This window comes from Lepeophtheirus salmonis, chromosome 1 (assembly GCF_016086655.4).
Source record: "Lepeophtheirus salmonis chromosome 1, UVic_Lsal_1.4, whole genome shotgun sequence".
Classification (NCBI taxonomy): Eukaryota; Metazoa; Arthropoda; class Copepoda; order Siphonostomatoida; family Caligidae; genus Lepeophtheirus; species Lepeophtheirus salmonis.
In genome coordinates this window covers 1,381,460-1,453,548 of record NC_052131.2, presented here as the reverse complement: position 1 = coordinate 1,453,548, position 72,089 = coordinate 1,381,460, and the positions used below count along the sequence as shown (strand labels likewise).

The 72,089-nt window shown below is 32.1% G+C and overlaps 1 protein-coding gene and 1 pseudogene across 1 annotated transcript; one reads left to right on the top strand and one right to left on the bottom strand.

The window, feature by feature from the left end:
• The first annotated feature begins 8,071 nt into the window (after positions 1-8,071).
• Positions 8,072-10,044, top strand: LOC121126827 (large ribosomal subunit protein uL11m-like; annotated as a pseudogene).
• Positions 10,045-47,320: 37,276 nt separating this feature from the next.
• LOC121113667 (FMRFamide receptor-like) lies at positions 47,321-49,931 on the bottom strand. The gene is made up of 4 exons (XM_040707511.2): positions 49,796-49,931; positions 49,085-49,455; positions 48,723-49,012; positions 47,321-48,664 (listed from the first exon to the last, which is right to left on the bottom strand). Exons 2-4 carry the CDS (start codon positions 49,443-49,445, stop codon positions 47,897-47,899), a joined length of 1,419 nt encoding a protein of 472 aa, XP_040563445.1. The 5' UTR covers positions 49,446-49,455; positions 49,796-49,931; the 3' UTR covers positions 47,321-47,896.
• Between the last annotated feature and the right edge of the window lie 22,158 nt (positions 49,932-72,089).

The following is a 72,089-nucleotide window of genomic DNA, read 5'->3' as shown; positions in this document are numbered from 1 at the left end:
TTTTGAACGGAGAGAGATTTTGAAGATTTAGAAATCTGCAAAGGTGGCTAATAATTTTTTTGAAAGTTTTTCTCCTATGTGTTTGTATACATTAACAACATAGAGATGTTGTTCTCTGAAAGATAAGACAAGTTTTTTCTATAATTTCATTTTTGACGTATATTATTTTTTTAAACTTGCTCACATACTTAAATGTTTCAAACATCCTTGGACAAATTTTTTTGAATCTGACTTGAACTATCTATGTGATATTATATGTTGCAAAATAAAAAATGGAAAAAAAAAAGAAGTTGAGAAAATGAAGAAGTAAATAGTGTCAAAAATTCAAATTAGTGCGTCGCTGTCAAATAAATATATATAAAAAATATTGGCATATCTGAAATCAGAAGAAAGGGCTACATCAACAGGTTGGGACCACACGGGTGAACTGAAGGGTAGTAGCCCTTTCCCCAATGTTAAAGATATTTTTCATTTTACTTTAAAAATTTTCTACAAAAATTTAATTTTTTTTGTAAAATAGCTATGAATTTTTGAATTTTTCTTCCAAAAAGTTGAATTTTCTCTGAGTACCTATGAATGTTTGAAAGTTTTACCCAAAATATGTTTTATTTGATTTTTTTTTTTTGAAAAATTTATTTGTTGAAATTTTTTTCCCAAAAATATTTTAAAACCATGCACCTCCTCCCAAAAAAAGCAACATAATTATACGGACGTTCCTGATCTTATTGCTTTCAAATCTGATTTTTTTAAAAATTCTTTAACATACACATTGCCCACTTATGTACTCTTTAGCATTTTCGAAATATCCTTTGTTTGTCAATCACAGACAAAGTCAAATTATTGATTACTCAGAAGATGATTTGTCTAAGTATTTGATCTAGAGAAAAGATTAGGTATATTAGGTATAAAAAGGGAGTGCTCTAATATTTTTCGTTCCCCACCAATGAAGTTGCCCTAACAGCTGACCAATAAGAAGCTGTGTAATGTTTCTAGAGGGTTTAAACTATATTCTTATTGCAAAAATTCAGAAAAAGTCGCAATATAAATGTTATACTGCTTATTTATCTACTTAAAATGATATCCGAATCGGCCAAAAATAACCTTTTAATTAATAAAGAATTTTTTTTTTTAAATCTATGGAAATTTCAATATTTTTCTATTCATTAGTGAAAAAATATATAAGTTGATAGAAAGAATCCGTTTGTATGACCGAAATAGTTTGTAGTCGCTAATAAATAGAAGATGTAATGAACTGCAGATTTGCATGGCAGTTTTGGGGCAAAAATCCCTCCTTCAAGAAGACAAATACATTTTTTGAAGACACCTAAGGAAGCTTGAAGATTTTTCTGTTCATTGGTGGAAAAACTATAAAAGTTGATTTATGGAATCAGTTTTTAGGAGATGAAGAAGTTTGTAGTCGCTAATATATATTGGGACTATTTTTTATCCTAAAGTTGTTTTCGACGTTTTGGGAGAAAAATGACCATTCTAATTAATAGATAATTTTTTCAAAAAAACCTAAGGAAGCTTGAACATTTTCTCATTAATTAGTGAAAAAAATATAAAAATTGAAAAACAGAATCAGTTTTGATGATATGAAGAAGTTTGTAGACGCTAATAAATTATGGGAGGAGTAAATCCTAGATATGATAGTTGTTTGAGGATGTCCCCTATCATTTGGTTAATCAGTGATTGGATTACTTTACATATAAATACAATACACCATTTTTGGATCACTTAATAACATCTTTGAAATTATAGTTTGTGTAATACTACTTATTAAAATAAAATATAAAAAATTTTAAATTTGGTATAAGTATGCAATAAATAATTGCAATGTTATTATTTCGTTTTTTAAATGTAGTATTGGCTTATCATTTATTCAAAAAAAAAAAAAAATATAGCTAATACTCTAATGTTTACATTTCATAATTTAAAATAAAATATTAAAAAAGTATTGATGTTAATGTATAACTTAGAATCATGCCTTCAAAGATAAATAGCAAAATTCATTAATAACACTCTGTTAAGAAATAAAAATGGCATACTCACAACACTGTCTTCTTTAATATTGTTAATCAATTAATCATCATTCAATCATATTTTTGATCTTATCTCTTTTTTTATTCTGTATCAATAATATAATTTATCCCTACGACAGATGAAAATCTCCTGCGAGTGGCAACACCAGTATCTTTCCACCAACTTTTGTGATAGCTCTCTGGACAGTCTGGTCTAAAACTCCAAGATCTCATACATGGACCTTCATGAACTTGAAGCGATTGACCTGGGATGTTTCTTTTATCTCTTCCAGGTCCAGTTTGGCCTTTTTGACAAATCCCTAATTCCACTCTAACATTTCAGACATACTGAGGGCGTAGATGGTGGCTTCTGGAGACCACCCAACTGATTTTTTATGCTTTAATATAACGATATGTGAATTAATTTCAATCTCGAAACCTTCAGTAATGATTGAATTAGTAAGTGTTCAGACTTCAATGGACCACCCAGTAATTAATGGCATTCAATAAAAAAATGGCTTGCCTCAACGCATATAGATATATATTTAAAACATATATTTTTTATCTTATTAGATTTTATGTAAGAGTAATCAGGGAATATAAGTAAAAAAACTGAGATGTATAGAATATCTTTTTGTTTAAAAATAATATAATTTCAATAAAATTAGTTGCTATCAATCTTATATAATTTAAAGTACATATTTTTATGTTACATCCTACCCCAATTGTGCACGGTTCAGGTTCAGCAGTTCAGAGGTTCTATTGGTCCTCAAAGTGGTGGCCGAGAGGGGTGTCTAGGGGGCAGGAAGATGGAGATTTGATGATTGTTTACAGTCTACATATGTATCGTATAAAGGGACCTCAACTAAAAATGTGTTAGTGTATGGGGGCCTTGGCGTAGTAAAGTTTGGGAAACTCTGGCTAAAGAAATATTATAGTTATCATTTTATAGGCTAGAATCGATACCAATAAGCCATTTATTGCGGTTTGACTTTTTAATAATAAAGAATTGGAATGGTAAATAAAACAATACTTTACCGATACTGATCCTGATTACAGACAAAAACACCCAATTCTCCGATTCTAATTCTTTGTACCATAACTAGTTTTCTCTATCTAATAGAGAATAGTCTTATAATGAGAATGTCAGTTACTATTATTTTTTTAGCAAGGAAAAACTATAGATATAAAGAGATTAGTTTGCATTACAAGTCATATCCTTCATTTCCATCACGATATTATTAATTTAAAAAGAAATAACATTTAATCAATTTCAATGAAGGAAAAAAAGTAAGACTTACAGCCATTTTGAGGTCAAATGAGTGTACCTCACTTTTTTGTGCACCACAAAAAATTGATGATGCAGGAAAATAGTTGATTGTTGAAGTTGATTATTTTTATGATATGCAATGTATATGATAATATACAGGGTGGACAATGTAAATCTGGAATAAATTTAATGGCTAATTATGAGACCCGTTTAAGAAATAGAAAGATTATTTTTTATTCATTTAAAAGCCACATTAAATGTAAAAGGATTATTTATAGTACAAGCCTTCGTTGTTGATCACGATCTCTACACGGCGCCTGAATGCCTTGCATGCCCTTGCTACCTCGTGCTGATCCAGGTCCTTCATTGTATTGACAATGGAGGCCTTCAAGGCTGTAATTGAGGTATGATTATTCTTGCAGGCGATCCTGTTCAACCCTGCCCCACAAGTAAAAATCACATGTATTGATGTCCGGGCTGTTGGCTGGCCAATAGAATGAGGCCAAAATTCCGGCACATTCTGTCCTAATAACTCATGGATAATCTTGGCCTTATGAGGAGGACCTGAGTCTTGCTGGAATATATATAGCTTCTCATCAATGACCTCATTCATCCATGGTCATCTTCGGGCCCTTTTTGAAGAAATGGGGGGCATAACTTATCCTTCCGTGCTGATGACTACCAGGATCATAAAATAAGCCGGATTCTTTGTTTTCATGACTGGTTGGACCTCATGGGGGTCAAAACAGATCCATCTATCGCTTCTACAGATATGGTTGGCGTCAATGGGGAAGATTTTCTCGTCCGATAAAAAACGCACGTTACCACCTTTGCACTTTATTTGGTTAATAAGAATTTTACATGTGCTGATTCTGTCTGGCTGATTCTGCTCTGCTAGCAGATGCTTTGAGCCTTGACAAGTAACCCAGGTTAATCCTGATTGCATTTTTAATGGCCCCTTTGCTCATGTTACGGTCCTTGATCAGCTTAGCAATTGGCGTGTCTGGATAAGTGTTAATGGAAGGTTTCACGCCAACTATGACCCTTTTATCAGATCTTGTTGAATAAGCAGCTTTCTCAGTCTTTCTCTTTTCATCAAAGCCCTTAATCACGTTATAAAATGTTAATTTTGGATATCAGAAGAAGGAAAATTATCTCCTGAGTAGGGCGTCCCACGCTGCGAGCTTCGATGATTTAAATTCTCCTGACTCTTTCCATGCTTGAACGACGATATACTCAAAAAACGTAGTCATTAAATTCGATAACTAACCCATTTAGCTTGTCGCAACTATTCAATTTTTATCGCGTAACCTATACAAGTATCATAATTAGGCCTTAAAGTTATTCCGGATTTACCTTGTCCACCCTGTATATTGTATATTAAGATTGTCATTTATCCCAGGCTTACAAGGAAGGACATCATTGACGATTTCGAAAAGGTGACAGTTCATGTTTCAAAAGAAATTTCTAAGTAGAATATTGCATCGTACTGGGCTCCAAGGTAGATGTCCTTGAAAGACATCTATAAAATAGTTTGGAGTTTGCCAAATAATGATAAAGATGACTTCATTTGGTACGTTATGTTTTAAATTGAATTATGAGTAATAAAATATTGGAAAACTGTTCAAACCTTGACACATAGTGAAGGAAATGTCAATTGTTTTTTTTGTTTTTTTAAATCCAGAACTCCAGAGTTAGACTTGTTTAGATGATATTTCATCATTTTCATCAAAGTACCATACATAATTTTTTCCCTTTAATTTTCGCATAAAGGAATGATTATTTTTACTCCGTTAAAATAAAGATATTTCAATTTTAATATATATCAGCCATATGAAGACAACAGATTATAGTAAGATATTACATTTTAATCTTAAGCTATCAGAACAAATTATTTGGAATTATACGTCAATGTTTCTTACAAAAAGGCTTATAAACAAAACAAAAAAAAAAGCTTTATCAAGTTCAGCAAATCTCAAAAAAAAAAAATATTTGATTTAAAAAATTCAAATCTTATTACGATTGAGAATCAAGGCCGTGAATTGAAGTCTAGAAATCTCTCTAATAAACAAAAATTAATTAAAGTTGGCAAAGACAAATGTAACGATATTAAAGTAAATATTATGTGTCTAGACTTGATAGGGGATTTAAAAAACAAATTAAATGGGAGTTACCAAGACCGTATTATATTGTAGGTATTAACTCAATCTTATATTTTCCTATCGTTGATAAAAATTTTGTTTGCTTTTAAAAAAAGTTACAAAATTCATAATATGATCTGTTTAGCAATTTATTAAATATGCAAAACATAATTAGTTCGTATTGCTTAGTTCTGTTTTGGGTTAAATCACTTTATATTTTGAAAATATTTATGTTGTACATCAGTTAAAACTTTTATTATAATTAAATTTCATAACAACTTATTTAATTACAACCTCCGTCAGTTTAACTAAAATTTGTTTCTGTTTGTAAATCCTAAGCCTTTGAAAGTAGACCCTCTCAAAGTCACGTACAGATAAAGTAAGAGTATATCTAAAAAGTAGGGCATCTTAGTAGAGGAACACTCAATACATGAAACGTGCATTTTTCCCCAATCTATGTTTTTGAAACACTAAAGCAGTGGTTTTTGACACCTGTGGGGAATTCCCCACTGCTGAGGAATCGTAGAGTTGCCAAGTGGGGACGGAAGAACCCCTCCTTCAAAATTTAAACAATTTCACTTTCAACCAAATTTCAAATCACAACCATTTACATAGTGTTTTAATAACAAAAAGAAACAATTTAACAGGAATTGTTAGACTTGACTAGGTAAAAGTGATCATACTGTTAGGTTAGAAATGTTAATCCTGACGCGTTTCTTCTTGGTGTAACAGGGTTCCCATTATTATGTAATTAGGTGTATATATTCGTATGTGTATTGTATTTGGTGTGTGTCTGTTGTGAATTTATATTATATGTTAAGGGTTAAAATGTGAGAATTTGCAAGGGTAAAGAGGAGAAAGTACGAGACTTGCATCAGCGCAACAACTTTTCCAACGTTAGTATGAACTACAGATAATACTGGTGTCGTCAGCAAAGTTCTCAAGAAATAAGCCATAATCAACCTCAACAGTCTGCTGGACTTGTTTCAGCACTATTTTCCGGACTTCAAAAGTGACAACCCAATGATGGAATTCAGGAGGGATCCCTTCAGCTTTCGAGTTGACAACATCCCGAAGGAAGCAGAAGATATCAAAGACCCGTTTCTGAACGGCTGTATGACTCTGCAACAAAGGCTTTTTTGCAGTGCAGAGCATGAATACATTCTTGGCCATCATGTATGTCTCGTACCCTAACCTGGCTATTGCGGCACTCACACTACCGGTTTCATTTCTCTTTAGCTAACAGTGCAAGTCGGTGTTTTTGAACATGGTTGAAATCAAACACTGATCTCAAAAATCGCCTGATTGAACTTGACCCTAACAAAGAGCAAAACAAGTACAATAGCCTCAATAACCAGTATGTGTCTAGCGTTACATTTTTTTGTATATTTTTTTTTTATGGGCAAAATAAATTGAGAATAAAACAAGGAATCTTTTCATATGTATTTTATTTCTAAATGATAACTGTTAGTTAAAAATATTTATATACAAACAAAAAAGAAGAGCCGTAAAATGGCACAAAAAAAGCAAACGCTGCAGAGGCTAAAATCCAATTTGTCTAAGGCTGATGCTGCTGAGGGTATTGTAGAGTTGGCTTACAAAAAATTGGGGAATTGGAGAAACAATTTTAAGAACCCTGTGCACAAGAGGCAATTTGTCTATTGCTACCATATTTATGAGATGAAAGAAGTTATAGAATTAAAGCAGTTTTCTAATGAATTTCTTAAGGAATTAAAATAACTTGATTTATTAATTATTATTCCAATAAGGTTATTCTTGTACCTACCTATAGTGTCTTTAGCCTAATATATGTTCAAAGTGCATATTATATTTTATTTGTGGCTTTGGGAGCTCATATTTCAAAGATAATAGTGAATATTGACCTTAAACCAAGTCAGGTGATCAGTATGAAGATTTGTAAGTCTGTTGCCAGTAGCCCAGACTGACTGGATACATTTACTTTCCCACAGGAGTACCACCGCCTTGCAGTTCTCATGATGATTATTCGTCGGAGAGGAAAGAAAAATCATAGTAGAAATGTTAAATTGCTTAATCACCTGTCCATAAAGTGAAGTTTGAAATAATTAAGTCAAGACTTTTGGGGCACCTGAATATAAAGCTGGCTTAATTCAAGAACGAATCACTCATTCATATTTATGGGTCAAGGTGAAGTCTAGAGGTTTTTGAAAAAACTAAGTAGTCATTGGGCTGCTATGAGTAGATTTTGTAACACAATTCTGCACCAAATTTTACCACTCCTGGGGCCTGATGAACCTATTAATTGCAATTGTCGCTATAATAATTTAGAGGAAGTTGTGAAATCAAGTGGGATTACCTTGCTCGGAGAAATAGAATAGTGAGACGTAGAACTAGATAGGACAAACTTTCTGACACTCAAAAGAATCCAAATGAAGACAAACTCATCTTTAGAGTTAATATTCCACCCTTTGCTCCCTCAATGATTGGACTGGAGGCAATACCGAATAAAAAGAAAAAAAAGTTGATGAGGACTCCGAGTATAATTGGAAAATTAATTGCGTAGAGTACGGCAGGTCTAGAGAGGATGTCAATGACCATAATACATGGACCATTATACGGAACCCTTGTCAAACGCTAAACAAAAATGGTTTCGCTATAGGATGGCGACTTCGAGCCTCTTCACGAATAAATCGATTCCAGAAAAGGATAGACATCGATGTTTTCTTTGTAAGGAAGTAAAAGAAACGAGCCGGCACCTCTTTTACTACTGCTCGAGGATCCTGGAAGTCCATAACATCCTCTGGGGGAAAAATTGAGGATGAATACGGGTTGGATGTGACCATACAGGACTAGATGATCGCTAACTTAAGTCAGCATACATTGCATTTTAAAATTGAATTTTTAATCACATTTGTTTTTTGAGTTGTTTTATGCTTTTGGATGTAAAGAAAGATGCCTTCCTATAGTCTTAAAAACTTTTATTCAGCATAGTATAACTTTTTTGAGGAGGTTTGACGACAAGGGGGACAAAGGTTTTTTTTTTCATTGAATAGTACCCACGACGTAATATAAACATAATATTAATTTTAATCTGTCGGATGTTTTTCTTCAAAATCAACGCAACCTCGTATCTTTTAAATCTATTTATTCTTTTGATTATATATTACAAGTTATATTTTATGGAATATAGCTGTACATGTGCTAGTTTCGGAGTTTATAAGACAGAAACTTTTGCTAGGACCTGAAACGACGCACTAACATTGTTTTTACTATATAAAACGATTTATTGCATGTAGTTTCTATTTATTTCAACTAACTTAAATGTTTTTGTTGTTTGTATAATTATTAGAATTTTTTTGTTATTTTCTTAATTAATATTTAATTTATATCATTAATGTTGGATTACAATAAATGACAATAATAATAATATTATTAAAAAAAAACTAATTAAGTCAAATTAGACGTCGTATTATTGAGACCGTGATCCATGCAATAGATATTTTCAATAAATAGAATTATTTTGTATATATCCTTGTACAACCTCCAAAAACCTATTAGTTAAAAAGTACATTTACTGCAAAGTTATAATCTTTTTAGTTCAGTTAGTTTACGGGACTCAAATATAAAATCTATCATAAATAAAAAAAGATTAATGATTATCAATTCAATAAATATTATGTATGTATTAATGGACTAGTAATCAATTTGAATCAAATTATCTTTGTATAAAGCTTCCAATGTAAATGCCTCATTGACTATTTAGTTTGGGTATACTGATTTTTATTACTTTTTGCTTCTGATAAAAAGCTTTATTCTAAGTCAGTATTTATAACAGACAATGAAAAAAAAATTTGGTATCATACGTACAAATGAAGAGCTTTCTCTAGTTGTATTGATACCATACACATTAGCCTTATAATTCAATGGAAATATCGTGCATTAGTTAATGCAAAGTCTTTTCCCAAAGAGAATAGATGCCATAAAGTTAAAAACAAAACATTGATTGTTTTTCCACCTCGTTTTTTGAACGGGTAATTATTAATTACTTTTTAGGAAATCTTTAAAAAAAATGTCATTTTGTCTACAATGGGTGAAGTAGCTAGTCAAGTTGCGACTAATATCACGAACACATATTGTAACTTCTACTTCTACTCTAATGGCAAACCCAGGAATTCCACTTGGATCTCAGTTAGGAGAATTGGGTGTCAACATTGCGTCATTTATTAAAGACTTTAACTTGAAGACAATTCAATTGAAATCCTTTTCAATGCAGGAGTCCCCATTATATGTCATGATCCAAATTATAACCTGGTGATATCTCATCCTCCATTCGAATATTTCCTCAAGTAAGGAGCAGGGACTTCAAGAGGCTTAAGCAAAAATGAAATTATTTGTATGGTTGCGCGAAAGCATGTCTACAAGATTGTCAAACTCATATCCTCTACTGCCAATGATTAACGTACAATTAATTGTGCAAAGGATTTGTGTTTCTTATCATAGAGTCGGTATTAAAATTTTAAATTAACTGGATCTTGAAGAATATGGTATATTTCTTAAAGATGCTGCTAAGGTGGTCAAAGAACAGCTCACTGGAATCAAAGCCATCAAGGAAGCTCAACTATTGCATCACTAGTAGTGATTTATTAAATTAGACTTTGTTTATAATGTAATTATTATTTTTTGAATAATTTTTCAATAAAGACTCTCTCTGTCAAAAGAACTCGCCGTTAAAAAAAATAGACCCCATCAAACTTTTGCACAAATTTAGAGAACCAATGTTTGAACAGAAGTTACTTGATGTTGACATTATAACATAATGTAATAGGTCATTAATAGCGTTGATACTCTGTCCAGTCAAAATTTATATTGGTCTAAGACCGGTCTGGGATTTTCAAACCAATACAAAAAACACTAGTTACTATCTTTATTGTATATTCCAGCCTTTTACTCTAAAATACACAAAAAAATGTATCAAAATCAGTTTGTAGAAAACTTATTATTTCTTGATATTTGTTCGCAGTTTAACAAAAGCTAATTTGAGACCAATTAATCAACTTTTAGAACATTGATGAGGGGGAATTAAGCTGAAAAAATTACAGGTGGCAACCAAATACTGTTAAAAATTTTATGATGGTGAGGATTTTTGTTATATATTCATTTCCTTTTTCAAATATTTGAATATGGGTCATTCGAAATTTGTTGTATTCGATCCAGAAATATGTAATTAAATTTTTCAAATGAAAAGTTCTGTATACGGAGAAAAAGTTGATGATTTTTTTCCTTTCTTCTATTTAATATTTGTCACAGCGATATCTCATTAACATAAAATACTAAAAATTTATTAATAAAAATGATCATTTGGAAAGACTAAATTTAATTAAAAAACAAAACAAAAAAAACAGCCAATAGTATAACAATATGATTGCCTATCATTGATATAATCCAAGCTCACAAATAGCTCCTTTTACTATTTGTATTACTATACCGTGCCATAAAGATCAATGTTTGGAGTCTAATCATTACTTAAGGGGCCACAGGAAGTATTTCACATATTCCTTTGAAACCGTATTGGAGTTCGTGTAACAAAGGACTTTTTACAATCCTCTCCCCTATCACATTCCTGAAGGTTTCAATTATTTTATTCAACGTCTTGCAGTCTCAGAATACATGTGGGATTCTCTAAAGTTGTTCCCTGGATCTCCTCGATTGATGTTTGGTTTGAAGGAAAATTGTTGGAGATAATTTATGAGCATCTTCACTGGTGATGAGTTTCTCCAGATTCAAGAACGTCACCCACTGTATTTAATCCTAGTTTAGAACTTCTAAAAGGAGGACAGTGCAGATCCTCCTTTTTCTTTTTCTAAGATTCTAGGAACTCCGTCGTAAAGTACGCTATTTTCTACCGCTGTTCTTTTTATATCAGTACCCATCAGATGTATTAGTAATATAAGTACCTATTGAGTGCGCTTGGAAGGGTGTTATAAAACTAAAATATAAATCCACGCTGGAAATTCAAAAGATCAAGGAATAATTCCAAACCATTATTGTCATTGAGGAAGGTTTATTTTACTATATTTATAACAGTGAAGTCCAAGAAGTTTTATTTAAAATTTATTTTTTGCTTCAATTTTTGTAATTTAAATAATTAATTCCATTTTTTTTTTGTAGATGGTTAATAAATGTGTGGCAGTAGGATGCAAGATTGGGTTCAAAGGTCCCACGAGACTAACAGCATCAGCTTGTATGCATTTCCGAACCCTCCCGATATCCACCAAAAATGGATCCGAGCAATACATCGTGATAACTAGGAGGCATCAAAGAACAAAAAGAGGAATTCTAAATGTCTGACCCTCCATTGTTTGGAAAAGGGCGTCGTGCTATCCCAATTTCACAATCTTCCACCTTATTTATAACGAAAGATTACTCAGAGTAGGTAAGTATCTTATTCAATTAAAAAAAAGCTACAAAAGAGATTAAAAAAATAAAAACTACATAAGTCTATGAGGCAATGTAGAATAATCCCATTTGTTCTGAGGCAAAGACAAGATCAACTCTCTCGGAGATATTCAAAAGTGTATATTGGAAAATGAACTGCCTGCTGGGGTTATATCTATAAATAATATATTAGCAGCCACAATTTCAATCTTGCTGTGCAAGATTGAAATTGGATCTCCTCAAGTAAAGTGCTGTTTAGAGGTGAAGGAGAGCATGGATTTTTCAATTTGGGCCAATGGATATAAAATTGCTCCCTTTAAAGTGCTCTCATATCCGTGAAGATATAATTTTGCTCTTTTCAGTGCTAATTAGCATAATTATATTCCAGAACAATTCAGGAGACGAAGAAAATCCAATGGACAAAATAAACTCAGCAGTTTAATTGTTGAATGAAGCAAAGGAAGAAATGGAAAGTGATTTAGTAAGAAATAAGATGGATTTTTTATCCGAACAGATTCAACTTTCCTTGAAATATATAAAAACCAGAGGAGATTCTCTTTACCTTATTGCTGTAGCTACATTAGTACATATAACTTCACCTGCTCTTTTCTTCACGAATTATGTCGAGGAGAGAGAAAATTGTCAGTGTCAAATCATGATAAGGAGGAAATCCATGTGTATTTACTTTTTGATACCGTACATTTATTCAAAAATTATTATTCTAACTTTTTAAACAAGAAGGAATTTCAATATCCAGACTTTGATGCCAATGTGATAAAACCAAAGGTCTCTTCAGGTATACTTTGCATTTATCTACATGGCCAATATATAACATCTTCCATCATTCTATTTTCATTGGCAACGTGCAACATTGTTGTCCACGGAAAATCACTCTTTTCCCCTGAAAACAGAAGAAAGTGCCCGAATATGATTAACTCTTGAAACAGTGATCATATTCCAAAACCTACTCTGTTCCACCAGTGCTCGACTATGTTGCTTATTTTTCTATTGATGTACTAATACTTTCGCTAATTTTTCTTATATTCACAGTGTTAAAGTCGTCGACAATTATCAAGTTTCCAAAAACGATTTTTTTTTCTCAACCTTATTGAGGACTTCCAAGATATATCAATGATTCCAATCTTTATATCATTTGTAATATTATTAATAAGGGTTTTCTACATATATACCGGCCAAACATAATTATTTACTCGTTTCTATGATGCAAATTTTGAGAGGTTAAGAGTCATTTTTTTTACTATTATCCTATGAGCAATGTTGTAGAACACATAATTAGCTGTCGATTCCCAAGAAAAACATTTTCATAGTCGCCACCATAAGCACACAGTACGAGAAGGGAATTGAGATAGCAGAGCTGTACCCTCCGGAATTTTCACAGTGGGCCATCGGGGAGTAGACTTGGTTCTCGAGGAAGACGATTTACAATTGTATCCTGTGATAGAACTGGGCAAATGAATAACGGTTTGCCCAGTATGCTTTAAGTGATTTAGGTTTGTAAAATTTATATTTATTTTCAAATTTTGTGCTCTTATTTTGGATCCCTCAAGTTTATATTCGATTAGACTATCTAGTTAGTCACTTAAATCCTCTTTATTTTCAATAAGCTCTGATTCTGTTTGATCTTCCTATAGCCTCTTTTTCTGTATTTACATCATCATTACATGACCTCCCATATTTCCATTTAAAATTTTGTTCATATTCATTTTCTTTATCTATGGTGGATCATGTTCAGTGTTGACGGTATTAGAACCCAATTATCACTATCATCCCCTCTAGAAAACCATCTTCTGTATTCAGAGGGGCATTTTGCTCTATTTGCATAGATACTGCCTTAATACCAAAAACCATAATATTTTGTACATTCTTTTGTTCTTCAGCTAAATTGTATGATTCTTATAAGATTTCTAATTTGAAGATAAAATGAAATATTTTTAGGTTTTCCAATATCTTTTAACACTATTTACCTGAGGGTATTTGAAATCAACCTTTCAACAGTTTCCTTGGTCTGATCTATAATCATATTTGCGTTTGTAGCCTCCATTTCCCCCTCAATCTTCCTTTTTGTGCTCCTGTGTGTCAAAAGACAATTTGAGTGTTTGATAAAATATACTTAATTGATCTTTCTAATCTTCAATTTTCAATCTTTCTAACTCTGGGAATCCTTATTTCAGAGGCTATAGGTTGATTTGACATTAGTTCCCTTGACTCCACATAAGCCATTATTTTTTCTTTCTATTTATCAGTCATTTCTATGGAGTAAGGTAACTGCATTTCTTCTCACAGGAGTGAAGAGAGGTCGATGAGAAAGTCTTATGCATAATGGGTGGAGATCATCCTGATTTAGTACAAGAACTTTTGTCAAAAGGATGGCAGCAATTCTTAATGTCATTTCATTTAGTGTTTATTTTTCCTGTCTGTAAACGATCCTTTATCATTATTTATTTCATCACTTCCCTGACTAACTTTTCATTTTTGGTAGAATATTATTTTCCTTTTCTAACATTAGCAACTGTCTTGTAGCAACGATAGCCTCTCACTTCATCTTCATAACTTAGGCCATATACTGTTTCCTGTAGAACCCAGAGGCTTATGTAGGTGATTAAGTTGACTAAGAAGTACAAATTCCCTCATTGTCGATTGATGTCCTCTGAAAACCAAACTCCCATAGGAGCCTTCAGTTAATTGTGACACAGATTTTCTCTTGTCTTTGGAACTGTTGCATTCCCTTATGAAATGTTCTATTCAGAGATATCCAATTTTTCCAATCACAATATTTTTTGAATTGTTTATTTATATACATTGATTCATATCTTTGTATATAATTTAAATGTTTTTTGGCGCTCAGTCCACGATGAATTGGAACTATCTTAAAATTCAACCTACTTGATAAAAATGGAATTTAGAGTGTATTTGTTAATATGCAAAAGTTAGACATGATATTAAACAATAAATTTATTCAACATGTCCTCCCTCAGCAGCCACCATCTTCTCCATCCTGCCCCTAAAGGATTTGCATGCCCTGATGACTTCCGCGGAATCGACAGCATTCCACTCCCTCGTAATGGAGCCTTTCCGGGCCGCGATGCTCTTGTGGCTGACCTTGTAGACCTCCCTCTCCAACTTCCCCTACCAGTAGTAATCATACGAATTGAGGTCAGGTGAGTTGGAGGGCTAGGTGTTACGATCCCAGAAAGTGATGTCGTGGGGGTTGAAGAGGTTAGTGGTCCTCATGGCGATGTGTAAGGGCGCTGAGTCTTGTTGGAATATGAACTTCCTTCCCAGCGGCCGTATCCTTCATCCAGGAAATGACGAACTCCTCCATGACTTCGCAGTACCTTATCGCGTTAACCTTTCCTAGGGATTGAAGCAGAAAGAAGGTATCACCTCACCGGTGCTGCAGATGACACCCAGGGTCATCACGGAGGCCGGGAACTTTGTGGTGAAGCCCGCAGGGACCTCTTCTCTCTCCTTGGCAAGCCACCTGTCATTCTGGACGTTGTAGCTTCTGTAGACAGTCCAGTTCTTCCAGTCGGAGAAGAAGATGATTCTTCCTCCATGGCTCTTCAGGTCATTGAGGAGACACTTACCGTTGGTGAGCCTGGTGGCCTTCATGGATGCCATAAGGATGTGTTGTTTGGCCATTCGGTATGACCTGTACCAGAGGTCCTCATTCACAGCCTTGGAGACCAGCTGCTTGCTCACTCCACGGTTCATGGCCAACCTGGACAAGGAAGTCCCCGGCGAAGCCTTGATAGACTTCCAGAGGCCTTCAAGGAAGCGGGGAGTGCAGATTCGGTCACTTCTCATGTTGTGGGCCTTGCGGCAGACCTTCCCCTCAACCTCCCAGGCATTGAAGACCCGGTACACCGTGGTCTTGGGGTAGTTAAGAAGCTTGTAGATAGCTGAGGGCTTGTGTCCTTCGCAAGCCAATTCGAGGATGGCGTCTCTCCTTGCTTGTTCCATGATGACTATTGTCTGTTGTCAAAACAAATGTCGGGGAAGTTATAGTGGATTGTTCACTCAACCTTTTATATTAGTATATTTAACTCCGAATATCCACATTCTGGGTCTGGATGAAGTTTAAAGTAGTTCCAATTTATCGTGGACACCCTGTAATTGAAGTAAAAAAATAATGACAAATGTTTTTCCTTGATTAATTATTACGAACAAATTAATAGTTAAATACTTAATTCAAGTCAATCAAATACACTATTTTTTTATTATTTTCTTCCATATGTTTTTATGATATAGGGGGCATAAGTGTGGATATTGGGACATGTAAGTTTAAATTTCTTATTTAAGCCTATAAATATAAAAAAATATCTGTCTCTTATATTTTTACTGATTTTCTAATGTAGAAATATATACAGTGATGACTACTCTTGATCTATTATCCTCCTAGAAAATAAATTTACTATATGTTAAATGAGCTTCTACCCTTTCATTCTGTTGATAAATGATTATGAGCTAAAAAAACCCGGAAGTCGTAGTTTCTTATATAGTTGACAGAGATAAGATCATTAAAGGCATGATGTTAAACTTCCTCTCAGTAAATGTAAAATATGAATGATAAATTTTATTTAGAATTTTGCATTATAAGTAGTTTTTACTTTTTGTACATTCGTAAATTATACAAATCACTAATCAGTGGTAGATAGTAATTCCATGTCATGGATCCAAAAATAGAATTGATGTTCCTTTTAACAATAAAATTACAGTTAAAAGTTAATGGAGGTAATGACGTCTTGGACTTTGAGTAAGATATTGAATTGTCGTCCATGTAATCCAAAAATTCGTTTAATTTCTGAAACACGTACAAACCCGACGTCATATTACAAATATTAGTTTTTTTTGTTGTTTAGGTCAATGACGACCTAACATCGGATTTTAAACATTCTGACTTGACTAAATTTCAGACACTAGAATGATAATTGAATAATATAAGAGTCTTGATTTCACATCCACAAATATTGGTAATAAAGTAAAAGTTTTGTTGCTGAGAATTATCAGAACATTAATTTGATACACAAATTAAAGTCATAAAATTTAATTGTAACAAAAAAATATTTGAATAATGGAGATACAAATTTAGATGTACTTTTCCTTTGTGTAGATCGATCTTAATTCATTAAGAACGGTAAGACTTCCATATTCTTTAATAATTGAGATAAAATCATCTTTAACATGAAATCCTGGAATTCTAACAACTATTGAGATGGCAGAATAAAAAGGATCCCTTCAAACATACGCCTATTTTTAAAACTTTGCAAAGAGTTGAATGCATCGAATAATATTCTTTTGTTTCACATTGATGTGAGATGTTTGTTCAAGGAAAATTTTTTAGTAAGTTTTTTTTATTTTTGTGATCAATTAAAAACATTTTTAAATCAAAAATATGAATCAAAATTTGTAGGATTTTTTGCCCACAACATCTTTGTAGTCATAAATGAGTTCAATTTGTCTCTTCAAGGGCCAAATGCAACCTTCCTAGATTTGTCAGGAAAGTTAAGAAGATTCCAATTGAAACTTGAACATAAAAAAAAAGGATTAAAATAGAATTTACATATTATCAAACAAATTTGCTTTCTTTGAGAAAAAAATGTTGAACTGGAAACAAAGAATAGAGCAATATTTTTTTTTTATGGATGACTTAAAAATTCGTGTGGAAGACATTCCAAGATATTTTCCTAATTTACTCGACACACCACTTGCTATTGCTAGAAGCTCATTCCCCTTCAGAGTTGAGGATATTCCTGAGAATACACTAAAGGAATTCATTGAATTAATTACCAGCGATGGAGTAAAATTTGATTTTTCTTTCAGTTATCAAATTTTGGGGCAAGACTTTGCAGTCCAATCATATTCTGTCTCAGATCGCTTTGCTTCTGATTCTTCCTCTTCAAATAACATACCTTTATGAAACAGGCTTTTCAATCTTGTTGTCCATCAAATTGAAATACAGGATCAGACCTGCTGAAGAAGATGATAAGCGTAGTGCACTTGCAAAGACTGCTCCAAAGATTTTATATCTGCAGAGAAAAAAATAAGCAATGCTTTCTTACCGACGCACTTTTGGTTTAACAATTTGAACTGTTTTGTAGTTAAAAATAAAATTTAACAATAGATTTTATAAAATTATTATGATTCTATTATCGGAAATTTGTCTACACAAAAGAGTGGGCCTATAAATTTTCAAATAATAAGAAATCTAATTGAATATTAAGCCTGGTACAAGTTATCTCCAAAAACGTAGCGAAGGAAGATCAACCCAACTATGTTTTACGTTGGTGTCACTGGAACTTGACAATTATTATCGAGGTGTCACAGCACGAGAAAAGTGAACTGTTGCTCTTTAGATACATACTTAGACTAGATTTGGGAGTAGATCAATATAGCTGAAGTGACATTTATTAGACTAGCTGTGAGCAGCTATGAGATGAACCTACTATAAATTCGGTTGATATCCCGGCCCACGAGCTGTGTTGCGCTGATATCAACCGAAGTTAAAGTGAATGGCGTTTCTGATGATATTAAATTAATTGGGAGTGGATTCCAACACGTTTGTTAGTTGCGTTGGAACACAAGACAACCCGTCGGCCGGGATATCAACCGGGGTTAGAGTGGATGGCGAAGAAGAGTACTGACTCTAAATTAAGCCCTGTGGATATGCTGCATATCTCATGGGCCGAGCATCAATTTGTGTCACTGGAAAGGGTCTTGGAAGATAATTTGAAATTGATGATTTCAATGATTTTGCAGATTAACGATCTTTTTCGGTTAATATACATATTACCTAGTTATAATGCACAGTAACGGTTTTGTTCAGTTATTTTGCACGTTAACCTGTTTTTTTTGCATATGAGCGAATTTCTTACTTTAACTGCACTATATATATACTTGTGGATGCCCCTGACCAGTGCAGGTAATTTAATTACTTCATGTTTGATAAATAGGTATACATGGTATATATATATATAGCTGAATGAAACATATGATTAATTTAATGCCTTTGAACTTCTTTGCCAAGAAGTAAGTAGAGTATGTATTGAAAGGAAAGAAGATCCTTCCGTTGGTTACCACAATTTCTAGATTATTAGCTAATTTATAAAAATATTAAGAAATTAAATCAAAGATAGTCTTTTATTACTCTCCGTTGTTACTTAGTTGTTGATAAGTGGCAATGGGGGATAATATAACTTCAGTCAAATGAACACAAAACTAGATACATATTTGAAACTATAATCCAAATAACTTAATTTTCTGGACGCAATAATATATTGTTTTTAATTTGAATTTCAAAAACTCACAACAAAATATTTTGTAAATAAATTTTTTTTAACTTCTACGCAATTCGTGAAAAAAATTTCCTCCTCTACAAAAATTTATTAAGTTACAGTTGTTGTTTATTTGTCTAAAATGAATATTAAAAATATTGTAGACCAGCAAACTAGTCGTACTTTGGATACTCAAATAATCAGAAACACTGTACTGACTTCCAGATTATTTATTTAGAAATAAAAAATTATCAAAGAAGCGATGTTATCAAAAAGATAATCACATCAGACAAATTGTTCGTTTATCTAATATATTTAAATTGGTAATGAAACTCACTAAGAAGAACTTCATTACATAAATATAGGACCAACTCTCCTACTTCAAGTCCAAAAGAATACGTCAAAAGGACAATTTTTAGTCAATTTTTGGATAACGTCGTTTCCTAAATGAGTGTAAGGCTCTCCAGGCCATCAAATGAGGCCATACTGTGTCTTTTTTAACTGTTCTCCTACCTTATCAGCAAAAATAACTACATATATTTTCCAATTCTAATCCAAAAGTTGGGTATTTACAAAAAAAACTTTCCAATATTCAAAAATATGGAAGTGGAGCTTGAGATGTAGAAAATAAGGTGGGAAAATTCAATTGATAAGTCAATATATCTCTTATCTTCTTTGAACAAGTGTAATATAAATACCTTTCTAAACATTTGCACTATACCCAGGATTGCGTGCATTCTATCTGTTACAACCAATGATGCGGAAAGAAACTTTTCTGGTCGTAGGAGGATCAAAATTGTGCTGAAATCAACATTAAAGTACTCCAGACTGACAACACTTTCTCTGATGAACTTTAATAAAAGTATAAGGGTAGAAAAAAAGAAGAAGTTGTGAATCGGTTTGTTCATAAGCAGCCTAGAATACTTTATTCAAGCCTTAATGGAAAACTTGAAAGAAATTTGTTTTGTTTTTTTCAAAAGAGGAAATTAAAGATTGAGTTCTTGAGTTTATTGGAATATTATGGTATTATTATTGGTATTAGTTTTTGGTGGATCTAGGAAAAGGAAGCAGGACTCTACTTCACAATTGTTATTAGAAAACATGTCTACTACTTTAATTGTTAACATCTTCACGGTTTTTATTATTCCTTTACTCCTAGTTTTAATTTCAGGAATACTATTTAGTATAAAAGTATTTACAGCCACTCCGTAAGGAAACTTTAAAGAAAATTATATTATCGTTAACAACCGAAGTATTGTCAGTCGTCAGATAACTGTTCATTTGAGACAAAAATCTGTTATTAAACTAGCAGGAAGTAATAAATTATTTGTCACGGATTGAATTTGCACATGTAGTACATTAATATGTGCTCATCAGGGTGGACATTGGAAACTGCTCTGCCAGTTGATCCTAGTTCAATAATGGAATTAGAAAAGCATCTCAGTGGATCATCTAAATTATTTAGAATATAAAGAATTGTGGCATAGAAAAAAGAAATACAAGTATCCAGGCATTTTTAGGCATTTCATTTAAGTCAAATCTTTCTAAATGATTAAGGAATAATTTTAAAGGAATAGTGATTCCAGAAAAGTGTTTGATACCATTTTTCACATTCATCAGATAAAAATCTTGAAAAATACGGTGTTTGATAACTGAATGCTCCGGGCAATTTCTACAATGTTAAGGTCAAACACAATATAGTACTGGTAAAAATAGTATTATTTTTTTTAAATATCAAGCATAATTATCATATTGCAGATATTTTATTCATCATAACAGTAGATCCTTTATTCAAGGGGGAAAAATGTAAACAATTTATTTGAAAGAAGTTGTCCAACTGAAAATTAGTCCGTTTGTGCCAACGAGGATGATACTTCAGTCAACATAGATAAAAGAGACATTATAATTGCTGCAATAAGACAGTTGTATAAAATTATTATTTATTTAAAAAAAAAGTATGGCCTATCAGTAAATCACGTACAATAAAGTATACAAAAGTCCCCTATATTAAATTATTATTCCCCACAATTGTTGAATTTATAACGAAAGTGCTAGGTGTTTAAAGTAAGAGTGGGCATGATTTGGATATAAATATCTAATTTGATGAAAACTATTTTTTAAGATGAGACCGTATTGTATTTGTGGAACTCAAGGATCGTAGCAAAGAATTTATAATGTTATGTATTATTATGAGTTTGATGGAGTCGTTTCTGATGAAGTTGACAAAATTCTATTCTGATTTCTTGATCATTACAAAAAAACAAAATATTTTAATGAAATTGATGTTCTTTTAAATATTCTATAAATTAGTAAAATGAAGTTGCACTGATTATATATAAGAAAGCATCAGCACTCCATCTGACCTAATAATTGTCTTTTGAAGATCATATGCATAGGCAGGTGTTCAAATAATATGAAATGGCGGTATATTAAAAAAAGTGAAAATTAGAAAATACGTTTCATGAAATTAGTTGTGAGCAGCTAATAAGATTAAATAGATAAACATAAATTCATCTATGTATGTAGCAGTGATGGGACGATTAAAAAAAAAAAAATCTCAATACCTATTTTGATGCAATTCTATTAAAAATTTACCAATTCCGATTATCTATTTTTTTAACTAATAGTTAAAAAGTACAATGTTGCTATCAGAGCGTTCAAAGGATTATATTTTAGGTGGCGGAAGGCTTGGTTTTTTGAATTTTGTTTTAAAATTCAAAAATGGAATTTTTTTGCAAAAAATTTTAAAAATTAAATTTCAAATATTAAATTTTTGCAAAAAAAAATTGTAAACATGCAATTTTTTATTTAGAACTTTTTAAAAATCTCCAACTATTCACAAAAAAATAATTTTTTGAATAAAATTTCAAAAATCATCAGTTTTGTCGAATAATAATTTAAAAGTAAATAGTTATTCATACATAATTAGATTTTCTGGAAAATAACATGAAAAATTTTATTTTATTTCAAATATTACATTTTTTGAAAAAAAAATTTCAAAGTTTTCCTTTAAAAGGCAAAACATATTTATTTGTTTAGGCCGATCCCAATTCCAAAAAAAAACACCCTATTCTCCGACTCCGATTAATCGTCTTATCTAACAATACCATTGTCCCAAATTATATCGATGTGGATCTTCAACTCTACTCCAAGTACAAAAAGAACTTAGACATATAACCCCACAACAAATCTTCATAATTTATCTTCGTCTTTGACACACTCCTGATCATTTTATACGAAGGTATTGTTCTTCCTTCAAGAATAAAAAATCTTCAAATTACATAATTTACTTAACTTGTACAGAATGTTGTACATTTTATTCTCAATGAGCGAGCATCAAACCTACGCACATTAAGTTATAGATAATAATTTCTCCCAAGTGCGTTGTCCATTGAGCTTCATCCCTTTTTATCCGGTTTTTTATCCTGACACAAAACGAAACAATCCAATGAAAAAAATTCCTAAAAAGTTGGGAGGCCTTGGTGTTATAAATATTTCAGCAGCAGAATATATCGTTAAATACTTGAAACGGGCTAATTTATGTATCTTTCCGCTACGTTTAAATTGTCTAGATGATGAAAAAGAACATGATGATGTGGGATCAATAATCAGGAGTTTTGGATCGGAGGATGAACCCCTCTATTGATAATGCTGAAGAATTTGTTGCAAAGTTATAATTGTAAGTCCTTTGGGGACTCCAAGTAGAATTGGGGATCGAAATCAGAGTAATTCTTACCAATGCTCTTCTTTATTTCCTTCTCCTGTTCTTCCATTGTCACAACTTATTGTAGCTTATCGAATGAACTAATGAAACGTCATGACAGATAAATTGATTCAAGGTACTTTATAATTTCCATATTATTTATTATAAGAAAAATAATTTCCAATTAATAATTTACTACTATTTGTTTAGATTTTTTATCCTTGAGATGTAGCTGTATTTGATGTCATTATACATGTAAGTATATACAAATTAGACTGTAGAAAAAAAGTAATTATAAGTTAGAATGATAAAGTTGACTTCAATGAGTAATTATGTATTTTTTGGAACGTGTCACATCCATATATTATGATTGACCTATGGTTATCTAATTTACATTTTAAATTAATAATATAAGGAAAAACTACGTCAAATTTCCATAATACTATAGTGTATAAGTTGTACAGAATAAGAGCTGCTTTAAAAACGAAAAATGTGATTTTAAATCTGACAATTTGATGAATATGTTTAAGGAAACATCATAGTTATCCTGAGGTTGCAGGATTATATTTTATGGGGCCTTGACTTTTTTGAAAAAAATAATTAAATAAATGTTTTTGGGAAAAAATTCCAACAATCCACAGTGATTTATAAAGATTTGAATTATTTTCTAAAAAATGTCAAATCTTACATTTTTTGAAAAAAACCCAAAAAACATTGCTATTCCCAAAAAAAAAAAAAAAAAAATTGTGATAATTTTTTTGAAATATAACATTATTTGAAAAAATAACTCAAATATTAAATTTAAAAAAAAAAAAAAATTCAATTAACTTTTTTGGAGAAAAAATTCGAAAATCCATTGTTATACAGAATATTAAACTTTTTGATCAAAAAGGTTTGTGGGAAAAATATTAAATATTAAATTTTTCCCTAAAAAATTTCAATAATCCATTGCGGTTCTCAAAAATTAAATTTTTTGAAAAAAAATTTCAAAACCCCACTTCTATTCACAAAAATAAATTTAAAAATGAAATTTGAAATATTATTCATTTTGGACCAAAAATGGAAAAATTAAATTTGCAATAGTTAATTTTTGAAACAAAATTTGAAAAATTAAATTAAATTGCAAATACTAAACTTTTCTAGTAAAAAGAAAACAATCCTAATCCTAGAATTTACAACATTCATGACACCTTTCGGGAGATAAAAATTCATAAGGTCTCCAGTGAGACTTATGTGGATGATATGGGCATGGGAAAAACCAAGTTCATTGATCTCGTCGCCCTAGTTTGTGAAACGTTGGAAAGATGTACGATGCATGGATTAACCTTAAATAAGACTAAATCAGTTTTATGTGCTAAGAATATTAACTTCGTTATAAATGAAATCTCAGACAACTCGATCAGAGTAGATATTAGGAAGACTTCAGCGTTATCTGAATTTCTTATTCCTACTACCCGTACAGATCTTAGGTCATTTATGGGATAAACAAATCAATTTTATCGATTTTGCCATGAGCTCTCTAAATATACACAACCCCTTTTTGATCTCCCCAAGGTCAAAAACGAATTCTAATGGTTATCTGACTATACCAAAGCTTTTGAAACAACCAAGAAAATTCTCACATCTCCTCCAGTCTTGGCCATATTTAGTAAAAATGCTGAAACTCAACTACATACTGATGCTTCAAGGAAAATGGATTAGGATTTGCCCTTCTACAAAAACAAGACGACTCAAAAAAATGGAAACTAATCCAATGCGGTAGTAGATACCATCAAGAAGCTGTAACACGATATCCAATGATCAAACTTGAATTTTTAGCAATTTATTGGGCTATTTAGAAATGTTGTGTATACCTTGCAAGACTGCCATATTTCTCAGTTATAACAGACCATAAACCCCTTTAATCCTTATATAACAAGTTCACCATGGATGCTATTGATAACCCAAGAGTTCTTAATTACAGAAATAAACTTCTCAATTATTCGTGTAAAGTTGTTTAGAAATAGGAATATAGCACTGTATTCCTGATGCACTATCTCGAGTTCCTATTAATGATCCAGATGATGAAGGCACAGACGACATATTTAATTGTGGAACAATCGTTTAAACTCAATTGAATTAATTTATTGATAATTTGAATCGTAATGAGCAACTTCTTATGATATATTTATAAGCCATCTTCGCAAAAAAGCGTGCATAGATATAAATTATTGTACACTTGTCAAAGCTCTGGTTTTATATCAAAATATATCAAAAATCCTTACGTCAAAAATTTTTTAACAATAAAGCATGAACTCTCTGGGGATGACAATTTAGTCCTGCGTGGATGTCAGATAGTTATACCTCCTAAATTGATTGTCGATTTCATTAAGAAACTACACTCAAGGCACCAAGGAGTAGGAAAGACCAAATGAAGAGCAAGACAAACTGTTCTTTGGCCAGGATATAATTCTGATATTAAGAAAATAGTCGAATCATGTACTTAATGTCAAAAATTCAAACCATTTCTTCAACCTGAGCCTTTAATTCAGGAATACATTTCTTCACACCCTTTTAAAATAGTAACTAGTGACCTGTTCCTCTATGGATGAAAATATTATTTAGTTTATGGTGATCTATTCTCTGGTTATCCTCTAATAGAAAAATAAGAAAATGCATCGTCATCGAAAGATCTGTTGAAATCGTATAGAAGATTTTTTTCATTGATGGGCGTACCCAATACTCTTCGACGTGAGAATGGCTCACAATATAGATCAAAAATAATGCAAGAGTTTTTAAAAAGAATGGTCCGTAATCTGGAAACCTTCATCACTGCATAATCATCAAATTAATGGCCATGCTGAGGCAACAGTCAAAGTTGTTAAATATCTACTCTCCAAATACACTAATGGATTTAATAGCAACAAATTCAACTGAGCAATGCCAGAGTTAATAAATTCCTCGATGAATGATGGTTTATTTTCTGCTAACGTTTATTCGGTCAACTTTTAAGATCTCAAGTACCAGCCCATTGGACATTTTTTGCAAACGATGGCAACTTCAATCAAAGGAAGCAGATGAAAGACATCTAAAAACTAAATCATGGCGAAAATTTTTACCAGGATAGATATACAAAAAACTCAAAGTAAAATTCCTACTGGGTCTCACGTCATAGTCCAAGACCCATTAACGAAGAAGTAGGATTCATTCTCTCAAGTCGTCAGAACTCCAAATTACCGAAGATATCATTTATGGTTTCCCTCTGGAAGATGCCTCTGGAGAAACAAAAATTTCTTAGGACTATTCCGAAAAAAAAATGTAGCATTGGAAGATGATAATGTTTTACAAAAAAAAAAGTCAAACAAATACATTATTACTCATCAACGTAGTACTCGAACCAGAAAGAGAACTAAATTATAACAAGCTCAATAGATCTAATCTTATGGTTATTCAAGACATCCTTGAATTCGTATCAATATGATATTATCTTCGAAAGGGGGAGGGAATGATAAGGCTAATATGCAAGTGTATGAGTAGTAACTCCCTCAGTTCCTCTTCTTTAGTCTTATTCTATTTGTTGTTCAAGGTAGTTATAATATATAATAGTGTATTCTTAAAAAAAGTTAGTTTACAGTTTTGTGTTTGTTGGAGGCAGTTGTATGTTACAGGGTTCCAAAATGGAAGTAAAAAAACCAAAAGTTTGATACATTTTAGACCATGACGAAAAGGTGGTCAATTTTTTGTTTGCTACTTATGGGCCCAATACAATATAGAATCCAAAAGCAAAGTGGTGGTTCCAATCATTACGTTGTGGTTATATGGACGTCGAAGATGAGGCACGCTCAGAAAAAAAAATCGAAAATGACGAAAAAATAATGGAAATCGTCGAGTTGGACGGACATGTGAGCACTTATTCCATTACCCAGTAATTGAAGATTAGGCAGAAAACTTTTTGGAACCCTTTACATAAGGTTGATCCTAAGACAAAACTCGATCTATGGGTGCCACATAAATGGATGCAAAATAACCTTTTGGATCCAATTGATGTTTGGAACTCTTTCCTGAAACGTAACAAAATCGATTTATTTTTGAAGCTTTCATTTTAGTCAAAGTAATGTGAAGTGGCTCAAACGATCGCCAAACCAGGATTAATTGGTGATAAAGTTATGCTTTGTGTTTAGTGGGATTGGAAAGGAATCAATTACAATAATCTTCTCCTATCTGGCATACCAGAAGCAGCCAAAATTGACCAATGAAAAGGGTGTTGTATTCCATCAAAACAACCCTAGACCACACAAATCTGTAACAACGCACCAGAGGCTCTTAGAGCTTGGATAAGAGTTCCATTGGAGCCTCCCTATTTTCCAGATCGGGAACAAAGTGATTATTATATTTTTAACCATTTACAAAATTTTCTTAATTGAACAAAAATGGCTTCAAGAGATGCTTGTGAAAACAAGCTGGTCAAGTAAATACCAATAGGGAAAAATACTTCTTCAAATAAGGAATTAATAAATTTCCTTCAAAATTGACAAAAGTTATCCACAAAACGGCACATATTTGATCTAAATAGGATAATCTTTAATATGTTCATTTTAAAATAAAGCGAACAAACGCTCCGAACTTTTTACTTTTTTTTAGTGCGTATTTCAATCAGTTTTTCTTGTAATATAAAAAAAAATATGTTGTTTAATTTTCATCGAGTAAATTCAAAACTTTTTTAGGTTCTATGGCTTGATCATCCATAGTCGGATGTCTATAGTCAAAATATCAACAAACCTGGTTTGGAATTCTGCAGGAACGACATTAACTTGCTGGAAGTAGAACAAAACATCATCATCTTGGGCGTTTTAACTTTTTTGCTTCATCTCCTCAATTTTACCAAGAAAGGCTGCCAAATTGGTCTTTGTTTTCTCTAAATTGAGAATGTTTTCTTGTAACTTCAAGTTAAGATAATTAAATGTAGCATTCAAATTAGTTAAATAAGCAAATTATGGCTTGCATTTGATTCTTTTTTTCAAAACAGGATCTCTAGGAATCAAAACTCTAAAATGGTATGAAAATGGGAAAAGTATGTATTGCATAACATAAGCCTTTCGACAGACATCGTATTTCAGTGTGGAGCAGTATCTTATTAAAATGTTCTTCATTTTCTTGACACAACTGCAAAAATAACCTAAAACTGAACATATTGCTACAAATCTTGTTTTTAGTATTTATGAATTGATTTGGTCAATGAGAGATTCCTATGTAGTTCAACCAATTAAAACAGAGAGTTTTGTAGTATAGTATATGAAAGGGTTTCAAAGAAAATGAACAATTTGAGAAAAAATTCAATTCCAACTTGATGTTCCAAAGTTTGGATATTGTTCACAGATGAAGATCAAATCAGGCAATTAATGAAGATAATATAAATGAACCATAGAGCAATGCCTTCAAAGTATTGTAATATATATTTTTTTTAAATTAAGTACTTACATTTCAACTATGTAAGAACCAAATCCAACCAAAATCTTTATTTTTTTCATTTAGATGATGAAATTTTCTTATTTGGTACCTTTAAGAGCCTCTATTAGTTTTAGAAAGCATTCATTTCTATTAACAATCCATTTATATTAAATTAGAGACTCTAAGCAATAATGAAATTGCCTTTTTGAACTTTTGACAAAGAGTGTTGAATTTTTGTGTTACAAGAATAGTATTTTCTTTTCTTAAGAAGCAAAAATAGCTGGAAAAGATTGTATATTTTCCTACGATATTGAAAGGACCAGTTTTGGCGATACCCTGACATATGCATAATTAATGCATTTTATTTAGTCCTTTTAAGAAATAAGACATTCTGGTTATTATTTCTCATACATTTTTAAAATAAATTACCCCAATAGTTTTTACAATCCGACATCGTATTTTATTCGACTGTGTACTATAATATTGCGTACTAATATATTATTAAAGCATAGCCTTATATTTGTATTTGTATATGATAGCCAAATAATAAGAGGGCGAACATGTACAGCAAGGGATCAACAAGAAATCGTAAAAAACAGAGGATGGGTATAGAAAACTTATTACTTCATTTATTTATCAAAAAGAATACATTAAGGAATATCCATCACATATCAAGGGAAATAAGAGAATTGACAACTGAAAACAAAATATATAGGGTATTTTTGATAGTATGTTACCACAAGGTGTTCTAGAACTACTGGAAAGGAAGAAAAAAATATTGTGCTCATAGACACTCTTTTCCTGTAACTACAAAAGTGAGAAATGACTAGTATGATTTATGAACATTGACTGATAAATTTATCTAACTTGTAAAAATATCTAAATTAAAGTAATCAATTTCTTAACTTATTCAAAATTATATTTAGCCCTTCACTTTATCATTTCATTTGATACTCAGACAAATTAAAACATAATTTGTATTACTTTCGATATTCTTTTGGCATATTTTATTTTTTTGACAATATTTTCAAAATATTTTTTTTTTCGTACGTAATGATAAAAATATAATATTGAATGTAAAATCATGTGTTAGGTCACAAGAAGTTTGACAATGTTTCTGTTGTTGTAGTACTGATGATGGCAAATAGATTATCTTCAGTAAGGGATCCAAAATTCTTAATCACAAAGTTGAAGAGTTAACAACAATTTTAGGAATATGGGTAGAGTATTTCACAGGATATTGGATTTTAGTCTAAAGAGATCTTTCGACGTCAAAAGAATCCCTGGTTGTTGCTAAAATACTTGAACGTATCTCACTTTCACATAAATTTCTTTTATTTATGGACAAAGTTCATTTCTAGATGGCGGTTATTATAATCGTCTAGAGTAAGACTTATGCACCTTGTTCCATCGTGGTCTATATTAAAACTGTACACTTTATTATTCTTTTACACAATCATCTTGTATGACATATATGTATATACATAACATGGATACACATATTAGCAATACAATATCTACATCCATATATAACAATCCCTTTTTCTCGAACGATTATATACTATATACAAAACATGATCCGTTTGTTCGGGTTATTTCTCGATTTCATTTTACTAACAATATTTTCACATTCTACTTTACTGTCTTTCTTCTCCTCTTCTCCACCAAACATACGTAGAAACTTCCTATTCCTCCAATAAGTTTTCCAACTATCGAGACGAATTAGATAAGTTCTATTATTTTGTTAAATGATTTTTCCAATATCGCTCCACTTTTATGAAATGGAACTTTGAATCCGTACTGTCCTCCCAACCTCCAGAACTGGTAAACACTTGGAATGTTTATTATAATATATATTTTTGATCTCTCTCTCTCTCTCTCTTATTGCATTGCTTCCACTGCATCGCGATTGTCTAATCGTTTCATCTTATCACAATGGAGAGTAGGAATAGGGGATCTCAAATTCTTGCCATAAACTATTTGATTTGGAGAATACCCAAACTGACAAGATGTATTATGATATTCTATTAATCCGTCACGAAATTCATCGGAGTTGATTGGTTGAGTGTAGCACTTATCAAGTCAACTCTTCATATTTTTCACAGCTGCTTCTCCCATACCATTGCTTTGAGGATAATATGGGCTCGAAGGTGAACAAATAATTCCATATTTTTGTAAAAATTCTTGTAATTTCTTACATGTATAAACACTACCCTACTCCGATCTTAAATTCTTGGGATATCCAAAATCCCTGAACCACCTAGAAAACGTTTCAATAATTTTATCAGCATTAGGGTCCTTTTTATACTCCTCTATAACTGTATAACCAGATAAGACTTACCATTTAATGAAAATAAATCCGTCGACATTGATTCAAAAATCATTGAAGGAATTTACATTTGTCAATAATTCCTCTTTGCATGGACTTGCTCTTTGAGTTTGATATAAATCACGGTTCTCAATGATCGTTTCGATTTCTTCCAGGGCAGGAAACGGAGTTTCTCGTAAATATCTTTGTCTTAGTGATTCCTGGATACGCTGATTGAAGTTTTAGCAGTACGTCTTTTTGACATGCTTTTGGAATGATAATACTTGTTCCCATCAGAACTACAAGTCCATCGTCCACTGTCAAATCATTTTACATAGTCTTGAATAACTTCACAAATGGATTTAAAAATATATTATTCTGACAAAGACGGCTTTCAACAAATCTAACTAAAATTTAATAATCGTCATCGAGCTCTTTTTCTAATTTCTTCTATAATAGGATCTATAAATCCAATATTTGTTTCCATTACAGTGACTCTGGCTATGGCTTTACGTATTAAATCTTTCGCTCCATCCTTGATGTCTTCTTCTTCTGGGTGGTCTTCAACAGGTGCTGTAGATAAAGCATCACCAACTAAATGATCTCGTCCTTTCTTCCATGTAACATAAAATTGGTAATTTGGGGGTACATCCTTATCTTTTGGACTTTCGGGTTTTCAATCTTATTTAGAGAATATTTATTGAATATTGTTGGGAGTGAATGATGATCAGTGACGACTCAGGTAAATATGACACTTTTTAACTGCCCATTTAATAGCTAGAGATTCCAACTCTTCCATTGCATACCGTGATTCTGCATCGTTAATAAATCTGGAACCACATTCAACTAATCTCCATCTTTTTTCTTGTTTTTGTATTATATCGAATCCAAGACCTTTCAATATGGATGCATCCATTTTGGCGTGTTTCCTTCTTCGGATGGAAAATGGCGAGGACAGGGGTATTCGTCAATATGTCCTTTAATTCTTGCATAGCTTTGGCATGTATATTGTCCCAGACAAATTCATTCTTTAATTTCATCAAATGTCTTATTAGTTCTGTTCTTTGCTAAATTTTGATGAAAAGCCTGCAAGTTGATTTGCTAAACCAATCATTGGCCTAAGCTCTGTTCTTGTGTTTGTAGGTGTTGGGAATTCATGGATCGCCTTCAACTTGTCTCCATCCGATGTTATCCCATCTTTACAAATTTTATAGGCAACAAAATTGATTTTTAAACGTACATATTGAATTTTCTCCTTGCTCAGCGTAATACCATCATATACTCTACATCTTAATAATAGTTTACGTACACTTTCAGCATGAGGTTCGAAATTTTCATCTTCCACAAGAATCAACAACTTTATCAGCATTATGAATTCCTTCCATAACATGATCGCATCTACAATTATATTCATCTACAGTAGAAATGAAACCCATTGGTGCTCGTTTAAACTAAAATCTACCATATGGTATTATAAATGTAGTTAGTTTCTGACTTCTCTCATATCTTGATGTTGGGTTAATTTCCCAAACGGTCTCTTTAGGTATCTTCTAAATTGGATAACACCATTCTGTCACCTTATTGTCCATCTTCTTTATTGCATCTTTCTTCACCATGTCTTCTAGTGTTTTTAATATAACCTCTGTATATAAATGGATTTTGTCTCAATCCATGAAGGCAAATGGCTTGGCATCTTCCAAAAGTTTTATTTTCATTGCTGGGAATTACATTGTCTTTAGTTCTTCATCACAGTTAAGTAGATCTGAAAATTCAGTTATCAAGTTTTTGAAATGATTCATTTTTGAATATTTCTGATATATTAAAATCTAGATTTGTATTACGTTTAATACTTGCATTCACTAACAATTGACTAATCCATTCTTCCTTCAATTGTGTAAGGAAATCTGGGTGTATAATCCCATACACGCATGCTGTGATAAAAAACATATTCTCCTAACCAATATTCTTCACAGAATAGACGATCTCTTTTTGTCGGCGATTATCGGCGAAGACTGCAATAGAAGGCATTGTACCACTATCACATATATAAATTTTATTCTAAATATATTCTTCATTTACATTCAGAATATCATTTGGAATTTTATTCAGTTTGCATCTACGTACAGAATTGATGAGTAATACTGAACTTATGTTCTTAAACCGGCATACCTAAGTATAATGACCTTTCTTTCTACACTTTCGGCATTCCGTTTCTTTAGGAGGACATTTTAATTCTCTCTTTCTCATCCATGGTTTTTCTTGACTCTTACTTCTTTTTCTTTCAAATCCACTTTTATCATTATCGGCTTTTCAAATTCTATTAATACCCTTTAACACTAAATCATTTCAAATTTCTTTATTACTCTTTGCAGTTTCAACTGTTTCGCACAAGGTAATAATAGTCTCTTTCAAATTAAGTTTATTGTTTTCTATAAAAGTTTTTGGCAACTGATCTTCTGATTGAATTTCTTAAATTTCTGCCTCTTCCCCCAACATCTTTAATTTACAATAAAATTTATCATAATCCTTAAAATTAGCTTGTTAGCTAATTTATATCATGACATGACCGCAATTTGCTTTTTATCCTTTAGATATTTACCCAGATTTTGAATTACTTCCTCCTATGTTTTGGTAGTACTAGCTGGAATTTCAAACAAATGGCGTACTTTGATAAGGAATCCAGGGCAGCAACAAGTCCATAATATTGCAATCTTCTCTTTTCTTTTCTTCCAAATGAGTCAACTTCACATAATTATCCCAGGTCTCAATCCATTTCAGGATGTTTGCGTGTTTTATATTTTTTTCAATTTGGTCGGGTAATTTTCCCTTAATATTTGGATGTCTTACGCTCTTTATTGAAGGGGCCGTTGAATTGTTCGAACGTCTTTCCAAATACATATCTTCTCGAGATTCGATTTCGATGAGGTCTTCTCCCATTGTTATTATATTATTTTCATCTTTCATATTCTCTTCCCAGAATTTTTTCAAAATACTAAAAACTTCTTTTGTTTTTTCAGTATAATTAATAACTGCATTTTTTATAGCTATTAAAGTCAAATTGATTTTATGAGGGCACAAATTTTCTTCTTATAATAATTTTTTTAAATTTTCAGATTGCGACTCAAATGATCTTTTCTGGATCCCTGTGGATCTTCTCACAATGGATAGCATGGTAGCTTGGAGATATTGAACCCTGCAAGCTTAATCACTGCATTCCCCGATCCCCTTCATAATTGGAAAAAATAAAATAGGATTTCTTCAGAACATATGTATATATCAGTGCACAAAATGAACCATGTATCAGTTGCAACCGAAAACCATTGTGCTCAAAGAACAAAACCAACAAAACATGAGTTTAACACAAAATATAATTCAATTAATTTTTGCTACAAATCAATGTGTCTTTGCTGTTGCCTTTCAGACACAAGCTCAGAAATTTTTGGCTTCACCTTGGCAAGTGCCACTCTAACATCATTTTTCAACAGAGTTTGTTCCTTTTCTTCGTTTTTATGTCGAGAACTCCGTCAAAACAAACTGCAGAAACCATATTCCAAGATTATTGTTTCTGAAGAATCATCCACGAGTTTTTTCACATCTACACCCTTGTTTGTTGTTCTAAGAGGCTTACAAAATAAAAAAGCTTAATTTATTCCGTCTTCTTTCATTTAGCACACAAACAGAATAACCTGCCTTAGATTGGAAATGTCAGGTGTCTCATCGAGTTGGAGGCTGAATTTTGCTGGGCTTGAAATCAGATCTACAACTACTTGAGCAAGATAGAATTACTCAATGCTTATATCTTATATTCTTTTTTAGCAGCTTTTCCACCATGATATTGCAATCTTCAACGGAGTTTGTTTGACAAGTGTTCCGCCAATGGTACGTGGCTTGCCCTGCTTTGTAATGAGTTAGGCAACCTCGTACAGTACTATGAGTATTCGTTTGTCGATGAGTGGAAAGTTGAGAACAAGCAGAGTAGCCTTTTTATCAAATCTGGCTCTCTTCACCTAAAATTCAGCAAGTGTTGATTTCTTCTATTTCCCATATCCATGCAGCTGTAGGAAGTGTTCCTTCAGTTTTGTTGGAGTTCTACCAGAATTTTTCAACTTGGCTGTGTAAATCATGCATTGTTATCATGATGTTATTTACATGTTAATCCATATTGTACATATTACTAGGATCACTTTTTATTTTTGGTCCACTTATTTCGTAAGAAGAGATTGAAAGATTAAAAGAAAATAATAAATTACGTACAGTCACGAAAGTCACAAGTTCACTACTGAGTGTATCAAGTTCCCTGCAGCACATATATCAAATCTTAGCAATGTGACCTGCTCACCTGCAGCAAATTATGGATAACCTGAATGTGACGTAACAAAGGATACAAATGGGCTGTATTTGTTTTGTATAAACATTTTACTAAGCAACTAAATATTTGTAATCTTACACGGAGAGGAAACTTTTTTTAATCTGATAGCGGGTCCACTCTGATTGCTTCTTCATGTGGGTATCCCACCTCTCTGATCCATGCAACATTGCTGTGGCACATTTGAACTGAAAACAGGTAGCATCAGTCGATAGTCGCGTCAGTGGATGCGATGTCGAACCCGTGAGAGTGTCTCGATCAAATTAGGTTAAGAATCACTGCTCTAGAGGAAGTTATATAGAGAGTAAATTTCCCCATAATGTTCTCAATTTGCATATTATATAGATATACTTTCAGGGATAAGATTTTACAATTATTCTTTTTGTTTTTTTAGCTTTGTAAAGATCTACTTGAACGAGTTGAATTGTGTCAAATAAGAAAACAATTTAAGTTTAAATAGTATCCTTTGGATATTTGTTAAATAAATTTTTTTCACTAAAGTGCAACTAATTATATTTACTAACTTCTTTTAGTTGATATGGGCATGACAGATTGATAAGACGATGAAGAATTCACTTAAAGTTGTTTTATAACAATTATGTAGTCATTTTGTTATTTTAGAGGCAGATATCCTCAAATGATGCATGTTCCTTGGGAAGTATTTTCTAGTAATTAAATCATTACTATTATTGTAAATCATACAATTGTTTTGAATTTTCTTTCGGTAGAATTTTCTGTTGGAGTAATAAAAATTATTTATGATATATATACGGCAACATACAATGATATTCCTTTCTGCTGTTCCAAATTCTGGAAAAAACCTTAATTGTATAATACTTAACTTATGATAAATTCCATAATATTCCAAAATTAACTACAATTTACATGCCATATTGATCTACTTTTAAGGATAAGATCCGAGATATTATAATTTCTTTGTCTTTATATAGATAGACTTGAGATTTATATACAATGCAAACTATTTCTTGGTAATTAGAGGCTATTTCTTGGTAATTAGAGGCTATTTCTGTTATTGTAAATCATACAACCGTTTTATAAGATTGATTTTGTGAACTGAAATTGTACCATATCAAAGCAACGGGAAGGAGGACAGAGTAATATCTTTTACGTCTATGATAATAGAAGAGATGAGATATTTACTCCATTACGAATGAGAACTTGCAAGATTGAACCTCGTTCATTTCTACTAAGCTGAAGAGAATTATGTAGCTGTTAATAAATGTTGACAAATGTTTCTTTTCTGTTCATGGAGCCCAGAAATGCTGTAATGTGAATGGCTTCCGTGACAGGAGGTAATATAAATATCTAAATTTATGCAATGTGATACTAAGCTCTTATTTAGCTCGATATTGTTACAGAAGATCCTCAAAGATATGACTTCTTTCACCTCCACAATAGCTGCAATGTCTAGCCCTTTTGTACCTGAATGTAGGAATTTGAGAAGTGCAACTTTCGGAGTTTTGATCAGCAAAGACGGCGAGGGTAATGATTCTGAAGAGAGTTTGGGATAGAGATATTTTGCTGTCAGAACTGTTTCTTCTCATGAACATTGCATACTCCAGAGCTTCTTTTCTTTCGTTCTTCAACTACAATCTTTTGGGCCAGTTGATTATTGGTCTTGGATATGGTGATGAGAGCTAGTTCGCAAGATTAGGGCATTTTTATGCCATAGCATCATATTACCACCGCCTGTGGAATTATATAATTTATGAATAACATTGATTAATAAAATTAGAAGGGAAGAAATTCCAATACTTAAGAGAATAATTTAGAATTTGAAGGGGATGTATCTGAACCATGCTATAAATTCGTTTTCCGGACAAGCATTAGACAATGCTTCCGGATTTATTATAAAGGAAATTAAGAGGGGAAAAAAACATCTCAGAGATTCACAAACAATATTTATAGTTTTGGGGAGCATTGCCTACCTTAGTTGGAGTGTGTGTCCTTTATTACTGGATTTATCTACTGATTCAGTGATAAAATCAGTTCCTTTAAAATGCAGACCACATAGTCCGAAATTCACTGTTGGTGTCTAGTCAATCGTCTCTTATAGCATGGCCATTTGAGCAGGTTTTGAGAGTCTTTTATGGGAAATTTGTATCCTTTGAAATGGAGATATAACCCTGCTTGCATTAAGGAAAACATGTACTCCATGAGTAATTATTAATTAAGTAATAACTTTAAAAAAAGTTATTAAACAATTGTGAACCACATCGCCTTCGTTCCACGTTAAAGGAAGAATGTGTATGGAAAAAAGTGAGTGAAATTTTAAGACACACTTCCGGTTACCCCTTTTAAGCAAAAAAAGTTAATTAAATTCACTAAGCCTTGATTAACAAATACTAAATTAAGGAATAAATTCTAAACAAGGCATTATCAATATAAATATATTATGATTTAATATTTAAAGAGCATAATGAAAAGTATTAGCGATAAAATGTAGATTAAAAGCAATGAGGATCATTTAGATTTATATCCCAGTTGACTAATACCGACTTAAAAAACATTTGAGGTAAAATTTTTACTTTTTTTCTTTTAAATGTAAATTTGTGTTGTTGCTTTGATTATTATATCAAAATTAATTAATCTATTGAATGTGAAACAACCAAATCCCTTATTTAGAAAGGAATATTAATGACGTATTTAAACTATTTATTCTGATTATCTTTACCTATAATTCCCTTTTAGGAAATTATAAAATTACATTTACTAGTATATGGATATATTTTGTGTTCGTGGAAAAAAAGTTTAAAGAAAAACATATAGTAAGTGTGTTTATTTATTTTTTGTCGTAGTATCTAGGTAACGGAATCAAAAAAATGAATTTATGTGTTTTGGGATTTGCGAATGACGTTAGATATGAAATGGTTTATATTATAAAGAAGACAAAATACGGTTAGACTCAAATACACCTCTTTGAATCTATTTAGAGGTTATATTGGTATATATGTTTTCCACAAATTACATTTGTGTTCGATTCATCAAATGTTGCAACTGTTCCCATAGAGAGACGGTATCAATAATTAACAAAAATTAAATTCCGAAGCCACCAAAAAAGCTCTGATATATTTTAAAACATTGTCCATCCATCCAGGGAATGACGACCTCCTCAAACACATTCAGGTACACGTCCGGCTTCACTGTTTTGCCCTTCTTGAAGAAGTGTGGAGCATGACAACCCCGCATTGAAGATGACACCAAGGATCACGGTTACGGCTGGCTTCTTTCTCTTCATGATGGAGTGGACCTCAGAAGGGTCTGAACAGATCCATTTGTTGCTCCTGCGGTTGGTTTATCGGTCAACTTTGAAAATTTTCTCATCTAAAAAAATCTCAAGAATCTTCCAGTTGACGTAATCGAGTTGATGATTTTGTTGCATTTGATCACTAAGCTACCTTGCTGTCATCACTGAGGAGATTTTTGATCAAGAAATATATCCCAGTTTAACACTGATGGCTCTCTTGATGGGCGTATTGCTCATGTTGCTGTTCATTGCGAACTTGGAAATGGGGGTGTTTTAGACTTGCATCGATGGAAGAAATTGTAAAAAACAGAGGATGGGTATAGAAAACTTATTACTTCATTTATTTATCAAAAGAATACATTAAGGAATATCCATCACATATCAAGGGAAATAAGAGAATTGACAACTGAAAACAAAATATATAGGGTATTTTTGATAGTATGTTACCACAAGGTGTTCTAGAACTACTGGAAAGGAAGAAAAAATATTGTGCTCATAGACACTCTTTTCCTGTAACTACAAAAGTGAGAAATGACTAGTATGATTTATGAACATTGACTGATAAATTTATCTAACTTGTAAAAATATCTAAATTAAAGTAATCAATTTCTTAACTTATTCAAAATTATATTTAGCCCTTCACTTTATCATTTCATTTGATACTCAGACAAATTAAAACATAATTTGTATTACTTTCGATATTCTTTTGGCATATTTTATTTTTTGACAATATTTTCAAAATATTTTTTTTCGTACGTAATGATAAAAATATAATATTGAATGTAAAATCATGTGTTAGGTCACAAGAAGTTTGACAATGTTTCTGTTGTTGTAGTACTGATGATGGCAAATAGATTATCTTCAGTAAGGGATCCAAAATTCTTAATCACAAAGTTGAAGAGTTAACAACAATTTTAGGAATATGGGTAGAGTATTTCATAGGATATTGGATTTTAGTCTAAAGAGATCTTTCGACGTCAAAAGAATCCCTGGTTGTTGCTAAAATACTTGAACGTATCTCACTTTCACATAAATTTCTTTTATTTATGGACAAAGTTCATTTCTAGATGGCGGTTATTATAATCGTCTAGAGTAAGACTTATGCACCTTGTTCCATCGTGGTCTATATTAAAACTGTACACTTTATTATTCTTTTACACAATCATCTTGTATGACATATATGTATATACATAACATGGATACACATATTAGCAATACAATATCTACATCCATATATAACAATCCCTTTTTCTCGAACGATTATATACTATATACAAAACATGATCCGTTTGTTCGGGTTATTTCTCGATTTCATTTTACTAACAATATTTTCACATTCTACTTTTACTGTTAACTTCCTATTCCTCCAATAAGTTTTCCAACTATCGAGACGAATTAGATAAGTTCTATTATTTTGTTAAATGATTTTTCCAATATCGCTCCACTTTTATGAAATGGAACTTTGAATCCGTACTGTCCTCCCAACCTCCAGAACTGGTAAACACTTGGAATGTTTATTATAATATATATTTTTGATCTCTCTCTCTTATTGCATTGCTTCCACTGCATCGCGATTGTCTAATCGTTTCATCTTATCACAATCGAGAGTAGGAATAGGGGATCTCAAATTCTTGCCATAAACTATTTGATTTGGAGAATACCCAAACTGACAAGATGTATTATGATATTCTATTAATCCGTCACGAAATTCATCGGAGTTGATTGGTTGAGTGTAGCACTTATCAAGTCAACTCTTCATATTTTTCACAGCTGCTTCTCCCATACCATTGCTTTGAGGATAATATGGGCTCGAAGGTGAACAAATAATTCCATATTTTTATAAAAATTCTTGTAATTTCTTACATGTATAAACACTACCCTACTCCGATCTTAAATTCTTGGGATATCCAAAATCCCTGAACCACCTAGAAAACGTTTCAATAATTTTATCAGCATTAGGGTCCTTTTTATACTCCTCTATAACTGTATAACCAGATAGAGCATCGACACGCACAAGGTAAGACTTACCATTTTCTCGTAAATATCTTTGTCTTAGTGATTCCTGGATACGCTGATTGAAGTTTTAGCAGTACGTCTTTTTGACATGCTTTTGGAATGATAATACTTGTTCCCATCAGAACTACAAGTCCATCGTCCACTGTCAAATCATTTTACATAGTCTTGAATAACTTCACAAATGGATTTAAAAATATTTATTCTGACAAAGACGGCTTTCAACAAATCTAACTAAAATTTAATAATCGTCATCGAGCTCTTTTTCTAATTTCTTCTATAATAGGATCTATAAATCCAATATTTTTTCGATTACAGTGACTCTGGCTATGGCTTTACGTATTAAATCTTTCGCTCCATCCTTGATGTCTTCTTCTTCTGGGTCTTCAACAGGTGCTGTAGATAAAGCATCACCAACTAAATGATCTCGTCCTTTCTTCCATGTAACATAAAATTGGTAATTTGGGGGTACATCCTTATCTTTTGACTTTCGGGTTTTCAATCTTATTTAGAGAATATTTATTGAATATTGTTGGGAGTGAATGATGATCAGTGACGACTCAGGTAAATATGACACTTTTTAACTGCCCATTTAATAGCTAGAGATTCCAACTCTTCCATTGCACACCGTGATTCTGCATCGTTAACAAATCTGGAACCACATTCAACTAATCTCCATCTTTTTTCTTGTTTTTGTATTAGATCGAATCCAAGACCTTTCAATATGGATGCATCCATTTTGGCGTGTTTCCTTCTTCGGATGGAAAATGGCGAGGACAGGGGTATTCGTCAACATGTCCTTTAATTCTTGCATAGCTTTGGCATGTATATTGTCCCAGACAAATTCATTCTTTAATTTCATCAAATGTCTTATTAGTTCTGTTCTTTGCTAAATTTTGATGAAAAGCCTGCAAGTTGATTTGCTAAACCAATCATTGGCCTAAGCTCTGTTCTTGTGTTTGTAGGTGTTGGGAATTCATGGATCGCCTTCAACTTGTCTCCATCCGATGTTATCCCATCTTTACAAATTTTATAGGCAACAAAATTGATTTTTAAACGTACATATTGAATTTTCTCCTTGCTCAGCGTAATACCATCATATACTCTACATCTTAATAATAGTTTACGTACACTTTCAGCATGAGGTTCGAAATTTTCATCTTCCACAAGAATCAACAACTTTATCAGCATTATGAATTCCTTCCATAACATGATCGCATCTACAATTATATTCATCTACAGTAGAAATGAAACCCATTGGTGCTCGTTTAAACTAAAATCTACCATATGGTATTATAAATGTAGTTAGTTTCTGACTTCTCTCATATCTTGATGTTGGGTTAATTTCCCAAACGGTCTCTTTAGGTATCTTCTAAATTGGATAACACCATTCTGTCACCTTATTGTCCATCTTCTTTATTGCATCTTTCTTCACCATGTCTTCTAGTGTTTTTTAATATAACCTCTGTATATAAATGGATTTTGTCTCAATCCATGAAGGCAAATGGCTTGGCATCTTCCAAAAGTTTTATTTTCATTGCTGGGAATTGTATTGTCTTTAGTTCTTCATCACAGTTAAGTAGATCTGAAAATTCAGTTATCAAGTTTTTGAAATGATTCATTTTTGAATATTTCTGATATATTAAAATCTAGATTTGTATTACGTTTAATACTTGCATTCACTAACAATTGACTAATCCATTCTTCCTTCAATTGTGTAAGGAAATCTGGGTGTATAATCCCATACACGCATGCTGTGATAAAAAACATATTCTCCTAACCAATATTCTTCACAGAATAGACAATCTCTTTTTGTCGGCGATTATCGGCGAAGACTGCAATAGAAGGCATTGTACCACTATCACATATATAAATTTTATTCTAAATATATTCTTCATTTACATTCAGAATATCATTTGGAATTTTATTCAGTTTGCATCTACGTACAGAATTGATGAGTAATACTGAACTTATGTTCTTAAACCGGCATACCTAAGTATAATGACCTTTCTTTCTACACTTTCGGCATTCCGTTTCTTTAGGAGGACATGGTCTTCCGTATTGATGTGCTTCAAATCCACATTGTCTACATATTAATTCTCTCTTTCTCATCCATGGTTTTTCTTGACTCTTACTTCTTTTTCTTTCAAATCCACTTTTATCATTATCGGCTTTTCAAATTCTATTAATACCCTTTAACACTAAATCATTTCAAATTTCTTTATAACTGTTTCGCACAATGTAATAATAGTCTCTTTCAAATTAAGTTTATTGTTTTCTATAAAAGTTTTTGGCAACTGATCTTCTGATTGAATTTCTTAAATTTCTGCCTCTTCCCCCAACATCTTTAATTTACAATAAAATTTATCATAATCCTTAAAATTAGCTTGTTAGCTAATTTATATCATGACATGACCGCAATTTGCTTTTTATCCTTTAGATATTTACCCAGATTTTGAATTACTTCCTCCTATGTTTTGGTAGTACTAGCTGGAATTTCAAACAAATGGCGTACTTTGATAAGGAATCCAGGCGAGCAACAAGTCCATAATATTGCAATCTTCTCTTTTCTTTTCTTCCAAATGAGTCAACTTCACATAATTATCCCAGGTCTCAATCCATTTCAGGATGTTTGCGTGTTTGATATTTTTTCAATTTGGTCGGGTAATTTTTCCTTAATATTTGGATGTCTTACGCTCTTTATTGAAGGGGCCGTTGAATTGTTCGAACGTCTTTCCAAATACATATCTTCTCGAGATTCGATTTCGACGAGGTCTTCTCCCATTGTTATTATATTATTTTCATCTTTCATATTCTCTTCCCAGAATTTTTTCAAAATACTAAAAACTTCTTTTTTTTTTCAGTATAATTAATAACTGCATTTTTATAGCTATTAAAGTCAAATTGATTTTATGAGGGCACAAATTTTCTTCTTATAATAATTTTTTTAAATTTTCAGATTGCGACTCAAATGATCTTTTCTGGATCCCTGTGGATCTTCTCACAATGGATAGCATGGTAGCTTGGAGATATTGAACCCTGCAAGCTTAATCACTGCATTCCCCGATCCCCTTCATAATTGGAAAAAATAAAATAGGATTTCTTCAGAACATATGTATATATCAGTGCACAAAATGAACCATGTATCAGTTGCAACCGAAAACCATTCTGCTCAAAGAACAAAACCAACAAAACATGAGTTTAACACAAAATATAATTCAATTAATTTTTGCTACAAATCAATGTGTCTTTGCTGTTGCCTTTCAGACACAAGCTCAGAAATTTTTGGCTTCACCTTGGCAAGTGCCACTCTAACATCATTTTTCAACAGAGTTTGTTCCTTTTCTTCGTTTTTATGTCGAGAACTCCGTCCAAACAAACTGTAGAAACCATATTCCAAGATTATTGTTTCTGAAGAATCATCCACGAGTTTTTTCACATCTACACCCTTGTTTGTTGTTCTAAGAGTCTTACAAAACAAAAAAGCTTAATTTATTCCGTCTTCTTTCATTTAGCACACAAACAGAATAACCTGCCTTAGATTGGAAATGTCAGGTGTATCATCGAATTGGAGGCTGAATTTTGCTGGGCTTGAAATCAGATCTACAACTACCTGAGCAAGATAGAATTACTCAATGCTTATATCTTATATTCTTTTTTAGCAGCTTTTCCACCATGTTATTGCAATCTTCAACGGAGTTTGTTTGACAAGTGTTCCGCCAATGGTACGTGGCTTGCCCTGCTTTGTAATGAGTTAGGCAACCTCGTACAGTACTATGAGTATTCGTTTGTCGATGAGTGGAAAGTTGAGAACAAGCAGAGTAGCCTTTTTATCAAATCTGGCTCTCTTCACCTAAAATTCAGCAAGTGTTGATTTCTTCTATTTCCCATATCCATGCAGCTGTAGGAAGTGTTCCTTCGATTTTGTTGGTGCTATACTAGAATTTTCAACTTGGCTGTGTAAATCATGCATTGATAATTTTATTTACATGTTAATCCATATTGTACATATTACTAGGATCACTTTTTATTTTTGGTCCACTTATTTCGTAAGAAGAGATTGTAAGATTAAAAGAAAATAATAAATTACGTACAGTCACGAAAGTCACAAGTTCACTACTGAGTGTATCAAGTTCCCTGCAGCACATATATCAAATCTTAGCAATGTGGCCTGCTCACCTGTAGCAAATTATGAATAACCTGAATGTGACGTAACAAATGATACAAATGGGCTGTATTTGTTTTGTATAAACATTTTACTAAGCAACTAAATATTTGTAATCTTACACGGAGAGGAAACTTTTTTTAATCTGATAGCGGGTCCACTCTGATTGCTTCTTCATGTGGGTATCCTACCTCTCTGATCCATGCAACATTGCTGTGGCACATTCGAACTGAAAACAGGTAGCCTCAGTCGATAGTCGCGTCAGTGGAAGCGATGTCGAACCCGTGAGAGTGTCTCGATCGAATTAGGTTAAGAATCACTGCTCTAGAGGAAGTTATATAGGGAGTAAATTTCCCCATAATGTTCTCAATTTGCATATTATATAGATATACTTTCAGGGATAAGATTTTACAATTATTCTTTTTGTTTTTTTAGCTTTGTAAAGATCTACTTGAACGAGTTGAATTGTGTCCAATAAGAAAACAATTTAAGTTTAAATAGTATCCTTTGATATTTGTTAAATAAATGTTTTTCACTAAAGTGCAACTAATTATATTTACTAAATTCTTTTAGTAGATGTGGACATCACAGATTGATAAGACGATGAATGATTCACTTAAAGTTGTTTTTTAACAATTATGTAGTCATTTTGTTATTTTAGAGGCAGATATCCTCAAATGATGCATGTTCCTTGGGAAGTATTTTCTAGTAATTAAATCATTACTATTATTGTAAATCATACAATTGTTTTGAATTTTCTTTAGGTAGAATTTTCTGTTGGAGTAATAAAAATTATTTATGATATATATACGGCAACATACAATGATATTCCTTTCTGCTGTTCCAAATTCTGGAAAAAACCTTAATTGTATAATACTTAACTTATGATAAATTCCATAATATTCCAAAATTAACTACAATTTACATGCCATATTGATCTACTTTTAAGGATAAGATCCGAGATATTATAATTTCTTTGTCTTTATATAGATAGACTTGAGATTTATATACAATGCAAACTATTTCTTGGTAATTAGAGGCTATTTCTTGGTAATTAGAGGCTATTTCTGTTATTGTAAATCATACAACCGTTTTATAAGATTGATTTTGTGAACTGAAATTGTACCATATCAAAGCAACGGGAAGGAGGACAGAGTAATATCTTTTACGTCTATGATGATAGAAGAGATGAGATATTTACTCCATTACGAATGAGAACTTGCAAGATTGAACCTCGTTCATTTCTACTAAGCTGAAGAAAATTATGTAGCTGTTAATAAATGTTGACAAATGTTTTCTTTTCTGTTCATGGAGCCCAGAAATGCTGTAATGTGAATGGCTTCCGTGACAGGAGGTAATATAAATATCTAAATTTATGCAATGTGATACTAAGCTCTTATTTAGCTCGATATTGTTACAGAAGATCCTCAAAGATATGACTTCTTTCACCTCCACAATAGCTGCAATGTCTAGCCCTTTTGTACCTGAATGTAGGAATTTGAGAAGTGCAACTTCCGGAGTTTTGATCAGCAAAGACGGCGAGGGTAATGATTCTGAAGAAAGTTTGGGATAGAGATATTTTGCTGTCAGAACTGTTTCTTCTCATGAACATTGCATACTCCAGAGCTTCTTTTCTTTCCCTTTTAGGAAATTATAAAATTACATTTACTAGTATATGGATATATTTTGTGTTCGTGGAAAAAAAGTTTAAAGAAAAACATATAGTAAGTGTGTTTATTTATTTTTTGTCGTAGTATCTAGGTAACGGAATCAAAAAAATGAATTTATGTGTTTTGGGATTTGCCAATGACGTTAGATATGAAATGGTTTATATTATAAAGAAGACAAAATACGGTTTCAAATACACCTCTTTGAATCTATTTAGAGGTTATATTTGTATATATGTTTTCCACAAATTACATTTGTGTTCGATTCATCAAATGTTGCAACTGTTCCCATAGAGAGACGGTATCAATAATTAACAAAAATTAAATTCCGAAGCCACCAAAAAAGCTCTGATATATTTTAAAACATTGCCCATCCATCCAGGGAATGACGACCTCCTCAAACACATTCAGGTACACGTCCGGCTTCACTGTTTTGCCCTTCTTGAAGAAGTGTGGAGCATGACAACCCCGCATTGAAGATGACACCAAGGATCACGGTTACGGCTGGCTTCTTTCTCTTCATGATGGAGTGGACCTCAGAAGGGTCTGAACAGATCCATTTGTTGCTCCTGCGGTTGGTTTATCGGTCAACTTTGAAAATTTTCTCATCTAAAAAAATCTCAAGAATCTTCCAGTTGACGTAATCGAGTTGATGATTTTGTTGCATTTGATCACTAAGCTACCTTGCTGTCATCACTGAGGAGATTTTTGATCAAGAAATATATCCCAGTTTAACACTGATGGCTCTCTTGATGGGCGTATTGCTCATGTTGCTGTTCATTGCGAACTTGGAAATGGGGGTGTTTTAGACTTGCATCGATGGGCTGTTTTGAACCCGCTATGAATATGAGGGAACGTTTCTTGTCATCTCTCACCTTGTGAAGTTTCCTGTGGGTCTTCCCCTTGACTGCAAATTTATCACAAATGTAGTAAACTGTAATTTTTGAGTACTTGAGACGGTGGATAATCTCATACAGAGTGAATACCAGGCTATACAATTCGCAAATAACGGTTCTTCAGGTCTACTCCATTTCTAACTGTCGAACAATATTTTTTTTACTAACAACACAAGTTCCCAACTAAATGAATATTTACTACAAAACCTATAGAACCCGAGATATAAGTGATTGAAATTGTTCCCAATTTATTTCGACAACCTTGTAGTACTGGTACACAGAACAACACTACTCCCAACTCGACTTGCACTTGATAGTCGTTTCAATTTTTTCACTGGATATACCCAAGCACTCTTTAACAGATGGTTGTTTGAACATTTATTTATTTCAAAATACATTTAACCATTGAACAACCATCAAATAATGTTTTTGTTCAAAAATACAGTAAACAATTTATAAAACATTTTGTCAATAATTTCATTACATTAAAAATGTATACATGAGACAAAAATATAAAAATGCGATTAGTTAAGAATGATTTTTAGAATTAGGATTTTACATTCCAAGTATTGTGTAAATTTCAATTCCTGAATCCACTTGGTTCTTCCAGTTTAAGAACTTGGCGGTTGATTCTTTGCTGCTTTTTCATTAAATAACCATATACATATATTAGTTAAAATGTTTGCTGCCAAAGTTTAAACCCATTGTCCCTTTAAAACTTTCTTTACGACCACTCCAGTACTATTGTTCTATTTGTCGTGAGGAGAACTTGTTTCCCGCTTTAAGAAGGAAAATATTCTCGACCAGTTTTTTAGTTTACTCGCCCATGGCAGTGAATGTGTAAACTTGACCTTATATTTTGATATGTTTACATTTGTCGTAATGGTCTTCTTTATTAATTTTAATGATATGAGAATCCGAACTGATTTGTAAAACGTAACCTTAAATTTCTGTAATTTCAACAGTGTTCGAGTGATATGTTAAGAAGCTAATTCTTTTGGTCCTTGACTTCCAGGAATATTTTCTGAGTCTATTAGATTTATTAGATTTAATACAAAGAAGTGTTTTGAAGCTTTTCCTTGATTTTCGATTTCCTTCGCCAATATGAACCATTTCAAGAATGGTTTCTTCTTCTTCTTGGTTTTCTTCACTTTTAGGATTACTCAATCTTGTTTCGCCACATCGGTTCGTATCTATACTTTCAAAGGGGTCATGAGATGAATTTTTATTGCAAAGCTTAGAAAGGAAATTAATCAGAGTATCTAGACGAATAGCCTTTCGAAATCGTGTTCCAAATGCGCAATATACAAGAAAGTTGACTGATGAACTGACAATAAGCATGAAATGACTTATAGCTGTTATAGCATAGAGCCATTCAGGTTGTTTTGCATTCAATCCTTGTTGCACTAAGCAAGTAATGGTTCTTTCAGTGACAGAAACGCGATAGAATGCAAGGAAGAAGCGAAATGCGTGGCATGAAATAAATACGAGTACAATACCGATTAGAACCATGGAGAGTGCAAACTCTTGTTTTAATCTGCTGTTGGAGGAAGAAGAACAGTTTTGCATGCTTCTACTTCTGCGAATGGTCAATACAATGCTTCCATTACAGAAAAGCAGCACAATCAAAGGAATTATTGTGGTTAGGATAAGATCTGACCAAACCTTATAGTAGTGAGTATATGCAATGTTCCTTGATAACCAAGTGTTCTTTAAAAAAATAAATAGATTAAAAGAATATAATGAAAATATAAATGAAATTAATTACTTGTGAGCCTCCAATCGTGGTTTCAAAAATCTTGGGTAGGTTGAAGCCAATCGAAAGAAGAAGAACCGGAAATAAATATTTGATTAATTTTCGCTTTGGCTCAGTCCTTGAGCGTAGTGGCGAAGTAATTCCACGATACCTCTCAAAGGAAATAGCCAGCGTCGTATAAATGGATCCATAGAGTGATATATTCCCAGAAGGGTAAAATATGATGAATAAGTAATGAACAACATCCGAATTGATGAGATACAATCGATGTGCTCGAAAGGCATAGATAAACAATGCACAAACTAAATTTGTTGAAGAATAATTTAAATACAGGCATATAAAAGGCATTGCTGAAAATTAATTATAATCCTTACTTAGAAATAAAGAATCAAAGGCGCAGAGACAAATTAGGAGCTTATGAAAAGTTTCCTTAAATTCATCCTTTTTTAGTATGAAAATCGCAATAATGTTTCCCAAGAGTCCAAAAACCCCAACTACGACAGACAAAATCCCTTCAAGAACCTCAGACCAAGCGTGAGAAGGAGCTTTTGAAAAATGAGTGCAGATGATCTGGTCATCCTCCTTGGTTTGATTAGAAATCCAATTTTCAATAGAGAAATCACTAAAATTAGAGGCATAGGACTCATTGAAATTGTAGACAAAATCCGTTGCTGTTTCTTCATTTAGTGAACGATTTAATGAAATAACTTTTTGTATCAGGCTTCCGGAAGTCATTTTGGCGTTACTAAAATAGTTAAGGGAGTATTTAGGGGTTAATAGTGTACTAAATATGGAAAAAAGTTTCAAGTACTTTTATATTACTAACAATCAAATCATTTAAATTTTATAAGGAAACACTTTTAAGTAGTTTTCAGTTATGGAGTTAACATGGTATTCAAATTATAAGAAAAACAAAAAAACTTTGGTTACGATATATGAAAAAAAGAAACTTGATAAGGTACAATTGTTTATGAAATCTTCTCAAATATAAAATTGAACATGACAAAAAAAAAAAAAAAAAACACGCACACAAAAACAGCCCACTCAAGATCATATTTAAATGATGTGCGAAAGTAAATATTTACCTTTTCCTTCCGTTGAATATTTATCAAAATATTATAGATTTATGTGCTAATAAAATACTTAATTTTTCAACACTCAAATTGATTATTTGAATGGCAATTTGAAGGGTCTCACATTTATGAGATACTGAACCCTAATAGTTTTTTTTCATCAAATACATAGAGAGTTCATTCAAAGTCGTCTTCTTCTCTTTCTCTCCATCTTTTAATGGTTGCCGCTGTTTACTTTCAAGCAATTTACGTAGGGAAAAAATTATTCATCATTTCATGTATATGTATACAAATATATAATAAATACGGGGGAGGGGGGTATCCGTATTCAAAGACACAGATGGGTCTAAGAGTCCTTTCTTTCTGTTTCCTTAATTAACTTTGTTTTGTAGTGCTTACGGGACACTGGAACTTTGATGGGACAGAAAAAAAATAAAAAATAGGAGGGCAACACCTAAACACATTTTTTTGGTTATTTTTATGTCATATCTTTATTACATCTATATCAAATATATGATTATAGTTTGTTTCATCAAATAAATATTCACCTTTCCAAGGTTACACAAGCAACAAACAATATTAATGCCATATTTTTTGCCAGTTACCGGCTTTACATGTAAATACTATCGATAAAAATAATCTTCTACAAATTAGTATAGAATGTTAAAAAAAAGGGGAAATATCAACAATGATTCTCAATAATAATATAAAATCCAAACACCAACGACAGGGATGGCGCATTATCAGTGATAATTATTTAATTAATAGGTTTTATACGAATTTTTCTTCTTCAAAAAAACTAGGTCATGGTATAGGAAGATCATTTCATCGTATATTTGTCTGCATCAAGTGGAAATCGAATCAGCAGAGGATTCCTCCTCATCACCGTAACAAATCCTTTATCGCAGACACTATAATCATATGGAAGTTAGCAATGCATTTATTGGTTAATGTACATCTTCTATTTTTTACTTCTAGTCCAATACTTTATTTGAGACTCTAAAAGTGTTTGTCCAATAACTGTTTTAACGCTCTTCTTCGGTGAAATGAAGTGTATTTTATGAGGTGGCATTCTTTTAGGAATTGCCTAATAGTATTTTACGTTATAATCCCACATCCAGAGCATATGAAAATATTTCGTTCCTGGGTTCCCAGGTTTCAAACATAGAGTGATCCTGTGGCAATTTTATATCTTATGAGCATTTGGCTCGCAGTTAAGTTCCTTTCATAGATTTCATGGCATAAATTTATCCGTTTGCTTTTCTCAATTCCAGTCATTTTTGAACAATAAAAAAAAATCGTCTCACTTTCTCTTCCGTCCAAAACTTTACCCCTCATAATTTGCGACTTCTTTCCGTATCTCCTTTATATATTATAATTTATTTGCAAGTTAAGTAAGTTACCTTTTAAATTAACAATTTGAACTGTCTTCAACAAGAGTTGCATTCAAATATAATTTATCTTGACATTCCTTAACATAAGCAACTAGGTCTTTCTTATATTTGGTTAAAATATGCGAGTTGCCGGGTTCAAATCTGTTCATTTTAATACAAAAATATAACTGGCAATGTTGAGCAAAATTGAGCAGTGTTTAGAGGTAGCTCAACGACCTCAAAGTTTTAAATATTACCAATTTTTTTTTTTTTTTAAGTGACTTTTTTCTCAATGATAGTGAAAACAGTTCACTATACCGCTTTTTGTTTTAATTTACTCTAAGAAATATTTATGATATTCCGAGAAAAAATATTAATAATGGGAATTACATTAAAGAAAGAGAAAACTACTACAATATACAAATTATGTTATGTTAAAAAAAAGTTATGAACTAATAAAATATGAATTGCACAAAACAAAACAAAAAATTATTTATGATAATTGAGTATAAAATCTTTTTCATAAATCATTAATTTTTAAAGCTGTCAAGCTACCTTTAAACAATTTACAAATAGTATTTTTTATTAAAAAAAATAATTGTCACTCTAAGACTTAGCAATTCTACAAAATGAAATATTACATGAAAAATCTTCATGTCTTGTAGTGAAAAAAAGGGTAAATATTTATGTATGGCACGCAAAACATTATATTCTTATAATAATAAATATAATTCTTATGATAACTTGTTTTCTCTTCAACTACTTTGGATTGTATTTCACTTTATTCTGTATTTTTTTCTCAGAAGAAAATTATATTTCTAAGAGTAAATTAAGTCATTTTGAAAAAATTAACAAGAAAAAAAAGCTTTATCGTGAACAGTTTTCATTATAATCAAGACATAAGTTACTTTTTTGAAAAAATTAGCAGTTTTCAAAAATTTTAGGTCGTATATTTTTTTATATCAAAAGGAACGGATTTTGATCCAGGGATCCTGATATTTCAACAAAATGAGACACATTCTAATAAGTATGCTTTGCAAAATTTTGTCTTGTCTAAGTTAACACAACTCTGAATAATTCAGACAAATCTGTTGCAACAAAGAGCGAATCAAAAATATTTAACTTGTTTTTCAACATTGAAAAAATTAAAACTATGTTTTCCAATGGGTAATTTGAAAGCCAAAAATACAAAGGAGTTGACCACATATGTCAGAAAAAGCAAAATTTTGACGGTATATGTATACACTCTATAGGGAGAACCAGATCTATTGTTGGTTTTGAAACTATAAATTAATTACTTATTTATGAAGGCTGCAAAAAGTAGTTGGTACAACTGAATTTCATAGGATCTCAGGATGAAATAGATATATCATATATTTACAATTGAAGAAGAAAATAGTCTTTTAGAATAACTTAACAGAGGGTAGGAGGATTTGTCTTATTAAGCGGACAAGAATGACCAATAAACATTTTTAAGCTTTCACTTCTAGTGAACACTGCTTTCCTTTTTAATCCATGAGTTTTTCCTACATTATTATGTGATCCAGATCATCTAAAACTTACATCATTTTATTAATCATTTTTTAATATCCCTATGTCTTTGAAAAAGGGAAGTGTCAAGAAATGAGTTTTTTTTTTTTTCAAGTTCTGTGAGCTTAAATGATTTTATAGATCGAGGATTTGTCTCGTCGTAATCTTTTGACATTCCTAAATGGGTGAGTTCATAAAGAAACGGGAAGAATAGTTTGCTAAGTTTAAGACATCGAAATCCTACTATCTAGGCCTGTCCAATTACCTAATTCCATAATCAACCTACCCAAATAACCACAGGTAGTATTTCTGATCTGCATCAGACAAAATTTCAAAATCAAGTATTGTATTGAATATTGAGGGTAGTGCTTTGGGTGGAAATATGACGTTTCTATTTATTCATTACTTGTTAAACTCTTATCAACAAAGGATCTGTCATCCGTAAAATAATGTACCTCATATAGAAAAATAAAATTATTATCTTCAAATTATTTTCAAGAGCGGAGTTAGATGTTGGGTTCCAAAATATTTTGGAACAAAAAGTTTCTTATATGAGAAAAGTTATATTATTTATGCGTTCAAACTACACTTAACTTTAGGAGGAAGTTAAAAAGTTAGCAATTTATTGGTGGCTCAACAGGTGTAACTAATGAGATTAATCAACAAAATTCTATATTTTGAATATAGCTTCACCCACTGCAAACAAAATTTGTTTAGTGTCTGTATTTTTAAAGCATGTACCTCACAAAATACCGTATGAAGAGGATGTGTTCTTATTTTTTTTTCTTTAAATGGAACTATTTTTTGAGTGAGGCCTTATAAGAAGGAGTTTTGCCCAAAGCTTTCAAAAAAATAATATTTATAAACTCAAGCACAAACACGATATATTAAAGATGCCAATGAAAAATTAAAATGATTTTATTTATATTTAACTTCTTTATGTTAAAATTATAAACTAAAACAATCTACTATAAACTATGTTTACATAATAAGTAATTTTCTATTGTAAAACATTCTTGTATACAACATTTTTGTTTTTTTTCTGTCCATTTGATATAAATATAATGAAACCTTCACTTCTTTTGACACATGTGAAAATCGAGATTTTGTATTGAACATAAAGCAATTTTTTCAAATGTTTGTCCCTGTGATCTATTCATTGTCATTGTGTGTTATCCTATCCTATCACGTAGATATTTTTAGAATAATCACAGAATAAATACGAGAGACTTCTACCACGGAATGTGTGTATTACACATCTATTTCTATTCTAAACTCGGTAAGACATATCTTAAATAACAATAACAGACAAAAGTACATTTTATATATATCAATCCCCCTTCCCTTCAAATCACAAACAAATATTAACATGTCAATTTGTACGATCCAATATCGTTCATCCTTTTTTTCTTCTTCCCACCGTTCCGTGGGTTTACGTTTAATTTATTATAGAAATAATAAACATACTCATAATAAATTAAATATGTTGGAACATGACTCTCTTTTTCGGGTTCTCTCGGAGTCTTCTTTTCCTGTGGGATTCGATATGATTTGACGATGTTTCATCTTTATTTGGGGTTTTTTAGGAACTTCCTATTCCTCACATAAATACGACCATTTTCAAGACGTATTTGGTAAGTTCGATTATGTCTTTTAATAATCCTTCCAACTTTATCCCATAACTTTTGTTGCAGGACTCTGTATTCGACGGGGCTGCCAATATCTATTTTGCATAAATCCTTAGTACCGATGTCGTAATAGAATTTGGATTTATTGTGGATGTTGTGCAATATATTTGAAATATCATTAACTGATTTATTTAATGTACTACTGTGTGCTGGAATTTTTGATCTTAGGTTCTACCCATGAACTACTTGATTGGGAGAGTATCTGCACTCACGGGGTGTATTTCTATACTCTAATAGCCCATCTCTAAACTCTTCCGAATCGATTGTTTGTGTTCAACATTTATTAAGAGGGTTTTCATATTTTTTTCAGCTGCTTCGGCCATTCCGCTACTTTGAGGACTGTAAGGACTTGATGGAGACCAAATGATGCCTTTTTTTGTAAAATTTTTTTTTGAACATATGGAATGAGAAGACTGCACCTTGATCTGAACTCAAATTCTTAGGATATCCAAAATTAGTTAACCCTTTTTAAAATGCCTCAATAACTTTCTCCGTATTTGGGTCTTTTTATATTCTTCAACGACAGTGTATCTTGATAATACATCCACATGTAGAAGGTCAGATTTTCCGTTTAACATGAATAAATCTGTAGACATGGATTCAAATATCAGTTGTGGTATGTTATTTGGTTTTAAACTCTTTTGCATTGTGAAAGTACTTTTCTTTGACAAGTTTCACAGTTTTCAATAATCATGTTAATTTTAATGTTCATTCGAAGCCAAAATATTGACTCTTTCGCACTTCTTTTGGTTTTCGTCATTCCTTGATGCAACAAATGTAGTTTAGCAAGTATGTATTTTTGGCACATATTAGGAACGAAAATTTGTGTTCCTTTCTATACTAAACCGTCCTCAACAACTAAGTCTTCGATCATGATTTTCTACTGTTCCTTTTAGACCCTATTCCACGAATTGTACGAGTACTCGATAGTCTTCATCCACTTTTGCTATATTTCAAATCTCTTCAATGATTAGATCGACGAAAACAATATTTCGGATTTTATTCTGTATTACAGTTTTTCTAATAAATTCTGGTGAACAACGAGTCCAAAATATAGAAATATGTTCTTCCCTTCCTTTTTTTTTTTTTTACACATGTGGGTCGAACAAAAATATTTATTCCAAGTCTCCAACTACTTTAAGAAGTCAGAATACCAGATTCCATCTCCAACAATTTGATTTGGTGGTTGTATGTGGTTTTTAGGAGAATTGTGGCTGGTGGAATCGTTCGTTTTTCCAGGTGCTCTCTCAGGTGTTTCTCGGGTGACAATGATTGATCTAAGTATTCATCTATTTGAGCTTCAATATTAATTGATTTCTCTTCTATGTCAATGGACTTTTCGACTTCTAGTTCGTATTCCGGAGAAGATTCCTCAAGAAGCACACACAATTCCTCGGTTTCTTCTTAAATTTCTCCGAAACTTTCCTTATTATTTCCAATTTCCTCTTAATTTTAAAAGTATTTGGGACATCCTCCTCTATGAGTTTTTCGATTTTCTTTATTTGTGCGTCAATCGATACTATTTGCACACCTATAGATCTTTCAAGATCGATTAATGGAGATGTTTGATCGATTTTGGTCATCTTTGGAAGAAGGAGACGAGCCAATCTTCAGATACTTTTCTTCTTTTTATTAAAATCTTCGTGGTTCGATAAGGACTTCCGACAACTTCATGTGTTATCCAATTCTATCAAAGATACGTTCTCAGAATAATCACGGAACAAATACGAAAGACTTTTACATTACACATCTATTTCTATTCTAAACTCGGTAAGACATATCTTAAATAACAATAACAGACATATATGCATAAATATATATATATATCAACTAACTTACCATGTTCCTTCTTCAGTCATAATGAAGATTGAAGATACATACTAAGATTAATTCACTAATCTTCTTCCTCATTCTCTTTTTTAATTCGTATTTAATATACGTTTCTGTTTGTACAATAATTTGTTTTTTAAATTTTAAATTTTTTGTTGTACATTCGAATCGATTCGATTTAAAAAGAAAATATTGAGACGGTGAATCAATTTTGTTATATAAAAAAATCAACTTATGTGTAAAAAATCAAACTTGCCCTCAAGAACCCAGGAATCTCGTCTGATCAGAACTAAGCATAGCCTGAAGTACGTAATTCAGAATTATAAACAACTTTTATTTTATATCCAAGTCCTCCGTATATCTGTCTCAGTTTTAAAAAAAAATGCGTTTTAATACTGTTTTTCTAGCGGGAGAAACATCACACACACACATATTATTTTTAAAATCATATAAGATATTTGAAACTTAAACTATATCTTAAATAAACGAACGTTGTCGATTTTTTTCGAAAGTGTTAAGTCCTTGGAATGTCTTCATGTTCTACTATTTTAGTAATTATTATAAAATGACTCCATTTTTTGTGGAGAACAAGCAGTTTAGTAAGATTAAACTACAAACGGATCATTTACATGGTGTCCACGATAAATTGGAACTACTTTAAACTTCATCCAGACCCAGAATGTGGATATTCAGGGTTAAATATACTAATATAAAAGGTTGCATGAGCAATACACTATAACTTCCACCACAATTGTTTTGCCAACAAACAATATTCATCATAGAACAAGCAAGGAGAGACGCCATCCTCGAATTGGCTTGCGTGGGACACAAGCCCTCTGCTATCTACAAGCTTCTTAACTACCCCAAGACCCCGGGTCTTCAATGCCTGGGAGGTCGAGGGAAACGTCTGCCGCAAGGCCCACGACATGAGAAGTGACCGAATCCGCACTCCTCGCTTCCTTAAAGGTCTCTGGAAGTCCATCAAGGCTTCGCCGGGGACTTATTGTCCAGGTTGGCCAAGAACTGTGGAGTGAGCAAGCAGCTGGTCTCCAAGGCTGTGAATGAGGACTTCGGGTACAGGTCATACCGAATGGCCAAATAACACATCCTCACGGCATCCATGAAGGCCACCAGGCTCACCAACGGTAAGCGTCTCCTCAATGACCTGAAGAGCCATGGAGGAAGAATAATCTTCTTCACCGACGAGAAGAACTGGACTGTCAATAGAAGCTACAACGTCCAGAATGAGAGGTGGCTTGCCAAGGAGATAGAAGAGGTCCCTGCGGTCTTCACCACTAAGTTCCCGGCCTCCGTGATGCCCCTGGGTGTCATCTGCAGCACCAGAGAGGTGATGCCTCCTTTCTTCTTCAATCCCAAGGTAAGGGTCAACACGATAAGGTACTGCGAAGTCATGGAGGAGTTCGTCATTCCCTGGATGAAGGATACGGCCGCTGGGAGGGAATTCATATTCCAACCATACTCAGCGCCCACACACATCTCCATGAGGACCACTAACCTCTTCAACTCCCACGACCTCACTTTCTGGGATCGCAACACCTGGCCCTCCAACTCACCCGACCTCAATCTGTGTGATTACTACTGGTAAGGGAAGTTGGAGAGGGAGGTGTGCAAAGTCAGCCACAAGAGCATCGCGGACCTGAAGGGCTCCATTACGAGGGAATGGAATGATGTCGATTCCGCGGAAGTCATCAGGGTATGCAAATCCTTTAGGGGCAGGATGGAGAAGATGGTGGCTGCTGAGGGAGGACATGTTGAATAAATTTATTGTTTAATATCATGTCTAACTTTTTCATATTAACAAATACACTCCAAATTCCATTTTTATCAAGCAGGTTGAATTTTAAGATAGTTCCAATTTATCGTGGATACGCATTCTTCATAGATTCATCCTTTTAATTGGAAATTAGTCCTCCTTTACATTCTTTTAATTCTTACCAAGAGTACTTATTTGTCGTGTTTATTTACACCAAAATTAATATTTTTACAAAATACATATAATTGATTTGCCATTAATTGATATTACGTATGAAATTATGTCATATCCCATAATTAAATCAACACAAATAAATAATTAGAAACGTTGTGAGGAAGAAACACTTGAGTAAGATTAAATCACATTTTTTGTATTTTTAAACAACACTACTTCATTGTTTACGTTCATTGTTTCAACCATTCCCATTCTCTAAGACAATGATTGAAGCAGTATATTTGGTTTTATAAGTGAATTAAACTTTTTTAGGTACTAAATCACAATTTTTGGTGGTTATATACTGAGTGGTCTATCAAAATCTGAACACTTTGAATTTTAAACTTCAACAACATATAATTTATTAATCAAAAAATAATTTCAACAAACTAAAACAATAAATTGATGTTTATATAGGCTCTGTTAATCTCTTAAGCTACCCTAAGCAGAAATCATGGCTTCAAGGTGACGGCAGAAGGCCTGACACCCACTGTAGATGTATATCTCTGTAATGGTCTCCCAGAGCTGAATGACAGTGGCTTTAAGGGCCTTGGTATTTGGATGAAGGGCAATGCAGGCCTTCCCTTCGACATTAACCGAACATCTGGATTCAAGCGGATTGGCATCAGGGCCTTAGGGAGTCTAAAAGTGCCAAAAAAGAGTTTGAAAGGACTATAAACAATCTTGCAACTAAGAAAATGAGTTTATTTCATTGCTGGAGTCAAAAGCTACCTCTCCATCCTCATAAAGCTCTTTCCTACCATTTTTTATGGCTCCACGGACAGTCTCTTGTATAATCCGGATATCTCTTGCATGGGTCCTCATGGACGTCATGGAATTGGCCTGGGCTGCTTTCTTTAACTCTTTCAAGTCAACTTTGGCCTTTTTGAGTTCTTCCTCTCCAACGTTTTGGAATTACTGACGGTGTAGACGGTGGTCCTAAAGACGCACAGCTACTTCGAGGGCGCGAATGGAAATTATTTGATAACGTTCAAGTTTTATTTTCTCGACTTAGTTAGAGAGCTCAGGTCTGTTTAGTTTTGTCACTAATTGATTATGCTTTAATAAATCAAAATCAAAATTTATTTCAATCTCTCAATCATCCTTAATTATTGAATTAGTAAGGGTTCAGATTTTAATAGACCACCCCCTATAACATTGTATTACTTTTTGAAATAGTGAAATATTGTAGTTTCCAGAGTTTATAAGCAGTCCCAAGCCGAATAGTAAGTAAACTATTTCTAAGACCCCCAAATATATTTTATAAATAATTAGGAAATTAATTTGCTGATCTCAAACTTTTTTTTGTAGAGATTGCATTACATTTAAAAAATAAAATAGAAAGTTTGACATATGTAATATTTTATCAAATAAAGACCATATAAATAATAATCAATCGTGTTTTTAGGATAACAAAATACTGCAAGAGCAGTATAATACGGATAGAATAGTAAAAAAATATGAAATTAAAAGAGTGAAAGACTTTTTTAGTTCAAATCTGAACAGTGTGTTTTTATTCCTCAAATAGGTTATCAATATTATTCTTGAAGAGAAAACATTTAAGTATAGAGTTAGCATTAGTGTGTTCAAGACAAAGAGTAACACTGAAGATTTTTTAGGGAGTTATATGTTTCAGTCCTTATTAAGCTCGTCGTAGAATCGATAGTAGCGTGTCTACCAGATTTTTTTTTTTTTTTTTGCGGGAAGGGAGACTTGGTTTTTGGAATTTATTTGAAAAATTAAAAATACATAGCTATTTAAAAAAATTAACTTAAAATATTAAAATTTTTGGTAAAAAATTTTAAAAATTAATAGCTATTTGAAAAAATTAATGTAAAATATTAAAATTTTTGGTAAAAAATTTTAAAAATTAATAGCTATTTACAGAAAATTAATTTTTTTGGAAAAAAGTTCGAATACTAAATTTTTGCCAGAAAATTATCATAAATCAAATTTTAAATATACATTTTTTTGAAATAAATTTAAAAAAATACATAGCTATTCACAAAAAATTTAAATTTTTGAAACAAAGATTTAAATACATAACCTTTTAGAAATAAATATAAAAAATCAAATTTCAAAAATGTATATTTTGTAGGAAAATAATTGAAAAATCCATAGCTATTCACAAAAAATTATATATTTGCTTTGTTGCACAATTTGTCGGAATTTGGGGAGGTCTCCATCCTCCTCTGCCCCACTCCCTCCGATCACCCCCATGACATTGGGATAATTCCGACCTATGTCTTTCCAAGATACGGAGGGATATTAGTGTTTATTCTGTGACAGCTTAGACACTCTCCTTCAAAAAGAATACAAAAAACAATCAGGATTACCATGTTTATTGTCGGGTTTTTTAGCATAGTGTCAGGTCATACTTTTTACAATTACTTAATAATACCCTTTATCTCTAACTTAGGAACTCAAATATAAGGTAACAGAACATTAACTTAACTTCAACGGTTCATATTCAACTTGAACCGCCTCTAACAATACTCCACTAAACCTACTTAACCTTAAACTATGAGTAAATTAAATAACTTTAGTAACGTTACAAGTGTATAAACGTAAAACCCTCTTCTATAGTCGGAGAGTAATTTTTTTAAACAACTTAATTACTAATAGCAGTACCATCGGTGGATGTATGAGACATTACCTCCCTCCATTTTAGACATCCCCTACAATATTCAGACCATTAACATCCAATATTGGAACAGTAAAATGAAGTATTTGAAACTGTTTATTCCCATCAAAAAGAATTTTTTTTGAAAGAAAATCCAAACAAATGTTTGTTATAAAATTAGTTGAAAAAAAAGGTTTTTTTGAAACAAAAATCTCCGAAAAAATATCAGAAAACTTTTCTAATTTAAAACTTTTATTCCCAATTTCAAAATTTAAAATCCTACGCCTATGAGCTGTCCCCATTAGATAAGTCTGAGCAAGTACATTATTATGGGAAAAATTACCGAAAGGCCATAACTATTCACAAAAAATTAAAACTTTACAAAATTGTACTTTCTCACATACTTACATATAATATGATATCACTCTATACATGAGAGAGATCTTGTTTCACATCAAGCTGTGGTATAACTTAAGATAGACCCTGCAATACCCTATGTATGTTTATTCTACAATACAAAATATTAGTCTACTTCTTAGGATAATTAGAATGAGTTGTAGAGTCGCAAGTCTAGAGCTGAAATTCCCACCTCTGTGTAAAAAGTTATGCGTCTTATCCGCCTTCGAAATGGTTTGTGACAAATTTAAGAAAACTTATTCGTAAGATATATTATATCAAATTGTTTACTTGGTCACTATGAGTCATTGCCGACTCTTGTTTAAATAAGGAAGAAATATATTTGAGCTTCCACTCCAGGCTAGATAAGTGTGTCGACGTGGATAAATTTTAAGTATTACTCTTTTAGAATAATACCCAAAATATATTCTTCTAATTTGAGCAGACTCATTTTAAAATATTTTTTTGATATAGTACTATACTTGACAATATGTATACTTACATACATATACGTAAGAGTTAAACTTAAAAAAAAAATGAACATGTCTAATTCAGTTTTCGCTAGAGTTCATTGCAACTGACAGGAGAAGAAATTGATAATAGTTTGTATTTTCCTGCGTATATTTAAACAATTAGATGTACTCAGGGCTCATGGAGGCCCAGGCCTTATTGAAAGAGGTGCTCAGGGTACGGTCACTGTTGTAGTATCTTCTGCAGGATTTGTACTACACGTGCCCCTAGATGGAATAGTCTAGTAGATTGAGGTCTGGGATCTGCAATGGGCACAAGTCTTTTGCCCAGAAATGCAAGCTGTCCTGGAGCCACTCTTGTTTTTTTGTTTTTTGCCGTGTGGGCAGGTACTTCAACTTGTTGGAACACCCAGGGAGAATTGCCATCGATGGGAGAACGTTTGTGTCCGTAATTTTGGCGTAATCATCTACCTTTGGCCTGTATTCTTAAAGGAAACCACACGGGATTCATGAAATTCCTTTTGGATACAACCAGGGCCTATCATCATCACTGAAGAAGGGTGTTTGGTGGCAGATAAATATTGGTGCTCATCTGATACAACCCTAAATGTAACTTTGGAACTGGAGGTTTTCCTACCTGCTCTTGGAGAGTGTCTGAAGTCCTCCCCGACCTTCAACTACATGGATGCATTGTAAATCGTGTTCCTTGAGACACCAGTGTTCTCCTAGATGATGACTTTATAGTACAATCTGGTCCAGAGGAGCACTGCGATCTCAATCCTCTTTTCGTATAGTGTGCTCACAGAGCCGACTAGTACAATGCTTTTCTTAGCAATCTCAGCAAACTATGTGTTCTATAACATTGTTCATGGGAACATTGTAAATAAAAATGACTCTAAACCTCTCGAAATTTGCATCATAGAATTGAATAAACAATACTGGCTGGCCCAGTATTTGATATATATTTGTGAAAGCGACTCTTTTCCCGACATCCTTTATGTATATATTTATCTATATATATACAGTTAGAAGTGTATACGGAGAAAGGATGTGGTAACTCGTCTGAAGTATCATCATGTATCTACAAAAAAATCTAATACTATCTATGTATTTGAGAACTTGAAATGTAATAAATTTAATGATGTGGAGTTACATAAAGATAAAATCACTATATTTATTATATTCAGGATAAATTACAAATTTAGACCGTATTATTTTTTTGTTTTTCATTTGATCATTTCATGTGTATTAGATAATATCTGATTATTCTTAATATATTACTTATTTTTTCACCATTTTCATGACTTTTTTATGACAAAAGTATAGCTAGTATTTATAAAAAAGTTTATTCTTAACGACAGAAAATATATTGAATATATTCATAAACGACTTGGTTGCGGTCGATCAAAGTTGCATTGTAATTAAAAATCGACTACCACATTAATATACTTTTTGGAAAATAATCACTTGATACACAATTTGATATGGCCAAGGTGTTTAGCTAGGCTAAGTGAGGTGTCTTCAGAATGAAGATAACGAATATTAATGGTATCACATCACAAGGGATCCTCGTACAAAAATAATGCATCACGGGTGCAAAAGGGAATATCTGATACTTTGCAGACTTTCACTTGGCCAAAGATTTAAAGAGTGCTGTTCCATCAATTAATTTTTTTTTAGTCAACCTCAAAATTGAGAATCTTACAAAATTGAGCAAAATTTTTGGAAGAGTAAAAACCTATGTTTCATTTAATTGATCTTATACTCTAGAACTCTTTCTTTCAATGCAAATCAAATTTGATTAACCTCATTCATAACTAATGTTTCATTAGGGAATTAGTCTAATGATTTGTTTTCTACTAATTGTGTAAAGTTAAAGTAAGGGACTTGTTTCAAATATTTGTCACAGATTTAATATTTTTAATTATTTTCCAATTAATTCACTAGATGTTAATCATTCACAATAAATAAAAGCTAAGTCGTAAACCATAGATATAATTGAAGTAGTTAATTATTATCCATTTCCCAAGGGGCATCATCAAGTCAAAATCTATGCTATAGAGCTTTTAAAAAGCAGAGGGTAAGAAGGCATTTGTACTTTGAAGGATTCATTTACAGAATTGACAGGAAATTTATGGTAACACTGACTTCGTGGTGCATCAAAATAAATTGCAAGGGTAGAATAAAGTTCATAGAGTAGCAATGTATCAATTTTGATTTAATCGAGTAATTGTCAATTTCCACCAAAAATAGAAATTAAGAAGTTTTACACTTATTATTGCTTATGATGTCCAAAACTTAATTTATATATTTTTAATTAAAAATAAAACTATTTGCATGATATAATCAATTAGTGTTTTATTGTAACTTAATAATATAGGTATTTTTTGATTCTTAGTAATAATTGTCATTTTTATTCTGTCCAATTCCACGGTTTATATAAAATTAATGTCATTTCGTTGGCAATTCTCGAAATAGTTAGTTTTTATAAATAAAAAAATAAAGATTAATAAGTATATAGTGGCAGATTTAGGCTGAATTTCCGAGGCTTTGTCGTACTTTTTTCTGAGAACTAGCCTAACCTCCATGATAGGAAATATCTTTGACAGATCTGTGTATTATTACTCTCCAGTTATAAACAAATTCAAAAATTTCCATTGTATCCATTTTTCGAACCTGTTGCATTAAGCACCAAATCCTGGAAGAGTCAAAATTAGAAAAAAAAATTATTGTTGTTTTCAAGTATGATATACTTAAGTGCATTATTGAGATTTAAAAACTGAAGGATATAGTTCATGGCAGAAATTTAAAAGAGTTTAATGAAGTAGGAGATAGTTTAAGACTAGAGTTAAATAATGAAGTACGGGCCTCATCTTTGACCCGTAACATTAGAGGCAGAATGCAAGAAGTATACCAAATATTTTAGGAGTTTATGTTAATACACAATTGCCCATAGATCAACCAAGTTCAGATAAGAGTAGAAGACGTCAAAGATCTTTTTAGTCCACGGAGTTGACCATAATCCTTTCTTCGCCTCACTTGTCACTCACTTTACCTAAACTAAGGAAGCTCGATATAGAAACAACAAATATAAAATATTATTGAATTGATGAGTTAGAATTCTTGTTGATGAGGCAACATTCGCTAGGCCATTCGCACGAGGGTGATACATAATAAAATGCAGGACACCCTCCCACTATTTTCATGTTTCAAATTTCGCCCTATGTTTCTCCTATATTCGTAACTCGGGTATGGAGAAGACAGACAAGTTGTAAGGTTGTTTGACCACCATAACAGTTTGACCATGTTGTATAATTTCATAGTATTGTTATTTTTTTAGATTTATAATAAATGTAATTGTGTTACATTATTTATTTCCATACATGGTTTGAGATGTCTAATTATCACCTTTTAATAACTTTATATAACTTCCTAAATGTTGTATTTTCTTCCAGAATTCATGATGATGAGTATCAGTCATATCTTTCTCTGATGTCTCTTCTGAATTATAAGGAACTTGTTCTACAGGCATGATAGCTATTTCCTGAGGAATGACTTTATCCTTCTTGACTACCTCTTTGTTGCAGGGTTAATCTCGAGCAGGAGATTGGCACTCCTGAGTCGATTGCACACGAAACTCAGGGCCCGTCAACGTCTGCTCTTGATTTCCAGCACGTTCCTATATACTGGTCAACTTCGATTCCACCATTTCTTTTTAGGAAACGTTCGACTCAAAAAGAGCGATTTGTCTTATTGAAAGTAAACATTTTATTGCATTTGTTAAGCAGAGTGCTGCTGAAGTGACAACGTTATCTTGGGATTTATGGACTTCATTAATACTTGCTAACTTCCATGAATTTTTCTCTAATGCTAAAGGTTTTAGGATTACTGTATCACCCTTTATGATTGAGTTTGTATAAAACATCAACCATTTTCTGCAAATACTTAATTCATTTAAATATCCTTGTCTCCATTTTGAATATTGAATCTTTTTTTTTTACTTCACAACCACATGTTACTGTAGGGACACGTGGACAAGATTGATTCATTTGAAGTGTTTTCACACCCCTTTGACACCAAGAGTCAGGAGTGTTGGATTAATAGCTGAAGGTGATAGAGATCGGAAACTCCCAATTATTATTTATGATACGTGTAATTTCTATAATTAAAGTTTCTAAAAGAATTCTTAATTTCATAATTGATATGATCAAATTCAAATTTCTCAATCCCCAACTCAACTTTGAAAATTTAGCAGAGGGGATTGATATTTCTGAGCTTTGCTTTTCTTCCATGAGTTGAAAATAACATGTTTTAGCAATCAAAAATTTGAAAATGCCTTTTAACTCTAATACGATAACTTTCTGAAAAAGTAATATCTTTTTAATGATTCTTAGACTTATTATTGTTAAGTATTGGTTGAAGGGGTTCTCCAACTTCATTAATTGTAGTAGCCACTATAAGTTCAGTTACATATGTGTTGTCTAATCTCATTAAATGAAGTGAAACATATATTTCTCTATTTGTAATAGTTAGCTCATTTATCTGCAATGTTCATTCACAGAGCGTTGGGAGGATCATTAAGACCCACCTTTTTAGTAGTCTCTTGTTTTATAAGATATGTTCTGCTCAATCATGGAAGTATTATGAAGATTTAAGATTAATCATATTCCTTCAGCGAACATTGGTTCCATAAGTTCATAGATACAGAAATCTTTGCCTTTGAAATGAAGAGAACAAATAAGTTTCTTTTTACTATCAACTAATTTTCCGTCTAAAAATATTACAAAAAAACTGATAGGGTGAGGTCTTTTAAAAGGTATTAAACGAAATATTAGTCAAATATAATTTAAAATTTTTTATTTGAGTTTAAAGTTAAATACAAAATAATTATAGTTATTATCTCTCTTGACGGCTTAATGTAGTTATTTCAAGTAAATTTATTTTTTGAAATACAATTCGATTGTATTATTGATTGTAATTCTATTTCTTACAAAATTAAGAGAAGTATCAAAATAGACATAATTAGCATCTAAATTCGAAGTATGATAGATTCCCATTTTTGTAACAGTTTTCAATTTTTACTAGGAAATCGATGAAAGGAAGCTTCTTTATGATCTTTAACATCTTTTCCTACAGTTTTTCAAATTTTACAAGATTGTACTACGCATTTAGATGGGATCTATATTTTTAATAAAAATACTATTATAAAATTTAGTAGAGAGTGAATTTAGAAGATTTATGCAGATACTTATAGTCAGTTATATTTATATTATTTATAAATATTCATATTAATTTTTTAAATCCCAAATATTCCAATGTAGTACTTGTAGCTCACATCTGTTTAAAAAATTATTTATCTATATCATCATTCAATGTATTTATGAAGGACTACTAAAGAATTTTCATATATTCTGAGGTTTCGCTGACTTTTAAAATTTCCACTCATCCATATATCCAGTAATTCATGACTTACTGCTTAGTATCAAAATGTTGATATTTATTGTTGTTATTCGACTATTTAGGATGATGATACACTGTCTTACTTTTGATTAAGGGCAGTACTAATATAATTATATACATATGATACGCCAAAATGATACCGCACCAAATAAAAACAATCTGAAATGGAAAAAAAAGCGCCCAATTGAGTGAAACATGCCAATGAACACTTGAATCATTCGTAGGAGGGCCAACTATTTGTTAAGTTTCTCCACTGAAAAAAAAGAACGTGTAGAATTTTAATGGTAGGTGTACGTTAATAGTCAGAGACAGAATCTGAATTTTAAAAAATGCAGTAAAGTAGTTCCTTCTCCTGAGCAAAGAAACACTCCACAATATATATCATTCCTACTCCAGTATTTGGTGGTGAGGATATTATTCTTTGGGTTATACCCTGCATTTTTATTGTTCCAAACATTACAAGTAAAATTGATAACAGAGAGGTCCATTTTGATTACATCCAACTACATCATCTTCTTCCAGGTCTCTCCTTAATCATTCAGGCGTTCATTGGGAGATTTCAGACGAACTTGTATAACTTTCATTGATTGTTTTTTTTTTTTTTTATATATATTCTTTCTCTCACTATTAAAATAAACCTCCAGATGGTGGCAGAAGGCCTTGCACCCGTTCCAGATGTAGTTCTCTGTTATTTTATCCCAATGCTGACTGACAAGGGCATTGGGGCCATCGGTGCTTGTATGACGGACACAAGAGTCCTTTCCCTCAACATGTACCCAATAGGTGTAGTCGAAGGGCTAGCATTAAGGCTGTAGGGCCACTAAATTGTCAAAAAAGCGTTCAAAACAACTCAAAAGACTCATTCAAAAGTGTTTTGCAACGGAGGAGAAGGGTTTCTTTCATTGACGGGTGTCAAAAGTGGCCTACCCACCCTCAAAAGGCTCCTTCCACCCACTTTTTTCATAGCTCTCTCGACAATCTGGTGTAACACCTTGATATTTCTTGCCAATTCCCTCATGGACTTGAGGGAATTGGCAAGGGATGGTTTCTTTAAGTCTTCCTGATCCAGTTTGTCCTTTTTGACAGATTCTTCCTCTCCAAGCTTGAGACTTACTGACGACGTAGACGGTGGTCATGGAGACACCCAACTGCTTAGAGTGTGTGAATGGAAATTTTTCAATCACGTACAAGTATAATTTTTTCGACTTTTACGTAAGTTAGAGAGCTCAGGTTTGTTGGAATAAACAATAAATAATTGTTTATTCTTTTATATATCATAATATAAAATAACTTGAACCTCTCAACCTTAATTAATTATTGAATGAGTAGGTATTTAGTTTTCAATGTACTACCCAGTATCACTGGTTTTTAAGATTGTATTAAACTCATTTCTAATGTCATTTGTATATCCAAAACTGTATATAAGTATACAGTATATTATTATGGAATAATAATTTTAGATATCTATAGCTAAGGATTTGTAGGGGTTAAAAAAAATTATGAAGCCGTTTTTGAGATAATAATCAGTCATGATCAGTTTTCCATTATTTATTACCTATAAAAAAAATGAATTTGAGATATAAATAAGTCGATGACAATTCAAAATTTGTGGCGTATTTAAAGTATAAAAAGTGTACTGATGCATTATTTCTAAATGACATTAGAGTTTTAATATGAAATAGTTGGAAAAGAAAATTATTAAGTTTTTTGTATGTCATTTCTAGGTTAAATAAAATATTTTTATGACAAAAGTATTTTTTTTAAATCAAATACATTGTATTTGATTTAAAAAAAAATTTTGAGAGAAAAAAAATAAGTAAGTAATCACATATCATGTAATAAATATTGGTTTTGATATCTCATGAGAATTGATCTTTTTTTTTCTTAAGAAAAGGATACTACATAACTGTGCAAACAATGTTCGTTGTCCTCTTATGGTACATACCGATCTGAAGGATATTTTGCATACATTTATCAAATTAGCGAAATACTTATTGTTTGGATTTAAAATTTCATTGGTTTAAAAATATTAATATTTTATTCATCATTTTGACTTCTTTTATTAATTTATTCCATTAAAAAAATATTTTTTGAAAGGAACAAGGCTAAAAAATAAAGTCTCCGGTGCTTATAGTCGAAATCGTTTTGTAAAAGTATAAATCTATGCACAAACAAGAAGTTTTCATAAAACCCCAAAAATACGTCATTATTTGAAATATGTAAACAAATTATAGTTATGACAAAAAGAAAAATTATAAATAAGTAAAAAATTTATTTAAACAATCTAGTTTAAAAAAAGAAAGAAAATGGCCCCTTATATTTACAGGGTGATCTTATATAGTGCTACACATTCGATTATTTTCAATCAGGAATGATATTGGTATTAAATCATGGCGGAGGATAACAAAATATTTTATCTCTGAAAAGAGATAGCTGTGATTTTTCGAAAGAGCAAAGAATATTTTATATTTTTTCAAGGCCAACAAAATTTTGGAATATTTTTCTATTGATGCCACTGTGAATGAGCAGAACAGCCACTACATTACGACCAATCATCCAGACAATATCTCAGCTTCAGTGAAAGATATCTTCAGGGCAAAAATACAGTGGCAAGCACATGCAAAGTAAACCCCCACCCCCCTTCCATTTTTGTGGAGAAGAATTTTATACATTATAAATATATATAAATAATATATTACAATATTAACTCTATTAGCTAAAATAAAAATAATCAAAATACTTCAAATAAATACACTCTTCAACATCATATGTAATAACTTCAAAAAATCATTTTTTTGAACATACTTAATATAGATAATATTACAAATATATTTATATAGTTGAAATATCCTAAACATATAACAGCACATTCACTTAGTGATGGGAATTTCCATTCAACGGTTCATTTGCACAACCCATGGGTCCAAGTCTATTATAGACTATTAGAAGGGGTCCTTAATGCTCAATAAAGTGGTAGTGCTAGCCAATGACCCACCTTTTCGACCATCACAACCACTTTACTTTACTTGCATAACCCATGGGTTGCAGTGTATTATAGCATATTGACGGTGGTTGTGGATGCAATGGGAAGGGTTGGCAGTGGGTAATAATCAACTTCTATTAATACATACATAATTAACATTAACATAAAAACAATCTTGAAATATTGCCGAGAAAATGAGAAATTCTCTTCTTCCTTTTTTTTTTTATGTATGAATGTATATGAATTTAATAAACCTATTTAGTCAATGGTAGGCATTGTATTCAAATATGAGGGATGAGTAGATATACCCATGAGTATATCTATAGTTTAAAAACCTTTTTATTTATTTAAAATACTTATATTGGCCCCAATACGGATTTTCAAATAAAATCCAACAATTTCTCATTATTTTATTGTGACGATTATTTTTTGGCTACTTTACGAGAGGCCTATGAATCTTCCAAAGAAGTTTATCAGAATGATTTGTTGATGGAAATTGAGGATAATTATTCGTTGAAGAATAAAAATGAAATCTAGACTAAATTTTGAGAAAGATTATTTCAGCTTACTTTTATGTTAACGGGTCACATCTATATTAGGGATGGGAAGGTTTGCTAATCCCACGATTCAGTACGAACCACGATACACTCTTCACGGCACGCAGTTGGGTAAATTATAATAGTAAAATGTGTTTTTTTTAATAGGACCAGGTCCACCGTCTAAGCCGTCAGTAAAACGTTAGCAAGGAAGCATGGCTCTGTCAAAAAGGTCAAATTGAACATGGGGGAATTAAAGAAAATAGCCTAGGCTAATCCTCTCGAGTCCATGAGGGTCCATGCAAGAGATCTCGGGGTTTCACACTAGACTGTCTAGAAATCTATTAAAAATGTGGGTGGAAGGAGACTTGTGAGAGTGCAAACCTCACTTTAGACACCAGCAATGAATGAAACCCAACTCTTCCGTTTCAAGACTGTTTTTGAGGAGTCCTTTGATTTCTTTTGAACTTTTTTTTTACAATTATGTGCCACCTAGAGCCCTCACGCCAGCCCATCGACTACACCTATTCTACCAATGTTGAGGGGAAGGCCTTCATTGTATGTCATTCAAACATCAAGGCCCTCAAAGTTACAATCAGCCAGTAATTGATCCCCATGATAAAAGACTACATCGCAGCAGGTACCAAGCCTTCCGCTACAGCCTGGAAGCCATCATTACTGCTGAAGGTAGCAACATTAATGATTAAGAGAGATCATACATAAATCTATTAGTTTTATTAATTTTCAATTAATGTAGTTTTTCAAGTTTTTCGATTTTTTCCTGTAGAACTGTTGGGATGATGTCATTGCAAATGAGTTGGTATGTTTGATGTACTTCCACGGCATCACGGTTTGCGTGGAACTATTCTTACAGATGGTTATACTTTTGTCCACAACTTTTCCCGTTTTCAACGTCTGTATAAGGAAATCCAATTTGGTTCCAAACTGCAGAATTGTAAAAGCCAAAGGTAGGGATATTCAACTCCATATCAAAATTTCTATTTGTTGGTTGTTGATGCTTAAATGAAATATTAAAATAAAATAAAAAATACAGACTACTTGAAGTAACAAAGAACCAAATAATTATTTAATAATGTTTGCCTAAATATTTAAGGCACCTTATATTTTTATGACGCAAAATATATGTTCGATTTTGTAAAATGTAAAAAGTAATGCAAAATAGCAAATATTTAAATATCAAAACTTTTAATATATGATTGTAACCGATAATTGTTACTCGTATATACGTACCGTAGGGAGGGTAAAAACGTACCAAACCATAAATGTCGTACCGAACCGAACTGCATTACTACTCCGTGCCTTACCAGTCCTAATATATATGTAAAATATATTTGTCGAATAATATTAAAGATATTTATTAATAAATGATTAAAAAATAAATAATATAATATAATAATATTATCATTTCT

Excerpts from the sequence above, each read along its gene's own strand:
- LOC121113667 (XM_040707511.2), bottom strand. The coding sequence starts at position 49,445 with ATGACTTCCGGAAGCCTGATACAAAAAGTTATTTCATTAAATCGTTCA. Across the intron at positions 49,013-49,084 it reads CTTTGATTCTTTATTTCTAA|TTTGTGCATTGTTTATCTAT; the intron begins GTAAGGATTATA and ends CAACAAATTTAG. Across the intron at positions 48,665-48,722 it reads CCACGATTGGAGGCTCACAA|AACACTTGGTTATCAAGGAA; the intron begins GTAATTAATTTC and ends ATTTTTTTAAAG.